Source organism: Bos javanicus, chromosome 12 (genome assembly GCF_032452875.1).
Source record: "Bos javanicus breed banteng chromosome 12, ARS-OSU_banteng_1.0, whole genome shotgun sequence".
NCBI lineage: Eukaryota > Metazoa > Chordata > Mammalia > Artiodactyla > Bovidae > Bos > Bos javanicus.
In genome coordinates this window covers 38,048,060-38,120,148 of record NC_083879.1, presented here as the reverse complement: position 1 = coordinate 38,120,148, position 72,089 = coordinate 38,048,060, and the positions used below count along the sequence as shown (strand labels likewise).

The 72,089-nt window shown below is 37.7% G+C and overlaps 1 pseudogene; it reads left to right on the top strand.

The window, feature by feature from the left end:
* The first annotated feature begins 30,032 nt into the window (after window positions 1-30,032).
* Window positions 30,033-63,702, top strand: LOC133258023 (leishmanolysin-like peptidase; annotated as a pseudogene).
* Window positions 63,703-72,089: the final 8,387 nt, after the last annotated feature.

The following is a 72,089-nucleotide window of genomic DNA, read 5'->3' as shown; positions in this document are numbered from 1 at the left end:
GGAAAAAAGACCTAAACACACATTTCTACAAAGAAGACATAAGTTCAGTTCAGCTGAGTTCAGTCGCTCAGTCGTGTTAGACTCTTTGTGACCCCATGAATCGCAGCACGCCAGGCCTCCCTATCCATCACCAACTCCCAGAGTTCACCCAAACTCATGTCCATCGAGTCAGTGATGCCATCCAGGCATCTAATCCTCTGTAGTCTGCTTCTCCCCCTGTCCCCAATCTCTCACAGCATCAGGGTCTTTTCCAGTGAGTCAACTCTTCGCATGAGGTGGCCAAAGTATTTGAGTTTCAGCTTTAGCATCAATCCTTCCAAAGAACACCCAGGACTGATCTCCTTTAGAATGCACTGGTTGGATCTCCATGCACTTCAGGGACTCTCAAGAGTCTTCTCCAACACCACAGTTCAAAAGCATCAACTCTTTTGTGCTCAGCTTTCTTCACAGTCCAACTCTCACATCCATACATGACCACTGGAAAAACCATAGCCTTGACTAGACGAACTTTGCTGGCAAAGTAATGTCTCTGTTTTTCAATATGCTATCTAGGTTGGTCATAACTTTCCTTCCAAGGTGTAAGTGTCTTTTAATTCCATGGCTGCAGTCACCATCTGCAGTGATTTTGGAGCCCCAAAAATAAAGTCTGACACTGTTTCCACTGTTTCCCCATCTATTCCCCACGAAGTGATGGGACTAGATGCCATAATCTTTGTTTTCTGAATGTTGAGCTTTAAGCCAACTTTTTCACTGTCCTCTTTCACTTTCATCAAGAGGCTTTTTAGTTCCTCTTCACTTTCTGCCATAAGGGTGGTGCCATCTGCATTTCTGAGGTGATTGATATTTCTCCGGGCAATCCTGATTCCTGCTTGTGCTTCTTCCAGCCCAGTGTTTCTCATGATGTACTTTGCATATAAGTTAAATAAGCAGGGTGACAATATACAGCCTTGATGTACTCATTTTCCTATTTGGAACCAGTCTGTTGTTCCATGTCCAGTTCTAACTGTTGCTTCTTGACCTGGATACAGGTTTCTCAAGAGGCAGATCAGGTGGTCTTATATTCCCATCTCTTTCAGAATTTTCCACAGTTTATTTTGATCCACATAGTCAAAGGCTTTGGCATACTCAATGAAGCAGAAATAGATGTTTTTCTGGAACTCTCTTGCTTTTTCCATGATCCAGCGGATGTTGGCAATTTGATCTCTGGTTCCTCTGCCTTTTCTAAAACCAGCTTGAGTGTCTGGAAGTTCACGGATCACATATTGCTGAAGCCTGGTTTGGAGAATTTTTAACATTACTTTATTAATGTGTGAGATGAGTGCAATTGTGCAGTAGTTTGAGCATTTTTTTTGGCATTGCCTTTCTTTGGGATTGGAATGAAAACTGACCTTTTCCAGTCCTGTGGCCACTGCTGAGTTTTCCAAATTTGCTGGCATATTGAGTGCAACACTTTCACAGCATCATCTTTCAGGATTTGAAATAGCTCAACTGGAATTCCATCACCTCTGCTAGCTTTGTTCATAGTGATGCTTTCTAATGCCCACTTGACTTCACATTCCAGGCTGTCTGGCTCTAGGTCAGTGATCACATATTCGTGATTATCTTGGTTGTGAAGATCTTTTTTGTATAGTTCTTCTGTGTATTCTTGCCACCTCTTCTTAATATCTTCTGCTTCTGTTAGGTCTATACCATTTCTGTCCTTTATCAAGCCCATCTTTGCATGAAATGTTCCCTTGGTATCTCTAACTTTCTTAAAGAGATCCCTAGTCTCTCCCATTCTGTTGTTTTCCTCTATTTCTTTGCATTGATCGCTGAGGAAGGTTTTCTTACTTCTCCTTGTTATTCCTTGGCACTCTGCATTCAGATGCTTATATATTTCCTTTCCTGCTTTGCTTTTCGCTTCTCTTCTTTTCACAGCTATTTGTAAGGCCTCCCCAGACAGCCATTTTGCTTTTTTGCTTTTCTTTTTCCTGGGGATGGTCTGGATCCCTGTCTCCTGTACAATGGAGTTGAACGGTTCTATGAAGACCTCCAAGACCTTTTAGAACTAACACCCCCCCCCCAAAAAAAAATGTCCTTTTCATTATGGGGGACTGGAATGCAAAGTAAGAAGTCTAGAAACACCTGGGGTAACAGGCTCAATTTAGCCTTGTAATACGGAATGAAGCAGGGCAAATGCTCATAGAGTTTTGCCAAGAGAACACACTGCTCATAGCAAACACCCTCTTCCAACAACATAAGAGAAAACTCTACACATGGACATCACCAGATGGTCAATACCAAAATCAGATTGATTATATTCTTTGCAGCCAAAGATGGAGAAGCTCTATACAGTCAGCAAAAACAAGACTGGGAGCTGACTGTGGCTCAGATCATGAGCTCCTTATTGCCAAATTCAGACTTAAATCGAAGAAAGTAGGGAAAACCATTAGACCATTCAGGTATGACCTTAATCAAATCCCTTATGATTATACAGTGGAAGTGAGAAACAGATTTAAGGGACTAGATCTGATAGATAGTGTGCCTGATGAACTATGGACGGAGGTTCAATGGCTAATAAACATACGATTCTCTCAATATTGCTCATTATTAGAGGAATACAAATCATAAACCACAAGGAAATATCACCTGACACCAGTCAGAATGACCATCATCAAAAAATCCTTAAACAATAAATGCTGGAGAGGGTATGGAGAAAAGGGAATATTTTGGACTGTTGTTGGAAATATAGTTGATTTAATCACTATGGAAAATATTATAGAGATTCCTTAAAAAATAGGAATAATTCTACCCCATGACCCAACAATCCCACTACTGGACATAGACCCTGTGAAAAGCGTAATTCAAAAATTCACATGTACTGCAGTGTTCATTCATTGTAGCACTATTTATCATAGCTAGGACATAGAAGAAACCTAGATGTCCATTGGCAGATGAATGGATAAAGAAGCTGTGATACATGTATGTAATAGAATATTACTCAGACATAAAAAGGAACACACTTGAGTTCTAATGAGGTAGATGAACCTAGAGTCTATTATACAGAGTGAAGTAAATCAGAAAGAGAAAAATAAATATTGTATTTTAACACATTTATATGGAGTCTAGAAAGATGATACTGAGGATACTAGGGCAGCAATGGAGACACAGACATGGAGAACAAAGGTATGGTTATGGAGTAGGAGAAAGGAGAGGGTGCAATGAATAGACAGAGTAGCATGAAAACGTATATACTACTATATGCAAAATAGATAGCCAGTATGAATTTGCTCTATGACTCAGGGTACTTAAATTGGGGGTTCTCTGATGAGCTAGGGGAATGGGATCAGGTGGGAGGTGGAAGGGAGTTTCAAGAGGAAAAGAACATATATATATACCTATGACTGATTCATGTTGATGTGTGGCAGAGGGCAATACAATATTGTAAAGAAATTATCCTTCAGGTAAAAATAAATAAATTTTTAAAAAATGTGATAATGGATTATATCAGTCCACTTATACCAACAAACAGGCCATCCAGAAGAAAATACACACTCACCTTAAATAACACAGTAAACCAAACTGACACTTTATGCACACACACACACACGAACATATTCCTCTCAAATGTACAAGAAATATTCTCCACAGTAGGTCAGAGGATAAGCAACAAAAGACATCTCAGTAAATTTGAGAAAGTTGACATGATATAAAGCATATTTTCTGACCACAGTTCAATTAGACTAGAAATCAAATACAAGAAATAAAACTGCAGAAAGCACAAATATATGTAGGTAAGAAATGCTACTAAACAACAAATGAATCACTGAAGAAATCAAAGAAGAAATTAAAAAAAATAATAATAAAATACATGTAAGTGCCTGAAAGTAGATGAAAGCAAAAGCACAGTAATCCAACGCAGAAAAAGCAGTTTTAAGAGGGACAGTAATAGCAATTCATGCCTACCAAGCAGCACACGCCTAGAAAACAACAAATCTCAAACAAGCAACCTAACCTTATGCCTATAGCTATAGGAACTACAAAATGAAGAACAAATAAATAACAAAGTTAGTAGAATAAAATAAATTATAAAATATTAAGACAGAAATAACTGAAATTGAGACTAAAAAAAAATACAAAAGATCAGTGAAACAAAGAGCTGCTTCTGTGAAAACAAACAAAATGGATAAACCTTTACCCACAGTCATTAAAAAAAAAAAAAAAGAACCCAAATCAATAAAGTGAGAAATGAAAAAGGGGTCATTACAACATATACCATGAAAACACCAAGAATCATGAGAAATTACTATGAACAAATATATATCAATAAAATGTGGATGAACAGGATGGATTCTTAGAAATGTACAATCTCTTAAGACTGAAATATAAACATATAGAAAATATGAACATGATTATCAGTAATAAAATTGGATCAGTCATTTAAAATTTACAAACAAGCTAAAGTTCAGGGTCAAATACGTTCATAGATAAGTTCAACCATCATTAAGCAAATAATTAACACCTATGCTCCTCAAAATATTTCCAAATGTGCAGAGGAAGACATGCCTATGAGCTCATTCTATGAGGTCAGTATCACTCTGATGCCAAAAGCCAGACAAAGATATTACATACAAAAAAAAAAAAAAAGAAAGAAAGAAAGAAAATTACAAGCCAACTACACACTCTAGCATATATGCAAAAATCCTCAAAAGAATATTAGCCAACCAAATTCAATATTAAAATGTTTACACAACAGGATCAAATGGGATATACACCAGAGATGTTACATGGTTCAACATCCATAATCAATTCATGTGATACTCTGCATTAATAAATTGAAAAATAAAAGTTATATGATTATCTCAATAGATCAGAAAAATCCTTTCATAAAATTTAATATTCTTTCATTACAAAAACTCTCAACAAAGTTCATATAGAAGGAACATACCTCAACACAGTAAAAGTTATTATGATAAATCCCACAACTAGAACCATGATTCTACGGACAGGGAAGCTTGGTGTACTGCAGTCCATGGGGTCACAAAGAGTTGGACATGACTGAGCAGCTGAACTGAACTGAGAATCATGGTTAATGGTAAAACATTGAAAGCACTTCCTTCAAGATCAGGAACAAGACAAGAATGCCAACTTTGCATTCTTATTCAACACAACATTGGAAGCCCTAACCACAGCATCAGACAAGAAAATGAAATGTAAGTATCAATTAAGTCCACCTCATCTAATGTGCCATTTAAGGCTTGCATTTCCTTATTAATTTACAGAGTCCAATGACACATTGAACAGTCATATGCCATGATTAAGTGGTTTATCCCAGGAATGCAAGGATTATTCAATATAGGCAAATCAATGTGATACACCACATTAAAAGTTGAAAGATAAAAAAATATATATGATACAATCAATAGACAGAGAAAGCTGTCAACAAAATACAATATCCATTTATGATTTAAAAAAAAAAAAATGATCTCCAAAACGTGGGCACACAAAGTACCTATCACAAAATAGTAAGGGTCATATATGACAAACCCACAGCAAACATTACTCTCAATGGTGAAAAACTGAAAGCATTTCCTCTAGGATCAGAAACAAGACAAGGGTGCCCACTCATGCCACTATTATTCAACACAGATTTGGAAGTCCTGGCCAAAGCAATTAGAGAAGAAAAAGAACCAAAAGGAATCCAGAATGGAAAAGAAGAAGTAAAATTCTGTTTGCAGATGACATAATATTATAAATATAAACTTCTAAGCATGACACCAGAAAACTAATAGAGTTAATCAATGAATGTATAAAAGTTTCAAGCTATAAGTTTAATGCATAGAAACCCCTTGCATTCCTATACACCAAAAACAAAATCTAGGAAGAAATTAAGGTGACAGTTCAATTCAGCTTTGGAACAAAAAGAATAAATTATTTAGGAATAAATCTACCTAAGGAGACAAAATCCTGTATGATACTGATAATGTATCTAGTCAGATACTGATAAAAGTAATTAAAGATGACACAAATAGATGGAAGGATATATCACATTCTTAGATTGGAAGAAGCAATATTGTTAAAAGTGACTCTACTACCCAAAGCAATCTACAGACTCAGTTAATTTCCTATCAAATTACAAATGGCACTTTTTTTCCAAAGAATTATAGCTTTTTTTTTTTTTACAATTTGTATGGAAACACAGAAGACCCTGAATAACCAAAATAATCTTAAGAAAGAAAAATGAAATGTGATGAAACAACCTCCCTGACTTCAATTATATAACAAAGTGACAGGCATCAAGACAGTATGGTCCTTGAACAAAAGCAGAAACATAGATCAATAGAACATGACAAATTCCAGAGATAAACTCCCACACCTGTGCTTACCTCTCTTTGAAAAAGGAGGCAAGTATATACAATGGAGAAAAGACAGCCTCTTCAATAAGTGGTGCTGAAAAACTGGACAACTACATGTAAAATAATGAAATTAGAACACTTCCTATAATCAGTTCAGTTCAGTTGCTTAGTCATGTACTACTCTTTGCGACCCCGTGAACTGCAGCAAGCCAGGCCTCCCTATCCATCACCATCTCCCGAAGCCTACACAAACTCATCTCCATTAAGTCAGTAATACCATCCAAGTATCTCATACTCTGTCGTCCCACTTTCTTCCTGCCTTCAATCTTTGCCAGTATCAGGGTTTTTTCCAATGAGTCACTTCTTTACATCAGGCAGCCGAAGTATTGGAGTTTCAGCTTCAATATCAGTCCTTCCAAGAACAATCAGGACTGATCTCATTTAGGATGGACTGGTTGGATCTCCTTGTAGTCCAAGAGACTCTGAAGAGTCTTCTCCAACACCACAGCTCAAAAGCATCAAATCTTTGGCACTTAGTTTTCTTTACAGTCTAACTCTCACATCCATACATGACCACTGGAAAAACAATTGCCTTGATGAGACAGACCTTTATTGGCAAAGTAATGTCTCTGCTTTTTAATATGCTACCTAGGTTGGTCATAACTTTCCTTCCAAGGAGTAAGCATCTTTTAATTTCATAGCTGCAGTCACCATCTGCAGTGATTTTGGAGCCCCACCCCAAAAGTCAGCCACTGTGTCCACATCCATTTGCCATGAAGTGATGGGACCAGATACCATGATCTTAGTTTTTTGAATGTTGATTTTTAAGCCAACATTTTTAGGCTTCCCTTTCACTTTCATCAAGAAGCTCTTTAAGTCTTCTTCACTTTCTGCCATAAGGGTGGTATCATCTGCATATCTGAGGTTATTGATATTTCTCCCGGCAATCTTGATTCCTGCTTGTGCTTCATCCAGACAAATATTTCTCATGATGTACTCTGCATATAAGTTAAATAAGCAGGGTGACAAAATACAGTCTTGATGTACTCTTTTCCAGTTTGGAACCAGTCTGTTGTTCCATGTCCAGTTCTAACTGTTGCTTTCTGACCTGCATACAGATTTCTCAAGAGGCAGGTCAGGTGGTCTGGTATTCCCATCTCTTTCAGAATTTCCCACAGTTTATTTTGATCCTCACAGTCAAAGGCTTTGGCATAGTCAATAAAACAGAAATAGATGATTTTCTGGAACTGTCTTGCTTTTTTGATGATCCAGTGGATGTTGACAATTTGATCTCTGGTTCCTCTGCTTTTCTAAAGCTAGCTTGAACATCTGGATGTTCATGGTTCATGTATTGCTGAAGCCTGGCTTGGAGAATTTTGAGCATTACTTTATTAATGTGTGAGATGAGTGCAATTGTGCGGTAGTTTGAGCATTCTTTGGCATTGCCTTTCTTTGGGATTGGAATGAAAACTGACCTTTTCCAGTCCTGTGGCCACTGCTGAGTTTTCCAAATTTGCTGACATATTGAGTGCAGCACTTTCACAGAATCATCTTTTAGGATTTGAAATAGCTCAACTTGTATTCCATCACCTCCACTTGCTTTCTTTGTAGTGATGCTTCCTAACTCACACTTGACTTCACATTCCAGGATGTCTGACTCTAGGTGAGATCACATGATCTTGATCATGATAATCATGATCACACCATCATGATTATCAGGATCCTGAAGATCTTTTTTGTGCAGTTATTTGGTGTTTTCTTGCTAACTGTTCTTAATGTCTTCACCTTCTGTTATGTCCATATAATTTATCTCATTTATTCAGCCCATCTTTGCGTGAAATGTTCCCTTCGTATCCCTAATTTTCTTGAAGAGATCTCTAGTCTTTCCCATTCTGTTGTTTCCCTCTATTTCTTTCCACTGATCACTGAGGAATGCTTTCTTATCTCTCCTTGATATTCTTTGGAATTCTGCATTCAGGTGGGTATACCTTTCCTTTTCTCCTTTGCTTTTTGCTTCTCTTCTTTTCACAGCTATTTGTAAGGCCTCCTCAGACAGCCATTTTGCTTTTTTGCATTTCTTTTTCTTGGGGATGGTCTTGCTCCCTGTCTCCTGTACAATGTCACAGACCTCTGTCCATAGGTCATCAGGCACTCTGTCTGTCAGAACTAGTCCCTTCAATCTATTTCCCACTTCCACTGCATAATCGTAAGGGATTTGATTTAGGTCATACCTGAATGGTCTAGTGGTTTTTCCTACTGTCTTCAATTTATATCTGAATTTGGCAACAAGATATTCATTATCTGATCCAAGTCACCTCCCAGCTCCATACTTCTCCATCTTTGGCTGCAAAGGATATAATCAATCTGATTTTGGTGTTGGCCATCTGGTGATGTCCATGTGTAGAGTCTTCTCTTGTGTTGTTGGAACAGAGTGTTTGCTGTGACCAGTGTGTTCTCCTGGCAAAACTCTATTAGCCTTTGCCCTGCTTCATTCCGTATTCCAAGGCCAAATTTGCCTGTACTCCAGGTGTTTCTTGACTTCCTACTTTTGCATTCCAGTCCCCTATAATGTAAAAGGACATCTTGGAGGGTGTTAGTTCTAAAAAGAGACTTAGCAGCAGCAGCAGCAGTTCTAAAAAGTCTCGTAGGTCTTCATAGAACCACTGAACTTCAGTTTCTTCAGCATTACTGGTCGGGGCATAGACTTGGATTACTGTGTTATTTAATGGGCTGCCTTGGAAACGAACAGAGATCATTCTGTCGTTTTTGAGATTGCATCCATGTAATGCATTTCAGATCCTTTTGTTGACTATGATGGCTATTCCATTTCTTCTAAGGGATTCCTACCCACTGTAGTATATTTAATGGTCATCTTAGTTAAATTCACCCATTCCAGTTCATTTTAGTTCACTGGTTCCTAAAATGTTGACGTTCACTCTTGCCAACTCCTGTTTGACCACTTCCAATTTGCCTTGATTCATTGACCTAACATTCCAGGTTCCTATGCAATATTGCTCTTTACAGCATCAGACCTTTCTTCTATCACCAGTCACATCCACAACTGGGTGTTGTTGTTGTTGTTGTTTTCCTTTCACTCAGTCTCTTCATTCTTTCTAGAGTTATTTCTCCACTGATCTGCAATAGCATATTGGGCACCTACTGACCTGGGGAGTTCATCTTTCAGTGTCTTATCTTTTTGCCTTTTCATATTGTTTATTCAGTTTTCAAAGCAAGAATACTGAAGTGGTTTGCAATTTCCTTCTCCAGTGGACCACAGTTTTTCAGAACCCTCACCAAGACCTGTGCATCTTGTGTGGCCCTATATGGCATGGTTTATTTTCATTGAGTTAGACAAGGCTGTGGTACATGTGATTAGATTGGTTGGTTTCTGTGATTACAGTTTAAGTCCATCTGCCCTCTGATGCCCTCTCTCAGCTCCTACAATCTTATTGGGGTTTCTATTACCTAACATAACGCATGAGGATAAACTCAAAATAGATTAAACACTTGAGTGTAAAACAGAAACTGTAAGATTTTTAGAGGAAAACATAGGCAGAACACTCTGATATAAATATCAGCAAAATTCTCTTTGACTCACCTCCTAGAGTAAAGGAAATAAGAGATGGGAATACCAGAGGAAATAAGAAAGTAAGGAATAATAAGAGAGAGTAAAGGAAAAGAGAGATGGGAATAGTTTACCTGCATCCTGAGATAATTTTATGCAGGTCAAGAAGCAACAGTTAGAATTGGACATGGAACAACAGACTGGTTCCAAATTGGGAAAGGAGCATGTCAAGGCTGTATATTGTCACGCTATTTATTTAACTTATATGCAGAGTACATCATCAGAAATACTGGGCTGGATGAAACACAAGCTGGGATCAAGATTGCCAGGAGAAATATCAATAACCTCAGATATGCAGATGACACCACCCTTATGGCTGAAAGCAAATAGGAACTAAAGAGCCCTTTGATGAAAGTGAAAGAGGAGAGTGAAAAAACTGGCTTAAAACTCAACATTCAAAAAACTAAGATCATGGCATTTATATCCATCAAGTCATGGCAAATAAATGGGGAAACAGTGACAGACTTTCTTTCCTTGGGCTCAAAAATCACTGCAGATAATAACTGCAGCCATGAAATTAAAAGACCCTTGCTCCTTGGAAGAAAAGCTATGACAAACCTAGACAGCATATTAAAAAGCAGAGACTTCACTTTGCCAACAAATGTGCATACAGTCAAAGCTCTGGTTTTTCTAATAGTCATGTACAGATGTGAGAGCTGGACCATAAAGAAAGCTGAGCACTGAAGAATTGATGCTTCTGAACTGTCGTGTTGGAGAAGACTCTTGAGCTTGCCTTGGACAGCAAGAAGATCAAACCAGTCCATCCTAAAGGAAATCAGTCCTGAATAATCATTGGAAGGTCTGGTGCTGAAGCTGAAACTCCAATGCTTTGGCCACCTTATATGAAGACCTAACTCATTGAAAAAGACCCTGATGCTGGGGAAGATTGAAGGCAGGAGGAGAAGGGGATGACAGAGGATGTAATGGTTGGATGACATCACCAACTCAAAGAATACGAGTTTTAGCAAGCTCAGGGAGTTGGTGATGAACGGCGAAGGCTGGCGTGCTATATAGTCCATGGGGTCACAAAGAGTCAGACAGTCCTGAGTGGCAGTACTGAACTGATTGATGCTTATTCAGACATGAGGTAGGCAAGGTGTCAACAACTGCAGAATATGTTCCTGCTTTGTTGGGAGTCTCTCCTAAAACCCATAGAACCAGGAGCTGGCATATGGGAAGAGAGGCCAGGATAGTGGCCCTGCCCTTTGCATGACACTCAACTGTGCTTCCTTCTAAGGCAGTACACTCCCCCAGAAGCATTCCCTGCTGTTGAGCTCTTCATTTCCATCCCATCAGGCCAACTCTATGCAGTAGCAGTCCTTCCCCTTACTCAATGCTTCAGCACCCAACCCCCACCTGCTTTGGTGAGCATTCATCTCAGTCTGGGTTGCACAGGGCTGTGGCACAGACCATTCAGAGAAGTCTCACTCTGTCCTGCCTGCCACAGACCAGTCACTGCAACTTTCTTCTGATACCCTTGAACCACCCACCCTCAATTTCAGCTGATCTTTCACTGGTGAGGGGGCCTCCCTGGGTGTAGTAACTACTCCTCTCCTTCTGCTCCCCCCACCTGGAATGCAAATTATATCCTGCTTCCTCTTTTCTTTTTCTTCCCTTTCTTTTCTTCATCTTACCCAGTTATGTGGGGATTTTTTTTAAGGTGTCTGAGATCCTCTGCTAGTGTTCAACAGGTGCTCTGTGTGAATTGTTCCACTTGTAGATGTATTCTTGATGTACTTGTAGGGATTAGTGAAATCTAGTTCCTCCTATTTGATGGTCTTAATGTAAATCAGTGAGCATTTGACATATATTGACTTTACCAATCCTCACTGCAAACGGATAAAGTATTTTCTATTTTGGGGTTCGCCTTGTAGCTCAGATGGTAAAGAATCTGACTGCAATGCAGGAGACCCTGGTTTGATCTCTGGGTCAGGAAGATTCCTAGAGAAGGTAATGGCAACCCACACCAGTATTCTTACCAGAAGAATCCCATGGACAGAGAAGACTGGGGGGCTACAGTCTAAGGGGTCACAAGGAGTATTTAATTTAAAAGTAAGAAATGTGAAGCTCAAAGTCAGCTTCAACTCACTCACCATGAATTGTTCAATGTCACCTAAGTAACAGTACAGGGATGCCACATAGGCTGCTTGACTTTAAAGTTAACAATTTTTCCCCTGTTATTTTTAAATTGAGGTATACTTGGCATATAGCATTATATTAGTTTTAGGTCACAACATAATGATTTGATATTTGTATCTGTTATGAAATGTTTACCACCATAAGTCTAGTTAACTGACATCTGTTACCATGCATAGCTGCAATTTTTTTCTTGTGATGAGAAATTCTACTATCTACTATCTTCACAGTTTCAAATATGTGATACAATGTTATTAACTGTAATCACCACGTTGGTATTCTTAGTCACTCAAGCACGTCCAATTTACGACCCCATGTACTGTAGCCCACAAAGCTCCTCAGTCCATGGGGATTCTCCAGGCAGGAATACTGATGTGGGTTGCCATACCCTCCTTCAGAGGATCTTCCCAATCCAGGGATCAAACCCAGGTCTCCCACGTTGCAGACAGATTATTTACTGTCAGAGCCACCAGGGAAGCCCAAGAGTACTGGAGTGAGTAGCCTATCCCTTCTCCAGGGGATCTTCCCGACCCAGGAATTGAACCAGGGTCTCCTGCATTGTAGGAGGATTCTTTGCCAGCTGAGTTACCAGGGAAGCCCCATAGTCACCATACTATACATTATATCACTATGAATTATTTATTTTAAAGCTAGTGCCTTTATAGATAGTGTCTTTTGACCCCCTTTCATATATTTTTAACATTTTCACCCACTTAATTTTTTTTAGTTTAATTCTTAATTTTGTTGATATTTTTAGCTACGAAAAAAGTGAATATATACACTTATGTATGTAGATAGGTGTGTGTAAGTATATGTATATTAAGCATGTATTCACATAAAAATCAACCTAAGGCATGTTATATTTGAAGTCATATATAAGGATATAACTTTTTAATTTTAATGTAACCATATCAATCTTTCACTTTATGGTTTGCATTCTGTCATGTTTGAGATGGAGAAGGCAATGGTACCCCACTGCAGTACTCTTGCCTGGAGAATCCCATGGACGGAGGAGCCTGGTGGGCTGCAGTCCATGGGGTCACGAAGAGTCAGACACGACTGAGCGATTTCACTTTCACTTTTCACTTTCATGCATTGGAGAAGGAAATGGCAACCCACTCCAGTGTTCTTGCCTGGAGAATCCCAGGGATGGGGAGCCTGGTGGGCTGCCATCTGTGGGGTCTCATAGAGTCAGACACGACGCGACTTAGCAGCAGCAGCAGCAGCGTGTTTGAGAAATCTCTTTCTACCCTTGATGGGAGAGCTTTGAACTGTATTTATGTTTTGGTTCTCTGTGCCCACACTCACCTAGTTTTCTCACTGTCTTAGTTCAATCAGACTGTTATAACAAAAATGTCATTGAGTAGGTGAAAAGAAGTATTTCTTTCTCTCAGTTTTAGAGCCTGGGAAGTCCAAGATCAAGGCACTGGCAGATTTGGTGTGTGGTGAGAACCTGCTTCTTGATTTGTAGATAACCCTCTTCTCACTGTATCCTCAAATGGAGGAATAAAGGAGAGAGCTCTTTGGAGTCTCTTTTATAAGGACACTAAATTCATTCATGAGGGGTTTATCCACCTAACCTAATCATCTCTGAAATGTTCCAGCTCCTAATGCTATCATATTAAGGCATAGGATTTAAACAACTGGATCTTAGAGGAACACAATCATTCTGTCCATAACAAAACTGGTTGCTACTGTAATGTCATAAGAATTCTATCTTTACAATGATTTTGATACATGGCTTCCCTGATAGCTCAGTTGGTAGAGAATCCTTCTACAATATGGGAGACCTAGGTTTGATCCCTGGGTTGGGAAGATCCCCTGAAGAAGGGAAAGGCTACCCACTCCAGGATTCTGGCCTGGAGAATTCCATGGACTATACAATCCATGGGGTCCCAAAGAGTCTGACAGGACTGAGTGACTTTTCTTCCCTTATAGCTCAGTTGGTAAAGAATCAACCTGCAAAGCAGGAGACCCCAGTTCAATTCCTGGGTTAGGAAGATTCACTGGAGAAGAGGGGGTCTTCCCGACCCAGGAATTGAACCAGAGTTTCTTGAAGTACAGGTGGATTCTTTACCAACTGAGCTATTAGGGAAGCCATATGGGCATACATTCTATGATTTCCACATGTTAATATATAATATATGTCCTTGTAATGATGCATAAAAGTCTCTGTGGCCTTTCCACATAGACACTCAGACATTGGACATTTTAGGAAATTGGACGCTTTTTGAGTTATCTATAAAAATATTGTCTTCTTAATATGTTTCTGTGCCTTATACTATGCCATCAGCATTCAACAATTTCCTTTAGTTCTTTAGTTTTCCTGTTTGTAAAATGGAGATAAAGTTAATTTCCCTTTCCTGCTAGCTGAGGTGGATATGTACTTTAAAACACTGAAAATAAAAAGTACTTGTGTTTATCATTAGCTTTTAATATTGACTTAAAAAAAGAGAGAGTCATTTGAGCATTTTGCAATGCAAAGAGTTGTAGTAACATTAAACAGCAGCTGTAGGGAAATATAAATTGTGGAAATAAATATATGGAGAAAGCTTTTAAAAGATTACCACTTTCTTCATTTCTTCATGATCAAAATTCCCTAAAAAGTTTTGAGTATGTTTGTTTGCTTGTTTGTTTGTTTACAGTGCTCATAAGAGGCTTTGTACAGTCAACATAGATGTAAACAAAAATATTATTTTTCACATCAGACATAGAGAATCATTATTTTCAGCTTAAGGAATTCGGGTTTTCTAGTTTAAGAAGTATCAGGTTGGGTTAAGACTGAAAGAAAGTATTTAATTTTTTCCAACATATAACTGCAGAGAAGAGCTTGCACTGAATTTAATTTAAATATTATACATTGTTGCTCTTATTGTGCTAAATTATTTGAACATATAATGATTGAAAACACAAGTTACTAATTTCTTATTGAGACTGACAAGAAAGTAGAATTGAAATAAACTGATTATATTTGCCAAAATTATATCTTATTAATCACACTCAGGGAAAATAATGGCAAACTCAAATGACTGGCATTTTACATTTTACGTAATTTGTACTGTAAGTAGTTTTCTAAAGGAGAAGAACCTGCTATTGAAGCTTTGTAAAAGTGGCATCTAACAAAATTCTTTATTTAGTTCTACTAGTTTACTGCAATGGCACCCCACTCCAGCACTCTTGCCTGGAAAATCCCATGGACAGAGGAGTCTGGTAGACTGCAGTCCATGGAGTCACAGAGAGTCGGACACGACTGAGCGACTTCACTTTCACTTTTCACTTTCATGCATTGGAGAAGGAAATGGCAACCCACTCCAGTGTTCTTGCCTGGAGAATCCCAGGGATGGGGGAGCCTGGTGGGCTGCCATCTCTGGGGTCACACAGAGTCAGACACGACTGAAGTGACTTAGCAGCAGCAACAGTGTACTGCTCTGCAATGGTTTTTATTATTAATAGTAAGGAGACAGATTTATTTCTATTAAAGTCATTGATCAATACATGTATATTGTAGTAAATACTTGATAGAACTCAGATATAAAATTAAGTAGTAACAGAGAATCACTTTCAGACAATAGTTATATCTCTAAACAAAACAAAATAGGAATTCAGCAATTGATCAGAGAACTTTACCAAGAAAGATAGAAAAAATAGACTATATTAAGCAGTTAAGAATACTGAGGGTAGTTTGTTGTTGTTGTTGTTGTTTGGGGGGGAGTCTTCTAACAGAATGATTCTAAAGTGAATTTAGTAAATATTCAGAATATGCAAATGAATTAAACAAAACTGGTATTAATGTTTATGTTGGAAAAAGCTATTGCTTTAGTGATAGTGACCTATCATTTTATTTTGAAAGGAAATATAAAGGTATAAATTTCTTCCTAAGACATATTCTTTGTATTAATCACTAAGGAAGGCTTTCTTATCTCTCCTGGTTGTTCTTTGCAACTCTGCATTCAAATGGCTATATCCTTCCTTTTTGCCTTTGCCTTTAGCTTCTCTTCTTTTCTCAGCTATTTGTAAGGATTCCTCAGACAACCATTTTGCCTTTTTGCATTTCTTTTTCTTGGGGATGATCTTGATCACTGCCTCTTGTGCAATGCCAGGAACCTCCATCCATATTTCTTCAGGCACTCTATCAGATCTAAGCTGGTGAATCTATTTGTCATTTCCACTGTATAATAGTAAGGGATTTGATTTAGGTCATACCTGAATGGTCTATTGGTTTTCCCACTTTCTTCAATGTAATTCTGAATTTAGCAATAAGGAGGTCATCATCTGAGCCACAGTCAGCTCCTGGTCTTGTTTTTGTTGACTGCATAGAGCTTCTCCATCTTTGGCTGCAAAGAATATAATCAATGTGATTTAGGTATTCAGCATCTGGTAATATCCACATGTAGAGTCTTCTCTTGTGTTCTTGGAAGAGAGTGTTTGCGATGACCAGTGCACTTTTTGGAAAAACTCTGTTAACCTTTGACCTGCTTTATTTTGTACTCCAAGGCTAAATTTGCCTGTTACTCCAGGTATCTTGTGACTTCTTACTTTTTCATTCCAGTCCCCTATAATGAAAAGGACATCTTTTTGGGGTGTTAGTTCTATAAAGTCTTGTTGGTCTTCATAGATCCTTTCAATTTTAGTTTCTTTAGCATTGCTGGTTTGGGCATAGACTTGGATTTAATGTGATATTAAATGATTTGCCTTGGAAATGGACAAAGATTATTCTGTAACCTAGATAGCATATTCAAAAGCAGACATTACTTTGCCAACAAAGTTTCGTCTAGTCAAGGCTATGGTTTTTCCTGTGGTTATGTATGGATGTGAGAGTTGGACTGTGAAGAAGGCTGAGCACCGAAGAGTTGATGCTTTTGAACTGTGGTGTTGGAGAAGACTCTTGAGAGTCCCTTGGACTGCAAGGACATCCAACCAGTCCATTCTAAAGGAGATCAGCCCTGGGGTTTCTTTGGAAGGAATGATGCTAAAGCTGAAACTCCAGTACTTTGGCCACCTCATGCGAAGAGTTGACTCATTGGAAAAGACTCTGATGCTGGGAGGGATTGGGGGCAAGAGGAGAAGGGGACGACAGAGGATGAGAGGGCTGGGTGGCATCACTGACTCGATGGACGTGAGTCTGGGTGAACTCTGGGAGTTGGTGATGGACAGGGAGGCCTGGCGTGCTGCGATTCATGGGGTCGCAAAGAGTTGGACACGACTGAGTGACTGAACTGAACTGAACTGATTCTGTCACTTTTGAGATTGCATCCCAGTACTGCATTTCGGGCTTTTTGTTTACTATGATGGCTACTCCATTTCTTCTAAGGGATTTTTGCCCACAGTCATAGATATAATATTCATCTGAGATAAATTCACCTATTTCAGCCCATTTTAGTTCACTCACTCCTAAAATGTCAATGTTCACTCTTACCATCTCCTGTTTGACGACTTAAAATTTGCCTCGATTCATGGATCTAACATTCTAGGTTCCTATGCAATATTGCTCTTTACAGCATCGGACATTACTTTCATCACCAGTATCATCTGCAACTGGGTGTTGTTTTTTCTTTGACTCTGTCTCTTCATTCTTTCTGGAGTTATTTCTCCACTGATCTCCAGTAGCATATTGGGCACCTACCGACCTGGGGAGTTCATCTTTCAGTGTCCTATCTTTTTGCCTTTTCATACTGTTCATAGGGTTCTCAAAGCAAGAATACTGAAATGGTTTTCCATTCCAGTCCCCAGTGGACCACGTTTTCTCAGAACTCTCCACCATGACCCATCTATCTTGGGTGGCCCTACATGGCATGGCTCATAGTTTCATTGAGTTAGACAAGGCTATAGTCCATGTGATCAGTTTTGTTAGTTTTCTGTGATTGTGGTTCTCAGTCTGTCTGCCTTCTGATGAAGGATAAGAGGCTTATGGAAGCTTCCTGATGGAAGAGACTGAATGAGGGGGAAACTGGATCTTGTTCTGATGGGCGGGGCCATGCTCACTAAATCTCTAACCCAATTTTCTGTTGTTGGGCAGGGCTGTGTTCCCTCCCTGCTGTTTGACCTGAGGCCAAACTATGGTGGAGGTAATGGTGAAGGAAATGAGGTGCTGAATGAAGCACAAGCTGAAATCAAGATTACTGGGAGAAATATCAACAACCTTATATATGCAAATGGCACCACCCTTATGGCAGAAAGCAAAAACCCAAAGAGCCTCTTGATGAAAGGGTAAGAGGAGAGTGAAAAAGTTGGCTTAAAACTCAACATTCAGAAAACTAACATCATGGCATCCAGTCCCACCACTTTGTGGCAAATAGATGGGGAAACAATGACAGACTTTTTTTTTTTTTTTTTTTTTTGGGGGGGGGCTCCAAAATCACTGTAGATGGTGACTGCAGCCATGAAATTAAAAGACGTTTATTCCTTGGAAGAAAAGCTATGACCAAGTTCAGTTCAGTTCAGTTCCTTCGCTCAGTCGTGTCCGATTCTTTGCGACCCCATGAATCGCAGCACGCCAGGCCTCCCTGTCCATCTCCAACTCCCAGAGTTTACTCAAATTCATGTCCATCGAGTTGGTGATGCCATCCAGCCATCTCATCCCCTGTCGTCCCCTTCTCTTCCTGCCCCCAATCCCTCCCAGCATCAGGATCTTTTCCAATGAATCAGTTCTTCGCATGAGGTGGCCAAAGTATTGGAGTTTCAGCTTCAGCAGTTTTCTGAATGTTGAGCTTTAGGCCAACTTTTTCACTCTCCTCTTTCACTTTCATCAAGAGGCTTTTTAGTTCCTCTTCACTTTCTGTCATCAGGATGGTGTCATCTGCATATCTGAGGTTATTGATATTTCTCCCAGCAATCTTGACTCCAGCTTGTGCTTCTTCCAGCCCAGTGTTTCTCATGATGTACTCTGCATATAACTTAAATAAGTATGGTTACAGTATACAGCAAGTAGACAGCATATTAAAAAGCAGAGACATTATTTTGCCAACAAAGTTTTGTCTAGTCAAAGCTATGGTTTTTCCCAGTAGTCATGTACAGATGTAATAGTTGGACTATAAAGAAAGCTGTGTGCCAAAGAATTGATGCTTTTGAACTGTGGTGTTGGAGAAGACTCCTGAGAGTCCCTTGTACTGCAAGGGGATCCAACTAGTCCATCGTAGAGGAAATCAGTCCTGAATATTCATTGGAAGGACTGATGATGAAACTGAAACTCCAGTACTTTGGCCACCTGATGCGAAGAACCGACTCATTGGCTAAGACTTTGATGATGGCAAAGATTCAAGGCAGGAGGAGAAGGCAATGACCTAGGATGAGATGGTTGGATGGCATCACCAACTCGATGGACATTAATTTGAGTAAGCTCCGGGAGTTGGTGATGGACAGGGAAGCCTGGTGTGGTCCAGTCCATGAGGTCGCAAAGAGTCGGACACAACTGAGCGACTTAACTGACTTGAAGGCATATTAGCTAATAATAATTTTATATCACTATAAAATGATGCAATATGCTATAGAACGTGTGGAAAACACACATATACATATGTCTTAGTATTTAGTCAGTTTCCGTCTAGAATAATTTGGCTATGTGCAGAATCAGAGAGCTATATCTATTAAACTTTTGTTTTTTCATTTTTTTAATTTTAACTTTACTATGAATGTGAAAAACATTCTGAAAAGACTGTCTGAATAATAATATGCTTGCTTCAAGAATATCTTAGTCATATTTTGAATAAATTATTCAAATAAACCATTCAAATTTTCATTTGTCTTACCTAAAATAGTCTTGGGTTAATTAGTAAGCATTCACTTTTCACTGATCCTATTATGGTTAATATTCTACTGAGGAAATTGAAATAGGGGTTATATATTAAATTACAATGATTTAGAAGCACTTGGCAGCTATTCAGTTAGTAATAAATAAAGTGTGTCCATGAACATAATTTGTGAATATTCTCTGACCATACTGATAAATTAACTGTTTATTTATTTATTTATTTATTTAAATTGGGGTATAATTGTTTTACTATGTTGTGTTAGTTTCTTCTATACTAACACTGGATCAGCTATATGTATGCATATATCCCCTTTCTATTGGACCTCCCTCCCACCCCACCCCCATCCCATCTAGGTCACCACAGAGCACCAATTTGAACTCCCTGTGCTATACAGAGCAAGTTCCCATTAGCTACCTGTTTTACACATGGCAAAGCAGACACATCAATTTCAATCTCCTAACTCATCCCACTACCCCCTCCCCATGTCCACAGGTCCGTTTTGCAATTGGTATATCTATTCCTATTCCTGCCCTGCAAATAGAACACCATAATTCAAAAAGATACATGTACACCAGTGTTCATTGCAGCACTATTTACATTAGCCGTGATATGGAATTAACCTAAATGTCCATCAATAGATGAATGGATAAAGATGCAGTACATATATACAATGGAATATTACTCAGCTATAAAGTGAATAATATCAGGCCACTCATAGGGAATGCTTATTTTTATTTAAAGATGTTTACTCTAAAATTTAGAGCCTAGTAAATAATTAAAGATGCAGAAATTAAGGACAGATATCATATCAGCAACAATTACTACAGCAAAATGAGTAAACCATGATAATAGTAGTTTATCTCATTTCATTTTATTCTATTTGAGTAGTGAAATGGACAAAAGTGTCAAAATGTATAAACTTCCAGCTATAAAATAAATAAGTCCTGAAGATATAATGTACGGTATGGTGAATGCAATTAATCACACTGTATTGCATATTTGAAAATTGCTTAGTGTAGTTGTTAAAAGTTCTCTTCACAACAAAAAAGTGTCACTCTGTGTGCTGAGGATTATTAACTAGATTTATTGTGGTTATCATTTGCAGCATATACATATATTGAATCATTATGATATATACATGAAACTAATATTATATTCCAATTACATCTCAAAAATATTTTCTTTCTAAAATTAAAAACATATAGATGATAAATATTTCATTGCTAATATTATTATTCACTTTATAGATACTGTCATTTACCTTTATATATTTCTGCTCTAGCTAATGTAAAAATTTAGTGGTTGGAAATCTATACTAGTAAAATAAGAATAAAAAATGTGAATTTGTTGTATTATGAATTGAGATTCATATTCTAGCCAAATTATGCTTCCCTCATCTTTTTAAAAACATAACCATTCTTTCTCTTTCTTCCACATCAATCCTTTACCTTTCCTCCATCACTATTTTCTTCTTTTCCTTCTTTTGTTTCAGCTGTCACAACAATGATAGCACACAATGGGAAATTTTGTCATCATAAGTAGAATCATAACTTCTAAGTTAGAAAAGTTAGTGAATAAGCAGGAGATAACTTACATTTAGAAATATTAGAATGGACATCATCATAATCAAACAATTTAAATTAAACCTTCAAGTTATCTATAAGAGAAGTAATATTTAAAATGTCATCTGAACAATATTATCTCAATTAAAAAAATAGATTAAGCAAGTTAATTTTACTTGAAGCGCATTAAGAAAATTGTTATCGAAGAAATCTAAAGATCTCCAACAAGATTACAGAACTCTAAATCTGACATTCATATTAAATATGTAAGTTACAAAATAAAATTGACATTTTATTTTAGAAAATAAATACATATGAATCATATTTTCTAAAGAGTAATATTGGACTATCTTAACAGCTAATGATTATTTTCATACACAAGTTGGATAATTACATGCAAATTTTATGTAGATTACCTTGTTATTATTATTCTATACTTATTCATTGAAATAACCATCTCCCACGTTATGAAAGGGTACATGATTAAATATTTCATCATTTAATGAAAGTGAATATATGTAATACATTACTATATTTTTGAAATGGGCTTCTTACAAGTTTAAAAAGGAGTGTGTGTCTATGTACATGTAAGAACTCAAAAAAAAAAAAAAGGAAAAGGTGTAAGTAATATAAGGATAAGTGGTTCCCCATTATATCTAATTCAACTTAATGAGAAGTAGTTCTTAAATTTCAGTCAACTTCAATGTAGCATAATATTCAAAATAACTTTTAGAGGAAACTTTTAAAGCTAGAATCCTAGCCCTTTTGCATTTTGTCCCCTTAATAATAGATTTTCTAATTTAGCTCAAAGTTTTTGGGAAGCAATTATTAAAATATATGCCATTGAGTCCATTTTTTAAATCATAAAACCTTTATATCAGCTAAGAGTTGTCTAGGTTGTCAAGGGAATTTACCAGTTTATGTCATTCATATTGTTTCATAATCAAACACAGTTTTTTGTTTTGTTTTGTTTTGTTTTTTAATGTGTGTGCATGCTTAGTTGCTTAGTTGTGTCTGAGTCTTTGTGAACCAATAGCTTACCAAGTTCCTCTATCCATAGGACTTTTCAGACAAGCATACTGGAGTGGGTTGCCATTTCCTCCTCCAGGAAGTCTTCCTGACTCAGGGATTGAACCCAGGTCTCCTGTGTCTCCTGCATTACAGGCAGATTCTTTACCCACGGAGCCATCAGGGAAGTGCCATGATTCATGTCGATGTATGGCAAAAACCACTACAATGTTGTAAAGTAATTAGCCTTCAATTAAAATGAATAAATTAATTTTTTTTAATCTAGAGATTTTGGTAAATTCTTATTCTTAGATAAGGTAAGGAACTTCACATTAATAATTAATATGTCCAGACCAATGAAATAAATCACAACACACACACACACACACACACACAAATGGTAGTCACCCCTCTTTCCTATCTGGTCTACTGTAGGTGAGCCACTAGTAATCAGGAATTAAGAATGGCAGTAGTTTAGCTTCTTTCCTTTCCTGTTGTTGTTCAGTTGCTCCGTCAAGTCTGACTTTTTGACACTCCATGGACTACAGCATGCCAGGCTTCCCCGTCCTTCACTGTTTTTGGAGCTTGCTCAAATTCATGTCTATCAAATTGGTGCTGCCATCCAACCATTCCATTCTCTGTCATCCCCTTTTCCTTCGTACATGCATACACACACAATTCTTTTTTCTACTATACCTGATAAAAGTTTGAGAAACAACAAAAGAGAGAAATTGGGAAACAAACGAAACGATATGAGAGCACTGGTTTTTAAAAATATCTTTGATATTAATTTCTCATTTAAATGAATTCTTCTCTGCAATCATCCTCTGTGTTTTTTCAGTCTTTTAACATTATTAAAGCTTCCAAAGGGTAAATCAAAGTTTTTTCCTTGGTAAACGTCATATTGCTCTTGAAAATGTGTGTGCATGCATAGTAAGTTGCTTCAGTCATGTCTGAATATGTGCAATCCCATGGTTGGAGCCCATTGGGCTCCTCTGTCCGTGGAATTTTCCAGGCAAAAATGCTGGAACGGGTTGTCATGCCCTCTTCCCAAGGGCTTTTCCTGACCTAGGAATCAAACCTGTGTCTTGAACATTGCCTGCATTGGCAGGTGGGATCTCTACAATTAGCACCACCTGGGAAGCCCCTGAAAATACATGAATTATTTTCAAACATTGTTTGATACTGATTTCTAACATAATTCCACAGTTAAAAGGGAACAGACTCTGCAAAACTTCAATATCTTTAGACCATGAAAATTTTGCACTTTGTTTTATGTCCCTGTATATATTCTAGTGTCTCCTGGTGTATAGTCTATGGAAACTTAAATATAAATTGTATCCTGCTGTTGTGTGAAAATTTTATGAAGCTTAATTATATTGAATTGGTTCATAGTGCTTTTCAGGTCTACTGTTATATCCTGTTAATATTGGGTCTATTCATTCTATTAATTTTAAGATTTGATGTTAAAACTCAAGCTAAAAATCTTTATTCATCTACTTAAAAAAATTGTAATATAAAGTGGAACTATTTATAACTTTGTTATTTGTATTTTCCAAGTCTCCTGTAAATGTGTCATCATACTTTTATAAATTAAAAAATATTTTAAAAGGGTACTAATAAAAAAGAAAAAAAATAAGACTTCAAAAACATATAAGTAAATAGCTTCTAAGATCTTCCAAAAAATACGATTCTGTAAACTCAGCTTCAGAATGATTATGGAATATTAATATTCAATAATTCACATTTATTAATGATAATTACATGATTTTTGTTCTTGTTTAGTCAATGAGTCAGGGCCGACTCTTTGCAGCCCCATAGACTGCAGCACACCAGGCTCTCCTATCCATCACTATCTCCTGGAATTTGCTCAATTCATGTCCATTGAACTAATGATGATATCTAATCATGTCAGCCTTTGCTACTCCTTCTCCTTTTGCTTTCAATCTTTCCCATCACCAAGGTCTTTTTCAATAAGTCAGCTTTTCACATCAGGTAGCCAAAGTATTAGAGCTTCAGCTTCAGCAGCAATTTTTCCAATGAATATTCAGGATTGATTTCCTTTATAGCTGACTGATTTGATTTTTTGCAGTCCAAGGGACTCTAGAGAGTCTTCTCCAGTATCACAATTTGAAACTATCAATTCTTCAGGGCTCAGCCTTCTTTATGGTCCAACTCTCACATCTGTGCATGACTACTGGGAAAACCATAGCTTTGACTGTATGCATCTTTGTTGGCATAATCAAGCCTCTGATTTTTAATATGCTGCCTAGGTTTGTCATAATTTCCTTCCAAGGAGAAATTGTCTTTTAATTTCATGGCTGCAGTCACCATACTCTGGAGAGAAAGAAGATAAAATCTGTCACTGCTTCCATTTTCTTCCCTTCTGTTTGCCATGAAATGAAGGGAATGAATGGTGTGATCTTAGATTTTTTTAATGTCAGATTTTAAGCCAGTTTTTTTCAGTCTATTCTTTCACACTCATCAAGAGACTCTTTAGCTCCTGTTCACTTTCTGCCACTGGAGTGATATTTTCTATATATGTGAGGCTTTTGATATCATTACTGCAACCTTGATTCCAGTTTGTGATTTATCCAGCCTGCCATTTCACATGATGCACATATAAGTTAAATAAGCAGGGTGACAATCTATAGCTGTGTCGTCATCCTCTACCAATTTTGAACCAATCAGTTATTCTATGTCTAGTTCTAGCTGTTGCTTCTTGACCCACATACAGGTTTCTAAAGAGACAGGTAAGGTTGTCTGGTTTTCCCATCTCTTTAAGAATTTCCCACAGTCTTTGTGATCCACACAGTCAAAGGCTATAGTGTAGTCAATGAAGCAAAAGCAGACTTTTTTGGAATTCCCTGGCTTTTTCTATGATCCAGTGGATGTTGGTAATTTGATCTCTAAGTCCTCTGCCTTCTCTAAATACACCTTGAACATCTAGAATTTTTTGGTTCACATATTGTTGAAGTCTAGATTGGAGAATTCTGAACATTACTTTGCTAGGATGTGAGATGAGCACATCTGTGCAGTAGTTTGAACATTCTCTGACATTGCCTTTCTTTGGGAGTGGAATGAAAACTGACCTTTTCCAGTCCTGTGGCCACTGCTGAGTTTTCCAAATTTGCTGGCATATTCAGTGCAATAATTTAACACTATCGTCTTTTATGACTTTAAGTAGCTCAGGTGGTATTCCGTCACCTCTATTAGCTTTGTTCATAGTAATGCTTACTAAGTTCCACTTAACTTCACATTGCTAGATATCTGGCTCTAGATGAGTGGCCACACCATCATGATTAGTCAGGCTGTTAAGACTTTTCTGTATAGTTATTTTGTGTATTCTTGTCATCTCTTCTTAATCTCTTCTGCTTTTGTTGGGTTCTTACTGTTTCTGTCCTTTAACCTGTTCATCTTTGCATAAAATGTTCCCTTGATATTTCCAATTTTCTTTAAGAAATCTTTAGTCTTTCCTATTCAGTTGTTTTCCTCTATTTCTTTGCATTTTCCATTTAAGAAGGGCTTCTTATCTCTCATTGCAGTTCTCTGGAACTCTGTATTCAAATGGATATATCTTTCTCTTTCTCTATTGTCTTTCAATTCTTTTTCTTCGCTATTTGTAAAGCCTCCTCAGGCAACTGCTTTGCCTTTTTACATTATTTTTCTTTGAAATGGTTTTGGTCACCACTTCCTGTACAATGTTATTAATTTCCATCCATAGTTCTTCAGGTGCTTTGTCTACCAGATCTCATCCTTTGAATCTATTTGTAAACTCCATTGTTAACATAAGGAATTTGATTTAGGTCATATCTGAATAACCTATCTGTTTTCCCTATTTTCTTCAATTTAAGCTTGAATTTTGCGTTAAGGAGCTCATGATATGATTTACAGCTAGCTCCAGGTCTTGTTTTTGCTAACTGAATAAAGCTGCTCTGTCTTCAGCTTCAAAGAATATAATTAATCTGATTTAGTATTGACCATTTGGTGATGTCCATGTATAGCATCATCTCTTATGTTGTTGGAAGAGGGTGTTTGTTATGAACAGTGTAGTCTCTTGAGAAAACTCTGATATCCTCCACCCTGCTTCATTTTGTACTCTAAGGCCAAACTTGCCTGTTAAATCAGATATTTCTTGACTTTCTACTTTTGCATTCCAATTCCCAATGATGAAAAGGACACTGTGTGTGTGTGTGTGTGTGTGTGTGTGTGTGTGTGTGTGTGTGTTAGTTCTAGAAGGTCATGTAGGTCTTCACAGAACTGTCAACTTCAGCTTCTCAGACATTTTTAATTGGGACATAGACTTGGATAATTGCTACATTGAATGGCTTGCCTTGGAAACAAATTGAGATTATACTGTTGCCTTTGAGATTGCAACCAAGTAGTGCTTTTCTGACTCTTTTCTTGACTATGCAGTCTAACCCATATCTTCCAAGGGATTCTTGCCCACAAAAGTAGGTATAAGAGTCATCTGAGTTAAATTTGCTCATTCTTGTCCATTTTAGTTCCTTGATTCCTAAAATGTTGATATTCACTTTTTACATCTCCTGTTTATCCACATCCAATTTATCTTGAGTCATGGACCTAACATTCCAAGCTCTTATGCAATATTGTTCTTTATAGCATTGGACTTTATTTTCACCATCAGACAGATCCACAGCATCTTCATTCCTGCTTTGGCCCAGCAGCTTCATTCGTTCATTTTGGAGCTCATAGTAATTTCCCTCTGTTCTTCCCCAGGAACATATTGGACACCTTCCAACCTGGGGGTCTCATCTTCCAGTGTCATGTATTTTTGCATTTTCTTACTGTTCTTGGGGTTCTCTAGGCAAGAATACGGGAGTGATTTGCCATTCCCTCCTTCAGTGGTCCACATTTCATCAGAAATCTTCACTTTGACTCATTCATCTTGGATGGCCCTGCATGGCATGATTCATAACTTCATTGAGTTTCACAAGCCTATTCTCCATGACAAGGCTGTGATCCCTGATGGGTATTACATGGTAGACTCTGTTCTAAAATATGGATAATAGATGCTCATATATGACAAGCACTTTATATCTCATGTAATCTATATTCTACTAGAAAGAAATGAAAATTGGAGAAATTAAGTTTAGTAGATTGCCTGTGAGAGGCACTAAGAAAAACGAAGCAAGGGGAGAGATTAGGAAATTTTGGAGATAGGTTTTATAATGTCAGATTATGGTGCTCAATTATACCATTTAACAAGTCACATATGAACAAATATTTGGAAGGTCATGAGAGTGTGCAACCTTTTAGAACTAACACCCAAAAAAGATGTCTTTTTCATTATAAGGACTGGAATGCAAAGGTAGGAAGTCAAGAAACACCTGAAGTAACAGGCAAATTTGGCCTTGGAGTACAGAATGAAGCAAGGCAAAGCCTAATAGTTTTGCCAAGAGAACACATTGGTCATAGCAAACACCCTTTTCAAACAACACAGGAGAAGGCTCTACACATGGACATAACCAGATGGCCAACACCAAAATCAGACTGATTATATTCTTTGCAGCCAAAGATGGAGAAGCTCTATTCAGTCAGCAAAAACAAGGCTGGGAGCTGACTGTGGCTCAGATCATGAACTACTTATTGCCAAATTCAGAATTAATTTGAAGAAAGTGGGGAAAACCAATAGACCATTCAGGTATGACCTAAATAAAGTCTCATATAATTATACACTGGAAGTGAAAAATAGGTTTAAGGGACAAGATCTGATAGACAGAGTGCCTCATGAGCTATGGACCGAGGTTCGTACATTGTACAGGAGACAGGGATCAAGACCATCCGCAAGAAAAAGACATGAAAAAAAGTAAAATGGCTGTCTGAGGAGGCCTTACAAATAGCTGTGAAAAGAAGAGAAAATAAAAGCAAAGGAGGAAAGAAAAGATGTACCCATTTGAATGCAGAGTTCCAAAGAATAGCAAGTAGACATAAGAAAGCCTTTCTCAGTGATCAGTGCAAAGAAATAGAGGAAAAGAGTAGAGTGGGAAAGACTAGAGATCTCTTCAAGAAACTGAGAGATACCAAGGGAACATTTCATGCAAAAATGGGTTCAATAAAGGACAGAAATTGTATGGACCTAACAGAAGAAGAAGATATTAAGAAGTGGCAAGAATACACAGAAGAACTGTACAAAAAAAGATCTTCACGACCCAGATAATCATAATGGTGTGATCACTCACTTAGAGCCAGACATCCTGGAATGTGAAGTCAAGTGGGCCTTAGGAAGCATCACTACGAGCAAAGCAAGTGGAGGTGAGGGAATTCCAGGTGAGCTATTTCAAATCCTAAAAGATGATGCTGTTAAAGTGCTGCACTCAATATGCCAGCAAATTTTGAAAACGCAGAAGTGGCCACGGGACTGGAAAAGGTCAGTTTTCATTCCAATCCCAAAGAAAGGCAATGCCAAAGAATGCTCAAACTACTGCACAAGTGCACTCATCTCACATGCTAGCAAAGTAATGCTCAAAATTCTCCAAGCCAGACTTCAGCAATACATGAACCATGAACTTCCAGATGTTCAAGCTGGTTTTAGAAAAGGCAGAGGAATGAAAGATCAAATTGCCAGCATCTTCTGGATCATTGAAAAAGCAAGGGAGTTCCAGAAAAACATCTATTTCTGCTTCATTGACTATGTCAAAACCTTTGCTTGTATGAATCACAATAAACTGTGGAAAATTCTTCAAGAGATGGGAATACTAGACCACCTGACCTGCCTCTTGAGAAACCTATATGCATGTCAGGAAGCAACAGTTAGAACTGGACATGGAACAACAGACTGGCTCCAAATAGGAAAAGGAATATGTCAAGGCTGTATATTGTCACCCTGCTTATTTAACTTATATACAGAGTACATCATGAGAAACGCTGGGCTGGATTAAGCACAAGCTCGAATCAAGATGGCCGGGAGAAATATCAATAACCTCAGATATGCAGATGACACCACCCTTATGGCAGAAAGTGAAGAGGAACTAAGAAGCCTCTTGATGAAAGTGAAAGAGGAAAGTGAAAAAGGTGGCTTAAAGATCAACATTCAGAAAATTCAGATCATGTCATCTGGTCCCATCACTTCATGACAAATATCTGGGGAAACAGTGACTTTATTTTTTTTATTTTTTGGGGCTCCAAAATCACTGCAGATGGTGATTGCAGCCATGAAATTAAAAGACACTTACTCCTTGGAAGGAAAGTTATGATAAACGTAGGCAGAATTTTAAAAAGCAGAGACATTTATTTGCCAATAAAGATCTGTCTCGTCAAGGCTATGATTTTTCCAGTGGTCACATATGGATGTGAGGGTTGGACTATCAAAAAAACTGAGCACCGAAGAACTGATGCTTTTGAACCGTGTTGTTGGGGAAGACTCTTGAGAGTCCTTTGGACTGCAAGGAGATCCAACCGGTCCATCCTAAAGGAGATCAGTCCTGGGTGTTCATTGGAAAGACTGATGTTGAAGCTGAAACTCCAATATTTTGGCCACCCAATGCAAATAACTGACTCATTTGAGAAGACCCTGATACTGGGAAAGATTGAAGGCAGGAGGAGAAGGGGACGACAGAGGATGAGATATTTGTATGGCATCACTAACTCAACGAGCATGAGTTTGCATAGACTCCTTGAGTTGGCGATTGACAGGTAATCCAGGAGTGCTGTAGTCAATGGGGTCACAAAGAGTTGGACACGACTGAGCGACTAAACTGAACTGAACTGAGAGTGTGCCTAGAATAGAGATAAAATAGATTTAAGTAGTGATATCAGATGTAATTGGAGTCAAAACTTTGAGTAGACTTGTAGGCCACTGTAAGACTCATGGTAAATCTAGATCTTGGAGAAAGCCTATCAGACATGAACAATAGTTCCTTTTCTCTCATTGCTCAGTAAATGTAGGATTAGTCCTTTTAAGTTTTAGGAATGGAGGTATGATTTGAAGTGTAAAGTATATTTCATTAAATCCCATGCATCTGAAATGAATTAATTACTGAAATTTCTATTGTTAATAATGTTAGTAAAACAATAAAATGAAATGTATATGTGACATTTTATAAACATTCAAGGACAGTGGCATTTAAGCTGATTTTGGTCAGAAGATGCTACACAACAGCACCACAGCGTTCAAAAGATTTATCAAAATAAAAATATATATTCCAGGCATTACCGTCAAGTTTTTCACTTCATAAATATTTTTTGTGTCTAAAATGCAGTGCACAGATGCTAAGTGAACTTGGTTTTGAATTTTATGCTTCACAGCATAAATTTCTTCATTATCTAATGCTGATGCATCCAAGGAGATTTTGGTTAGTTCTGTATTCAAATTATTATAAATCTCTTATAAGTTTTATAGAAAATGAAGCCATTTGTGCTATATAGTTCATATGTAGATTTATTTGTTGATGTAATTCTTTACAGTAGCTTGCATTGAATTTTAACTACATTATCAATCCTTCTTGAGTTACTTTTATTCATTAATTATGCATTTAAATAAAATGAAATAATGCTTCTTTTAGGAAATTTTCTTACATCAAAGGAAAGGATTTTATTAATAATCATAAATTCAACTTTAAATGAAAATATATTACTTAGATTTGTTTTTCAGTAAGTGTGTTGAATCTACATTAGTAGATTTTCCACTCTAGTCAGATTTTCCCCAGTATTTCCAATAATCAACAAAATAAAAATAGTATGTATTAAGTATACCTAGTCTTAATAGTTTTATTCAAGTTTGACTATCATTATTTGATGATATAAACATGAATTACTTTATCATCATTTCTTCTAGATTCAAATTTCATAGAAGTTTGAAGTAGTAAAGGGTAATACTGCTGAAAAGACTCCCTGCTTCTCTTCAATACTACTTGTCTTTTAAATCATGGTGTTTTCCAAGTAAACATAAGTTATTCTTCCAATTTCCTGTTATTTCAGTTCTAGAAATTCTCTTCTCTTATGATCTTTTCTTCCACCATACATCAGCCTCTCACTTCCATAGTCATACTGAGACCTTGATTTCCAGCAATTCAACACACACTCCATAATGTCAATATTATGTGTTCCATTCTCTGACCAACTCTTTTTTAATCTTTTTGTTTTTAACTTTCAAGTGCCCTGAATCCATCAATCCTTCCATGTCAACTGGATCCTTGATATGACCATGTTTTTATATTCTAAACTTCTTCAAATATGGATTCCACTCTTACTTTATATTTCATTTTCAATCACTATAACCCTTCTTTCCTAAAAACCTTGACATCACTTATCCATCTTCTGATCTGTTGTAGAACCATGGTGATATATGTAACTCACCATTTTTGCACTACCCTCATTTAGCTGAGTGAGCAACAACAGGACTTTGCTGCTGGTAGGCAGTTATGTTTTAAACTTCTTACTCATTTGTTCACTCCTCCAGATGACTATTTTACATGGTTTTCTTTTTCCTGAAACCTCCAGTATGTCTCAACTGATCTGCCTCCTCAACTGATGGCATTACTATCTACATAACTGAAGAAAATTAATTTGGTGGGAATGCAAACTAGTACAGCCACTATGGAGAACAGTGTGGAGATTCCTTAAAAAACTGGAAATATAACTGCCATACGACCCAGCAATCCCACTGCTGGGCATACACACCAAGGAAACCAGAATTGAAAGAGACATGTGTACCCCAATGTTCATCTCAGCACTGTTTATAATAGCCAGGACATGGAAGCAACCTAGATGTCCATTAGCAGATGAATGGAAAAGAAAGCTGTGGTACATATACACAATGGAGTATTACTCAGCCATTAAAAAGAAAACATTTGAATCAGTTTTAATGAGGTGGATGAAACTGGAGCCTATTATACAGAGTGAAGTAAGCCAGAAAGAAAAACACCAATACAGTATACTAACGTATATATATGGAATTTAGAAAGATGGTAAAGATAACCCTGTATGCAAGACAACAAAAAAGACACAGATGTCTAGGTCAGTCTTTTGGACTCTGGGGGGGGGGGGGAGGGGGAGGGTATGATTTGGGAGAATGGCATAGAAACATGTAATTATCACATGTGAAACGAATCGCCAGTCCAGGTCCGATGCAGGATACAGGATGCTTGGGGCTGGTGCATGGGGATGACCCAGAGGGATGGTATGGGGAGGGAGGTGGGAGAGGGGTTTCAGGATTGGGAACACATGTACACCTGTGGCAGATTCATTTTGATGTATGGCAAAACCAATACAATATTGTAAAGTAATTAGCCTCTAATTAAAATAAATAAATAAATAAATAAAACAGTCTTATGGACTCTAAGGGAGAGGGAGAGGGTGGGAAGATTTGGGAGAATGCCATTGAAACATGTATACTATCATGTAGGAAACGAGTCGCCAGTCCAGGTTCAATGCACGATACTGGATGCTTGGGGCTGGTGCACTGGGACGACCCAGAAGGATGGTATGGGGAGGGAGGAGGGACGAGGGTTCAGCATGGGGAACACATGTATACTTGTGGCGGATTCATTTCGATATTTGGCAAAACCAATACAATATTGTAAAGTTTAAAAATAAAATAAAATAAAATAATTAATTAATTTTAAAAATTTAAAAAGAAAATTAATTTGAAGAAATCCTCTACTGCTGCTGCTAAGTCGCTTCAGTCGTGTCTGACTCTGTGCGACCCCATAGACGGCAGCCCACTAGGTACTGCCTGGTCCATCCCTGGGATTCTCCAGGCAAGAGTATTGGAGTGGGTTGCCATTTCCTTTTCCAATTCATGAAAGTGAAAAGTGAAAGTGAAGTCGCTCAGTCTTGTCCGACCCTCAGCGACCCCATGGACTGCAGCCTTCCAGGCTCCTCCGTCCATGGGATTTTCCAGGCAAGAGTACTGGAGTGGGGTGCCATTGCCTTCTCCGAAGAAATCCTCTAGAAATCACCAAACTTCACTCATCCACCTCACATCTTCAATCAGAAGTTTTATTGTCCTACTTTATCCTATCTAAAGACAGTTCTCTATTTATAAATAGGATCCTGTCTCTTGCCACCTACTTGATGATATCTATCTGTAATCCTTCCCTCTTTCCTACATCATGACATTTAAAGTTTCTATTAATACACTAACTTTCCCATCAGCATAGGAGTAACTCTTTATTTCTCCCATTTTGCAGTCCATTTTTTTTGCTTCTTTCTCCATCAATTATTACCCCATTCCTTTATTCCCCTTTAGGTAAACCATTTCAAAAGAGTTGCCTTTGTTCACTGTCCATATTCTTGTTAAAAACCACAACATTGAATCCTTTTGCTAAAGACACTTATGTCTACCATGTTACTGAACATACCTTCATTTATCAGTGCTTAGCTTTGATCACCAAGATTTGACACAATTGATTCCTTATCCCCATTTTGCATTTTCTTTTCTTGATTTTCATGACACCAAAACCTTGGTTTCCCTCCTACTTCACTGGCCACTCATTCTCAATCTTTCCTTATAGTTCTTATTTTCCTCTTAAATGTCAAATTTAAAATGTCCCAGGAATCAGATTTTGACTCTCTTTTTTTCCCAATAGCTATAACATTTCCCAATCTTATGCACTCTCCTGATTTTTATTATCTGTTAAATTTCCAGCTCAGAACCCTTTCAAGAACTCAACACTCATAGGTACATTGCATTGCCTGTTTGGCATCTCTATCTGGATGACTAATAGAAATTTCAAACTTTACAAGTCTAAAATCGAATATCTGGTCTCCCCCACTCCACCCAAACATCCTGCTATCACAGTCTTCCCTTCTCAATCAATGACAATTGCACCAATAGAGCTGTTAGACCAAAAAAAAAAAAAGAAAGAAAGAAAGAAAATCAAAGAATCATGCCTAATATCTCTTATTCCCCAATATCAGAATCCTGTGGTCTCTACTTTCAAAGTATATTCAGAATCTGACTAATTCTTTCCAAATCCTCCATTCCAGTATCTCTGTGTTTGGAGCAACCAACATTTCTAACCTGGATGTCTGCAATAGCCTCCTAACGGATTTCTCAACTTCTAACCTTGACACCTGAGAATTCACCCCTTTATATAATCTCTTCTTAATCCATTTAAAAAATTCTGATCACATTACTACTCTATCCAAAACTGCCCAGTGATTCTCACTTCAGAAAAGCAAAACCTGCAAGACCCTGTAATGTGCTACTTGACTTCCCCCAGTTACATCACTTAATACAGTCCTGATGGTTTCTATTCTGCTCACTCTACTTCAACACATTAGGCTTCTTTCTATGTGGTTGAAGTAGACTGACCAGGAACTTTGTTGTAGGCAATATATATTGCAAACCCTCTGTCCCAAATGTTTTTCTGAAAATATCTGCATGGTTCACATTTGAGTTTACACAAATGTTACCATGTCACTAGTACTTCTTTAAAATTATACACATTGGGTATTTAAAATCCCAATGTGTATAAACTCTGTTCCTCTCAATCCCCTTGCCCTTCTCTACATGTTTGCCCCTGTATCCTTTATCACATTCTAACTTATTATTTGCCTTTAAATTATGCCTTTTGTGTAATTTCTATTTCACTACTAAGTGTTAGCAGGAAAACAGCAATAATTTATTTATTAATGTATCCCAAGGACACAAGTTTCTTGAATCATGAGAAGCACTTATTTCAACTAAATGAAATAAAAAGAGCTAAGTTCCATAAAAGCATCTGTTTCTGCTTTATTGACTATGCCAAAGCCTTTGACTGTGTGGATCACAATAAACTGGAAAATTCTGAAATAGATGGGAATACCAGATCACCTGACCCGCCTCTTGAGAAACCTGTATGAAGGTCAGGAAGCAACAGTTAGAACTGAACATGGAACAACAGACTTGTTCCAAATAGGAAAAGAGGTATGTCAAGGCTGTATATTGTCACCCTGCTTATTTAACTTAAATGCAGAGTACATCATGAGAAACGCTTAGCTGGAGGAAGCATTTCCTTCATTCCCAAGCTGGAAATCAAGATTACTGGGAGAAATATCAACAACCTCTGATATGCAGATGACACCACCCTTATGGCAGAAAGTGAAGAGGAACTAAAGAGCCTCTTGATGAAAGTGAAAAAGGAGAGTGAAAAAGTTGGCTTAAAGCTCAACATTCAGAAAACTAAGATCATGGCATCTGGTCCCATCACCTTATGGCAAATAGATGGGGAAACAGTGGAAACAGTGGCTGACTTTATTTTGGGGGGCTCCAAAATCACTGCAGATGGTGATTGCAGCCATGAAATTAAAAGACGCTTACTCCTTGGAAGGAAAATTATGACCAAACTAGAGAACATGTTAAAACCAGAGACATTATTTTCTCAACAAAGGTATGTCTAATCAAGGCTATGATTTTTCCAGTGATCATGTATGGATGTGAGAGTTGGACCATAAAGAAAGCTGAGCACAGAATTGATGCGTTTGAACTGTGGTGTTGGAGAAGTCCAACCAGTCCATTCTAAAGGAGATCAGTCCTGGGTGTTCATTGGAAGGACTGATGTTGAAGCTGAAACTCCAATACTTTGGCCACCTGATGCAAAGAGCTGACTCATTTGAAACGACCCTTTTGCTTTTGAAAGATTGAGGACAGGAGGAAAAGGGGACAACAGAGGATGAAATGGTTGGATGGCATCACCACCTCAATGGACATGGGTTTGGGTGGACTCCAGGAGTTGGTGATGGACAGGGAGGCCTGGTGTGCTGCGGTTCATGGGGTCACAAAGAGTCAGATATGACTGAGTGACTGAATTGGACTGAACTGAAATAATTTTCAGGCACTGTACTAAGTGTATCATATGTCTAATAGCTACTATTGAAACTAACATATAGCTATTGCGGTAGAACAAAAGAACCTCTTGATGAAAGTGAAAGAGGAGAACAAAAAAGCTGGCTTAAAACTCAACATTCAAAAAATGAAGATTATGTCATTCAGCCCCATCACTTCCTGGCAAATAGATGAGGAAGCAATGGAAACAGTGACAGACTTTTTTTTCTTGGGCTCCAACATCACTGAGATGGTCTGACTGCAGCCATGAAATTAAAATACGCTTGCTCCTTGGAATAAAAGCTCTTACAAATCTAGACAAAGTATTAAAAAGCCAAAACATTACTTTACTGACAAAGGTCTGTATAGTTAAAGTTACGGTTTTTCTAGTAGTCATGTTTAAATGTGAGAGTTGGACCATAAAGAAGACTGAACCCTGAAGAATTGATATTTTTGAACTGTGATGTTAGAGAAAACTCTTGAGAGTCCCTTGGAGAGCAGAGAGAGATCAAACTAGTCAATCCTATAAGAAATCAACCTTGAATATTCATTGGAAGGACTAATGTTGAAGGTGGAACTCCAATACTTTGGCCACCTGTTGCGAAGAATGGACATATTAGAAAAGACCCTGATGCTGGGAAAGATTGAAGGCAGGAGGAGAAGGGGATGACAGAGGATGAGATGGTTTGATGGCAACACCAACTCAATGGACGTGAGTTTGAGCAAGCTCTGGGAGCTGGTGACAGACAGGCAAGCCTGGGGGATTTCAGGGGTTTGTCTGCCCCCCTGCAATCTATGGGGGGGGGTCACAAAGAGTCAGTCATGACTGAACTGATTGAGGTGGAAGGATAGAGTCAGATACTGTTCTAAGGGATCTATACAGATTAACTCATTTTAAGTGAACATAAAATTGTATGAAGTGAGTACTACTACATTTTCTATTTTGTCAAAGGAGAAAAAATGAAGTACAGAGGATTTTGTAACTTGCTTTAGGCTGCATAGCTAATAAATTGTGAAGCTTGTTTTTACATCTAGGCAGTCTGGCTCTGGCATCCAAGACTTTAATCATATGTATAATACTAACTCATGATACAAAGTAGGAGAGCTGAGATTTGAAGACAAGCAGTCTGAGTCCAGAGCCCACTTTATTAATGACCAACATATATTTCATTCCCTTTCAGACTCTTAGAAATACATTAGAGTTCATTGGCTAACTGAATATGCTCTTTTTCAGTTCTATTAAGTTGTCAAAGGTGCGAGAAAGAAAGAGCAGAAAGCTATAAAAGTAATGTCTGCAATTACTTTGAGATACAAGAATTTAAATAACTTCTTATGCTTGTGCTGCTGCTAAGTCACTTCAGTCGTGTCTGACTCTGTACAGCTCCATAGATGGCAGCCCACCAGGCTCCCCTGTCCCTGGAATTCTCCAGACAAGAACACTGGAGTGGGTTGCCATTTCCTTCTCCAATGCATGAAAGTGTAAAGTGAAAGTGAAGTCGCTCAGTTGTGTCCAACTCTTCACGACCACATGGACTGCAGCCCACCAGGCCCCTCCGTCCATGGGATTTTCCAGGCAAGAGTACTGGAGTGGGGTGCCATTGCCTTCTCCATCTTATGCTTATAAACCCTTTTAATTGGTATCTACACTGAGCAACTCTGATAGATATGTAAATAATAATAAATACCTGTAAGAACATAGGTAAATCACTTAATCACTCTATGCTGCATTTTTTATTTCCCCCAAATGTTAAAAGTTTGAATTAGAATGATATAAATTTTCAATTTTAAATAAAATGTTATGATCACAAGTATCAACAATGAATTTACACTTTATCTTTTTATTTGTTTGCAATTTTACATGAATATTTTACATAACTCAAGAAGAAATTGTCATTACCCTTTATCAACATCATCATAGTTGACACTACTGTTTCAATACATATATTGAAATTCAATACACATATTAAATTCAATGCATATATTGAAATTCAATACACATTTAATTTAAAAATTATATTAGCATTTATATGTTAGTAAATGCATTAACAAATGAAATGATAGGTAGAAATGAATTTATAGCAAGAACTGCAATTGCTCTTTTTTTCTGTTGGACTTTTTTTACTGTTGGACTGTGATTATAATTTCCTCTTTACAGTCTATTTCTTCAAAAAAATCACAATATATAGCTGCTATTTGTTAAATGAGTCCTTAATAATTACAAATTGTGTCTGCCAAGTTACAGGACTTGGTATTAGATCCTGTCTCTGTTATATCCTTATGTTCAAGCAATGAAATCTTCCAACCTCAATTTCTCCATCAATGAGGCAACACAATGACCCTCATACTCAGAGTTGCCCATAAATTGTTTACTGTAAAATAACATATAGTTGCATTGTTATTCTTAAGCATTTTAAAGGTCTGTACTTATTCCAGCAATAGTCAATGGTAAGCACAAAATTATGTCTGCAAAATGTCAGTATAAATGTGTCAAAATTTGGTTAATCTCATTTGTTTCCTATCTCTTAAATTATGGAATTCCACTCTAAAATGTTTATTGGAGTACAATTAATTTGCAATTTTGCGTTATTTTCTGATCTACATAAAGTGAATCAGATATATATATATATAGATAGATAGATAGATAGATAGATAGATATAGATATGTCTAATCCCATATAGGTCAATACAGAGTACTGCATAGAGAGTTCACTGTGCAATATAGCAGGTTCTTATTACCTATTTTAAATAGAGTAGTGTTTATATGTCAGTTATAATCTTCCAATTTATCCCTTCCCCCTTTCAGTTCAGTTCAGTTCAGTCGCTCAGTTGTGTCCGACTCTTTGCGACCCCATGAATCAGAGCACGCCAGGCCTCTATCTCCATCAACAACTCCCGGGATTTACCTAAACTCATGTCCGTTGAGTCAGTGATGACATCCAACCATCTCATCCTCTGTCATCTCCTTCTTTGCCTGTCCTCAATCTTTCCCAGCATCAGGGTCTTTTCAAATGAGTCAGCTCTTCATATCAAGTGGCCAAAGTATTGGAGTTTTAGCTTCAACATCAGTCCTTCCAATGAACACCCAGGACTGATCTCCTTTAGGATGTACTGGTTGGATCTCCTTGCTGCCAAAGGGGCTCTCAAGAGTCGTCTCCAACACTGCAGTTCAAAAGCATCAATTCTTCAGCGCTCAGCTTTCTTCACAGTCCAACTCTCACATCCACATACCACCACTGGAAAAACCATAGCCTTGACTAGACGGACCTTTCTTGACAAAGTAATGTCTCTGTTTTTTAATATGCAATCTAGGTTGGTCATAACTTTCCTTCCAAGGAGTACTGCTAAGTCACTTCAATCGTGTCTGACTCTGTGCGACCCTATAGATGGCAGCCCACCAGGCTCCCCCATCCCTGGGATTCTCCAGGCAAGAACACTGGAGTGGTATGCCATTTCCTTCTCCAATGCATGACAGTGAAAGTGAAAGTGAAGTTGCTCAGTATCTGACTCTTAGCAACCCCATGGACTGCAGCCTACCAGGTTCCTCCATCCATGGGATTTTCCAGGCAAGAGTACTGGAGTGGGGTGCCATTGCCTTCTCCTCCAAGGAGTAAGTGTCTTTTAATTTCATGGCTGCAATCACCATCCACAGTGATTTTGGATCCCCAAAAAATAAAGTCAGCCACTGTTTCCCTATTTCCCATGAAGTGATGGGACCAGATGCCATGATCTTAATTTTCTGAATGTTGAACTTTAAGCCACCTTTTTCACTCTCCTCTTTCACTTTCATCAAGAGGCTTTTTAGTTCCTCTTCACTTTCTGCCATAAGGGTGGTATCATCTGCATATCTGAAGTTATTGATATTTCTCCTGGCAATCTTGATTCCAGCTTGTGCTTCTTCCAGCCCAGCATTTCTTATGATGTACTCTGCATATAAGATAAATAAGCAAAAAAAAAAAAAAAAGATAAATAAGCAGGGTGACAATATACAGCCTTGACATACTCCTTTTCCTATTTGGAATCAGTCTGTTGTTTCATGTCCAGTTCTAACTGTTGCTTCCTGACCTGCATATAGTTTTCTCAAGAGGCAGGTCAGGTGGTCTGGTATTCCCATCTCTTTCAGAATTTTCCACAGTTTATTGTGATCCATACACTCAAAGGCTTTGGCATAGTCAATAAAACAGAAATAGATGTTTTTCTGGAAACTTCTTGCTTTGTTGATGATCCAGCAGATGTTGGCAATTTGATCTCTGGTTCCTCTTGCTAACTATAAGTTTGTTTTCTATATCTGTGACTCACTTCTGTTTTGTAAATAGGTTCATTTTTACATTTTTTTTAAAGATTCCAAACATGATATTTTAAACAGACATGATACTTGACTTTTCTTTCTTTTTCTGATTTTGTCTGATTTCACTCAGTATAACAATTACTAGGTCTATCTATGTCACTACATCTAGTACTATTTTGTTCTTCTAATGGCTGAGTAATATACTCAGTATACTCAGTAATATACTCAGTATACTCAGTAATATACTCAGTAAAGAATACTCCATGTATTCTTTATTGATTCTTCTGTTGATGGACACTGATTTTGTTTCCATATCCTGGCTATTATAAATAGGACTGAAATAAATTTTAGATGTCTGCATCTTTTTGAAGTATAGATTTCTCCAGATATATGCCCAGGTGTGGGATTGCTGTATCATATATTACCTCTATTTTTAGTTTGCTTGTTTCTTTTTATTAAATCTTCATACTGTTCTTCACAGTGGCTGTACCAGTATACATTTCTAACAACAGTGTATGTGGGTTCCCTTTTCTCCACATTGTCTCCAGCATTTGTTTGTAGATTTTTTATGAGAGCCATTCTAATTGATATGAGATGATACCTCATTATACTTTTGATTTGGATTTTTCTTATAGTCATGTTAAGAATATTTTGATTGCCTCCTAGATATCTGTATATCTTCTTTAGAGGAATGTTTATTTAGATCTTCTACCCATTAAAAAAAAATTGAGCTGCATGAATCGTTTGTATATTTTAGAGACTAATCCTTTGTTGATCACTTCATTTGCAAATATATTCCCCATTCTGTGTGTTTTCTTTTCCTTTTTGGGGTAGCTTCTTTTACTGTGCAAAAGGTTTTAAACTCAATTAGGTTTCATTTGTTTTTATTTTCACTTTTCTAGAAGGTGAATCATAAAAGATCTTGCTGGAACATATGTCAGAGAATGTTCTGTCTGTGTTTCCTTCCAATAGTTTTATTACATCTGGCCTTACATTTAGCTTTTTAATGCATGTTGAGTTTATTTTTGTGCAACATGTTAGGAAATGTTCTGATTTCATTCTTTAATATGTGGCTGTCTTGTTTTTCCTAGAAACTCTTATTGAAGAAGCTATCTTTTCTACATTGTATATTCCTGCCTCCTTTGTCATAGGTTAGGTGCATGAGTTTATCTGTGGACTATCTAACCTGTTCTATTGATTTATATTTCTGTTTTTGTGCCAGTAATAATGTTTTGATGATTGTAGCTTTGTACTATAGCCAGAAGTCAAGGAATCTGGATGCTTCCAGCTCCATTTTTCTTTCTCAAGATTGATTTGGATAGTCAGGATCTTTTGTGTTTTCATACAAATTCTAAACATTTTTGCTCTAATTTGTGAAAAACACCCATGGTAATTTGATAAGGATGGTATTGAATTTGTCAATTATTTTGGATTATATATTCATTTTGATAATATTGATTCTTCCAGTCCAAGAACGTGGACTCTCTTCATCTGTTTATATCATTGTTGATTTCTTTCATCATTAAGTTTTCTGAGAACAGGTTCTTCTGCTTCTTTATATAGCTTAGTTTCTGGATATTCTTTATGATGTGATGGTAAATGGGATTGTCTCCTTAATTTCTCTTTCTGTTCTTTCACTTATAGTGTATAAGAATGTAAGTTATTTCTGTGTATTAATTTTGTATCCTGAAACATTACCAAATTAATTGATGAGTCCTAGTAATTTTCTGGTAGCCTATTTAATAATATTTTCTATATATAATATCATATAATATGCAATTTTACTTTTTCTTTTCCAATTTGGATACTTTTATTTCTTTTTTGTCACTGATGGCATGACTATGACTTTCAAAATGATGTTGAATAAAAGTGGTATGAGTAGACATCCTTGGATTATTCCTGATCTTAGGGTCTTATGATTATTTGTATTTCTGTAGTATTCATTGCAACTTCTTTTTTATTTTTAATTTTACTGATTTGAGTGCTCTTATTTGCTTAACAAGCCTAGGTAAAGTTTTTCCATTCTTGTTTATCTTCTCAAAGAAATAACTTTTAGTTTCATTGATCTCTGCTACTGCTTTTTTTTTTTTTTAATCTTAAATTCTAGTCTGATATGATACCTTTCCCTCTACTAATTTTAACTTTTGTTTGTTCTTATTTTTCTGGTTGCTTTAGGTGTAAGTTTAGGTTGTTTCTTTGATTTTTTTTTTTTCCTGGAGGTGAGATTATATTGGTAAAATCTTCCCTCTTAGAACAATTTTCCCAGGTCCTATAGACTTTGGATCACTATGTTTGTTTGTTTTGCCTGTAGGTAGTTTTTTATTTCCTCTTTGATTTCTTCAGTGATCCATCGGCTGTTTAGTAACATATTGTGCCGTCTCCATGTGTTTGTGTTTTTTACAGTTTTTAAAAATTGATTTCTAATCTTATATCATTTTGGGCAGAAAATATATCATTTCAATTTTCTTAAATATAGGAAGGCTTGATTTGTGACCTAAGATGTGATCTATCCTAGAAAATGCTCCATGTGCACTTGAAAAGAAATTATATTCTGCTGTTTTCAAATGGAACATCTCATAGATATCAACTAAGTCTCTCTCATTTAATGTTTCATTTTAGGCTTATTTCATTTTATTTTTGTCTAGATGATCAGTCCACTATATGGGTGTTGTTGTTGTTCAGTCATCTAGTCATATCTGTCTCTTTGTGACCCCATGGTTTGCTGTATGCCAGACCTCCCTGTCCCTAACCATCTCCAAGAGTTTGCCCAAATTCATGGCCATTTTATCAGTGATGCAATCCATTTATCTCATCCTCTGACACCCTCTTCCTCTTCTGCCCTCAATCTTTCCCAGCATCAGGGACTTTTCCAATGAGTTGGATGTCTACATCAGATGAACAAAATACTAGAGCTTCAGCTTTATCATCAGTCCTTCCAATGAGCATTTAGGGTTGATTTCCTTTAAGATTGAGTGGTTTGATCTCTTTGCTGTTCAAGGGACTCTCAGGATTCCTTTGCAGTGAAAGTGATGAATAGATTCAAGGGATTAGATGTAGTAAGCAGAGTGCCTGAAGAACTATGGACAGAGTTCCATAATATTGTACAGAAGGCAGTGAAACAAAGCCATCCCATTGAAAAATAAAAGCAAGAAGGCAAAGTGGTTATTTGAGGAGGCTTTACAAATAACTGAATAAAGAAAATAAACAAAAAACTAAGGGAGAAGGGAAAGGTACACCCAACTTAATGCAGAGTTCCAAAGAATAGCAAGGAGAGACAAGAAGGCCTTCTTCAGCAAATGAGACATAAAAGTAGAGGGAAACAACAGAAGAGTAAAGACTAGAGATCTCTTCAGAAAAATTGGAAATATCAAGGGGACATTTCACCCAAAGATGGGCACAATAAAGGGTAGCGACCTAGTAGAAGCAGAAGAGATCAAGAAGGGATAGAAAGAATACACAGGATTATAAACAAATGATCTTAATGAACAGTATAATCACAATGGTGTGGTCAGTCACCCAAAGCCAGGTATTCTGAAATGTGAAGTAAAGTAAGCCTTAGGAAGTACTGCTGTCAATAAAGCTAGTGGATGTGATGGAATTCCAGGAGAGCTATTCAAAACCCTACAGATGATGTTTTCAAAGTGTTGCACTCAATATGTCAGCAAATCTGGAAGACCCATCAGTGGCCATAGGGCTAGAAAAGGTCAATCCTTATTCCAGTTCCTAAGAAGGGCAGTACTAAAGAATGTTCAAACCACTGGACAATTGCATTCCTCTCCCATGCTAGTAAGGTCATGCTTAAAATATTGTATGTTAGGCTTTAGCATTACATGAGCCAGGAAATTCCAGAAGTCCAAGCTAGGTTTAGAAAAGACAGAGGAACCAAAGAACAAATCTCCAACACTACCTGAGCATATAGAAAGCAAGGGGATTCCAGAAAAAACATCTACCTCTGTTTCATCGACTACACTAAAGCCTTTGACTGTGTGTATGATAACAAACTATGGAAAGCTCTTAAAGATATGGGAATACTGGACCATCATACCTGTCTCCTGAGAAAGCTGTATGTGAGTCAAGAAACAACAGTTAGAACCCTGTATGGAACAACTCACTGGTTCATCTGTCCTGGCCCAATCAGCCGCTGTGTCAGTGCCACCTATCCCTGTGGGAGCAAAAGTAAGAGTGTGTCTGCCTCCCTCAAAGTGACCAGCCCCTCTCTTGGTACACTAGCATGGGGGCTGCAAAATTGAGAAAAGAGTATGACATATTTGTCTGTGTCTTTAACTTATACACTGAGCACATCATGAGAAATGCTGGGTTGAATGAGTTACAAGCTGGAATCAAGAAAGACAGGAGAAACAACAACTTCAGATATGCAGATGATAACACTCTAATGACAGAAAGCAAAAAGGAACAATAGAACCTCTTGGTTAGGGTGAAAGAGGAGAGTGGAAAAGCCGGTTTAAAAATAAATATTAAAATAAACTATGATCATGGCATCTGGCCCCATTACTTCATGGCAAGTAGAAGGGGAAAATGTGGAAGCAGTGATAGATTTTCTGTCGTGGCCCAGTTGGCCACTGTGTCCATGTCACTTATCCCTGTGGGAGCAAAGTTGAGATTGTGTTTGCCTGCCTCAAAGCAACAAACCCATATCCCTAGTCCCACTTTCCATACATCAGCATGGGGACTGCAAGAGGGGATGGCCCCTCAGTTCTTCAAGTGGTGCTGCACTCTTCCTGGACAAAGCCTGGGCCCTTGGTGTCCTCCCAGAGGGCAAAGTGAGTCAGTTGCCTGGTGATAGCCTCCTACCTTCCTCATTTCTTGCAGGAGGCCTGGCATCCAGGGTTCCTTGAGCTCTCTTCAGGCTTCTCTGGTGACACAGATAGTAAAGAATCAGTCTGCAATGTAGGAGACCCAGGTTTGATCCTTGGGTTGGGCAGATACCCTGGAGAAGAGAATGGTAACCCAACCCAGCATTCTTGCCTGGAGAATTCCATGGAGAGAGAAGCCTGGTGGCTACAGTCCATGCAGTCACAAAGAGTGGGACTCTACTGAGTGACTAGCACTTTCAATTTCATCCCTATACAGTCTACATGGATTTAATATTTTTTGTTGTGATGATGGTAGCCTGTACTAGATATTAAGCAGGGCCTCTCCTTAGCTCTGTGGTTTTCACTGCCCTGTCAGAGGTGGGATCTATTCCATATTTGTTGGAGTAAAAGGCCACATATCTGTTTCTTAGTAATTTCTGATATGTGGCGAGAGTCAGGTGGGATTGGAGCACTCCCAGTGACAGGGAAGCCACTGAGCTGTGGAAATGTTCACCTGGGGGGGTGCTCTGTTGTATCATTTGTTCCCATTATACAAACTCTCAGATTACACTATTGTTGGCATTGCTGTTGGCCCCATCTTAACTGTGGATATACTGGCAAAGGGCCTTGCTGTTTTTTGGATATTGTATCACCAAACTACCAGCAAAAATTCACCAAAGTAAGGTTCCAGGATTGCAATAATGGATCTGGACCTGCTGCGGGTGTTTTGAGCACAGCTAAGACTGTAACCCGGCTTACCATTCACTTGAATGTGCCCAGAAAGTTTCAGTTCAGTTCAGTTCAGTCACACAATCATGTCAGACTCTTTTTGACCCCATGGACTGCAGCACGCCAGGCTGCCCTGTCCATCACCAACTCCCAGAGTTTACTCAAACTCATGTCAGTGATGCCATCCAGCCATCTCATCCTCTGTCGCCCCTTTCTCCTCCTGCCTTCAATCTTTCCCAGTATCAAGGTCTTTTCCAATGAGTCAGTTCTTTGCATCAGGTGGCCAAAGTATTGGAGTTTCAGCTTTAACATCAGTCCTTCCATGATTCAAGACTGCTTTAGAATGGATTGGTTGGACCTCCTTGCAGTCCAAGGGACTCTCAAGAGTCTCCTCCAACACCACAGTTCAAAAGTATCAATTCCTCTGCGCTCAGGTTTATTTACAGGCCAACTCTCACATGCATACATGACTACTGGAAAAATCATAAATTTGACTAGGTAGACATTTGTTGGCAAAGTGATGTCTCTTTTTTTTTTAATATTCTATCTAGGTTGGTCATAGCTTTTCTTCAAAGGAGCAAGCCTCTTTTAATTTAATGGCTGCAGTCACCATCTGCAGTGATTTTGGAGCCTCCTCCACCTGGCCAGAAAAAAATAAATAAAGTCTGTCACTGTTTCCATTGTTTCCCATCTACTTGCTATGAAGTGATGGGACCAGATGCCATGATCTTAGTTTTCTGAATGTTGAGTTTTAAGCCAACTTTTTTACTCATCTCTTTCACTTTCATCAAGAGGCCCTTTAGTTCATCTTCACTTTCTGCCATAGGGTTGGTGTCATCTACTTATCTGAAGCTATTTATATTTCTCTCAGCAAGCTTGATACCAGTTTGTGCTTCATCCAGCTTGGCATTTTGCATGATGTTCTCTGCAAATAAGTTAAATAAGCAGTGTGACAATATACAGCCTTGACGTACTCCTTTCCCAATTTGGAACCAGTCTGCTGTTTCATGTCCAGTTCTAACTGTTGTTTCTTGACCTGCATACAGACTTCTCAGGAGACAGGTCAGATGACCTGGTATTCCCATTTCTTTAAGAATTTTCCACAGTTTTCTTTTGGAAAGTCAAACGCTTTGGCATAGTCAATAAAGTGAAAGTAGATGTTTTTCTGTAACTCTCTTGCTTTTTTGATGATCCAGCCCATAAATTTTATAGCTGTTCTAAATTTAGGTCAGTCTCAGCCATACAAGAACTCATCTTTTCAGAAGTTCTGTAGGCACTGAGTCTACAAAGCCAAATTTGAGGGTGTGAATTTGACCATCTGCAAAGAGAAATATTTTTATTCCTTATTTCCTCTGGGGCTCAGTTTTGTTTTCAGTCTCAACTTTATGTGTGTGTACCCCACAGAGGTGTGCTCCCAAGGCTGTCCTGGAGCACATGTGTCTGCCCTGTGATGAGGGGACACAGAGATATTTATAGCCACTTTATTCATAATTACCAAAACATGGAACAAACCAAGATATGGTTGGATGGCATCACCAATTCAATGGACATGAGTTTGAGAAAACTCTAGGAGACAGTGAAGGACATGGCATGTCTTTGGCATGCTGCAGTCCAAGTGGTCACAAAGAAGTGGACACAACTGAGCAACCACAATTTTTTTCTTTTATGTTTTATTGGATTGTGTCTTTCAAAAAAAATTGTTCCATTTCAAACATGTGAACATAACATTGTTTATAATACTCCTTTACTGTTTTTGTCCATGTGAAGTGTAGTGATAGAACACTTTAACTTCTCATAGTAATAATTATGTCTTCTCTCATCTTGGTTAGTCAGTATAGAGGCTTACAATTTTACAGATCTTTTTAGAGAACCATTTTTTCTATGATTTTTAAATTGATTTATAATTCTTAATTGCATTGATTTCTCCTCTAATTACTATTATTTATCCTGCCTCCTGTAGGTTGAATGTGATCTTCTTTTAGTCTATAAATTTTGCAATCTGAGAAGGAAGGAGAGTAGATTATCTTGTGATTTCTTGATTAAGCTACTTTGTTCAAATAAATTAGAGAAATATTAAGGTAGATGGTCATCTTCAAGTTGTCCAAAAGGAAAAAAAAATTTGATGGGTTATTTATTTTTTGATAAAAAAAAAGTTTGATGGTTTTATTAAAACTAAACAGAGACAATTAATTTGACTAGTTGAAAATTCCCATTATTTAAGATTTATTTAATCAAATGAATACATTATTTTGTTAAACATATGAACTTAGTGTTGAAGAACAAGGATACCAAATCTGATTCAATCCTTTGCTCTTAAATAAAAATCCAGTTCTTCTTAACTAACAGTATAATGGGGGATTCCCTGGTGGCTTAGCTGGTGAAGAATCCACCTGCAATGGAGGAGACCTGGGTTTGATCCCTGGGTTGGAAAAATTCCATGGAGAGGGGAATGGCTACCCACTCCAACATTCTGGCCTGGAGAATTCCAGGGACTCTATAGTCCATGGGGTCCCCAAGAGTCAGACACAACTGAATGACTTTCATTTTCATGTCTCAGTGGCAAAGAATCTGCCTGCCAATACATGAGACACAGGTTCAATACTGGGTCTGAGAAGGCTCCCCATACTGTTGAAAAATTAATTCCGTGAGCCACAGGTGTTGAGCCTGTGTTCTAGAGCCTGGAAACCACAACTGTTGAGCCCTCATGCCACGATTGAAACTACTGTGCCCTAGAGCCTGTGCTCTGCAATAAGAGAAGCCATAGCAATGAGAAGCCTGCACATTGCAATGAAGAATAGCCCCCACGTACTGCAACTAGAATGAAGCCTGGTTCAGTGAGGATCCAGCACAGACAAAAATAAATGAATAGATAAAAATTAAAAAGTAATAATGTAATAAGAACATCAAGTATTGATCAAATAACATTAAAATACTCATAAAATTATTGTGCTGAATATTTCCAGTGGTTTACTATCAGTGACTAACACAGTATGTAGTACATACAAAATACTCAATAAATATAGGCTGAATAAATGAGTTAACAAATAAAAGTGTCATGTGAGTCAACTGATTTTGTAAGAGTACATAACAGAAATAAATTATTCTCAAAATTAATGTGGGTTGTTCAAGAAGGCTTTCTATGTGCAATGATGCTCAAACAAAGTCTGAGAAATGAAGTAGGATAAGAAGTGAGACATACACATTACTGATGGAAAATTCTACATCCTGTGGATGGAGAGAACACAGCCATAAGAAGTTCTGCAAAATGGTCAGTACACCCCAAGAACACAAAATAGGGTGTTACTGAGCATGAAAATGGTGAAATGAAAAGTAGGAAAAAAATCTATCTTGAATTTTCTATATAGTTAGATATTTTCTTATGTTTGTACTTGTCATTAGACATACACACTAGCTTCAAATAATAAAAGGAAGTGACTGCAATTTTCATATTGTATAACTCATTTTCAAATCATAACTGCTTGGTAATATGCAAGATTTAATGTAATATATCTTTCCTGTCATGAGAGAAATAGAATCAAGGGAATATATCTGTTCCATCAATGAAATTGGAGACAAAGGTGAAAATAAGATATGAGGTGATTATAAGGAAATGAAAAAGCTGATTATGACCCATTGTGGAAATGACCACAAGGTCTTATTTTAGTTAGTTGCAATATGTTATATTGAGCTGGCATAAAACATTAAATTGTCAAATCAGAATTTCAGAAATTAGGCAATTTTTTAGAATATTAAGCTTTACTCCTAAGCTCAAAGATCTGTAAAATAAAAGGTATGGGCAAAGGAAAAGATATTGAAATATGTGATGTGGTTTCCTAGGACCTTTTTTTTTTTTTTTTCATATTAGACACATGCTTACTGTCCCTGAGTAGCAGATGCAGTCTCTATGTGAGGTTGACATGTCATTTCATACAGTAGAGATCATTTAAGTTTTGAAACACTTCTGTATTATATCCCAGATGGTCAACTAACTTATGTGACATTTGTCAGGTCCACCCACAGCAGAAATACCACAGATGTCCTATATTTGTTATGCCTGAGTTAGAAGCAGGAGGGCTTAGATATCCATCCAGCTGCACTATCCTAACATCTATTCCTGTAAATTTCAAAATTATTTTCCATTTTCCTTACTGAGAATCAAACTCTCCCTGAACCAATCTAGTGTCTGAAGTCATGATAACATTAACTGCTCTATTTAGCCCACGTTCCAACAAGTTGAGGTCTGTTGAATTTCTCCTAAAAAATTACTATTAAGAAATAGCATTGTCAACACCCAAATCTTGTCATTTCCTAGAAGTTTCTGTTGATACTACTCACCTGTTTTCCCCTCACCCCATTTAGGTTCAACAGATTAGATTCCCTAAGAAGTTCCTGCAGCAAATCAAATCAAACTTATGCTTCCCATGCATTTTGGTCACTGCTTTGGGGGGAAATCTCTTGCCTTAGAGTCCCAATTTATGACCACAATCATTTTTCTGGCTCTTATACTTCCTTTATGATTTCTCCACTTTCAGAATTTCCTGACTAGGAATTTTCAGTTTAGAGTGTAGTCTAAATAAAGTATCTTTCTCTTTCCAAAATGATAATAATTTTGATATATGGGCCAGTCAATTTAACCAAAAACTGTAGAATTACTGAGTAATACTTAAGTTAGAATGGCAGAAATGATATTTGATTTACTCTTTACACTGCATACTCAGAAATAGGAGAAATCAACTTTATCTCAAAGAATACTGAAAAAAGCTTATATGCAAGACAATGTTCTATGTTTTGTGAATTACAGAAAAATAAATGAAAATACATGATTTCTATGTTGATAGTCTGAAAATAAGAATTGTAACTGCTCAAGTTCTATATTTGTGTTCTTTCTTTAGAAAGATAAATAAATAGAATCTATTGATATTTTTAGATAATTTCTGATATAGCAATATCATAAAATGATTTGCTAAACAATATATTTCAAACACTATTTTTCATAGACAAAAGAGGTGTTCCTAGAATGTGGATATTTCTACTACAAACTAAGATTGAATTTAAGATCACTATAAAATAAAACTAGACACAGTCATATATAATGTACTAAAAATCTATGTGCTCACTTTCTTAAAAATAGAAACTTTCATATTTTTCAGACAGCATTTTATTTTTTGAGTTTATCTGAATAAATTCAGAAACACTTGATAGTTCAATCCCTCTAAGCAGGGAAGCTCCTGTATCCAGGGAAACCAGTCTGGGTTGCCAGGACCTAAAGTTAAGACAGGAGAAACCCTGCTGCCTGGGATGTAAGGAAGCAATCTGTTAGCCTTCTCTTTTAGTCAAGGATTATCTGTGCCTCTGATGCCTCCTGACCAATCTGGACACCCACCTATGCCCAAGTCATGTTTGTTATCTACAACCTTACTGTCCATAGTCACAGCCCACCTCACCCATGGAGATAATAGTCATGATCAAAAGCAAACATTTTCAAATCTGTACCGGTGTCCATGGCTCCACTTGCCAACAAGAAAACAACAGAAGGAACAGCAGTTATCTCCTGAATCACAGTGATAAACTTCTAAGATCTTCACTTAGCAGCTGCTTTCTCAGAGTCACTGAGCCAAAAGCACTGGCCTGTGTTTAGTATAGTGCGAGAACACAAGTTCTAGAATCAGAATGACTGTTTTGAAGTCTTGGCATTGCCATTTGCCACCTGTCAAGATTTTAGTGAATTACTTAACCATGTTGATGTTCTATAATCTTATTCAATAAATAAGGGTAAATATAGAGGCTGATTCAGAAATGTTGAGTGGATTAAATGAGACAATGTATCTAACAGGCTTATCATAATGTGGGAATGAAATCATAGCTACTTAGTAATGACATTTGCTAGTATTTTTTGGGTATGTTTATTCCTTCTCTTCTTTGACTTCTAGTGTATAGAAAAATGTACATGTACATAGCTAGATATATTAGAGAATATGATGTATGTTTTCATGATATTATGCAAATCTTCGGTGTGAGATTCACATGCTCTGCTGTGTCTACAGAAGCAAAACAGCAAGATAACTGAATCCTTAGAACAAGTTTCAAATCTGTTACCATATTGTTAGGATGAAGCTGTGGGCTTGATTCCCTCACTAGCCTTGGTAGTAAACAGGGAAATTAATGCTTTGTCCTATATGCTTAATTCCTACCTGGTCTTGATTGCCTAGCTCATAACTTGGGAAATAATCTGTACCTATTCCTGATTGAGAGAAGACTGAAGAGAGAGCATATCACTTTTGGAAATGAAACATCCTGGTTTCCATTAATCCTTGAAGAAAGAAGAATGAAAGAGAGGAATGAAGTGTTTTAAATTATAATTGACATCTAATAAAGTGACCCCACTAGACCTCTAATAAGTCTTGACCCAGTGGATGTCAAACTCTGAAAATAGCCACTCCTTTATAGAGGAGATGATAGAAAGCTCCCTTCTAAATTTCTGTGCATAGAGAAAGATTTCCTTTCTTAGATAGACCAAGATAGTTTCTAAAATGAATAAGCATAAGCCTCTTCTTTCCTATAATTATACATTAGAAAATTGAATTGATAGATTGTTTTCATTATCATAATCTTATCATTAAAATTCTTTTATTGTAATTACTTACCTGATTAACTGTGACTCTTCTCACTTTAATCTTTCATTTCAGGACAATTCTGAAAACAAACAAACAAAAAATACACAGAAAATCAATTATTACAGCAAAAGAATGAGAAAAACTAGAGTCAATGGTGGCCAAAGTTCCTTCCTCAATTTTCGATGAAGCATTCTATGATTGGCATCAACATGGACCTTACAGACACAATGCATTCCTGTCAACCATCTGTCACTCTCCTTGTGTCCACAGTCAGGACGTCTACCAAGCTTTCCTCTTACAAACCATTCCTTTTCCTGTTCATTACTGCCACTTTAAATTGTTGGCCTAAAAATAAATAGACTACCAATTATTTCTCCTGCAAAAATTGACTTACACAAAATCAGTAGAGAATTGCAGTTCAAGGTCTGCAACCATAGTGAGCCTTGAGCAAACTCCCAGCAAAGAAAGGAAATGAGAACTCTTTATGGTGGAGAAAATGAAGTTGGGAAGACTATTTAATAAAAGTCCAAGTTTTTCATTGGTTGGGTCATTGCCAAGAAAAAAACAGGAGTCTTTTTTCTTCCTGTGGGGTTCTGCTATCTTTGCAGGGTATAAGAGTTTTTCCCTTTGGTCTCTTCACTTATTTAATTGAGGTTTCTTAATTTTTTGTGAAGTAAAATCACATCTAAATTATAAACAAGCTCTTATTATTTAGCAAAGTAAATTTTGCTAGAAATTGGTGAAAGGTGGCATAAATTGCAAAATGAACAATTACATTAAGAAGCATAAATATACCAGCAAATTTGGAAAACTCAGCAGTGGCCACAGGACTGGAAAATGTCAGTTTTCATTCTAATCCCAAAGAAAGGAAATGCCAAAGAATGCTCAAACTACTTCACAATTGCACTCATCTCACACGCTAGTAAAGTAATGCTCAAAATTCTCCAAGCCAGGCTTCAGCAATACATGAACAGTGATCTTCCAGATGTTCAAGCTGGTTTAGAAAAGGCAGAGGAACCAGAGATCAAATTGCCACCATCCGCTGGATCATGGAAAAAGCAAGAGAGTTCCAGAAAAACATCTATTTCTGCTTTATTGACTATGCCAAAGCCTTTGACTGTGTGGATCACAATAAACTGGAAAATTCTTCAAGAAATGGGAATACCAGACGACCTGACCTGCCTCTTGATAAGTCTGTATGCAGGTCAGGAGACAACAGTTAGAACTGGACATGGAACAACAGACTGGTTCCAAATAGGAAAAGGAGTATGTCAAGGCTGTATATTGTCACCCTGCTTATTTAACTTATATGCAGAGTACATCATGAGAAACACTGGGCTGGAAGAAGCACAAGCTGGAATCAAGATTGCCAGGAGAAATATCAATAACATCACCCTTATGGCAGAAAGTGAAGAGGAACTAAAAAGCCTCTTGATGAAAGTGAAAGAGGAGAATGAAAAACTTGGCTTCAAGCTCAACATTCAGAAAATGAAGATCATGGTATCTGGTCCCATCACTTCATGGGAAATAGATGAGGAAACAGTGGAAACAGTGTCAGACTTTATTTTGGGGGGCTCCAAAATCACTGCAGGTGGTGATTCCAGCCATGAAATTAAAAGACTCTTTCTTACTCCTTGGAAGGAAAGTTATGACCAACCTAGATAGCATATTGAAAAGCAGAGACATTACTTTGCCAACAAAGTCCGTCTAGTCAAGGCTATGGTTTTTCCAGTAGTCATGTATGGATGTGAGAGTTGGACTGTGAAGACAGCTGAGCGCCAAAGAATTGATGCTTTTGAACTGTGGTGTTGGAGAAGACTCTTGAGAGTCCCTTGGACTGAAAGGAGATCCAACCAGTCCATTCTAAAGGAGATCAGTCCTGGGTGTTCTTTGAAAGGAATGATGCTAAAGCTGAAACTCCAGTACTTTGGCCACCTCATGCAAAGAGTTGACTCATTAGAAAATATTTTGTTGCTGGGATGGATTGGGGATAGGAGGAGAAAGGGACGACAGAGGATGAGATGGCTGGATGGCATCACCGACTCAATGGACGTCAGTTTTAGTGAACTCTGGAAGTTGGTGATGGACAGGAATGCCTGGCATGCTGCAATTCATGGGGTTGCAAAGGGTCAGAAATGACTGAGCGACTGAACTGAACTGAACTGAATTTAAAATATGCTAATTAAAATATCACTCAAATCTTCTAATCAATTCAGAGGTTAAAAATTAAGGTTTTAATGTAAGTCCATCTTTATTTAGTTCACTCGCTCAGTCGTGTTTGACTCTTTGTGATCCCATGGAATGCAGCACTCCAGGCTTCCCCGTCCTTACAAATTCCCAGAGCTTACTCAAACTCACATCAATCAAGTCAGTGATGGAATCCAAACATCTCATCCTCTGTTGTCCCCTTCTCCTGTCTTCAATCTTTCCCAGCATCAGGGTATGATGAATCAGTTCTTCCCATAAGGTGGCCAAAGGACTGGAGCTTCAGCTTCAGAATCAGCCTTTTCAATGAATATTAAGGACTGATTTCCTTTAGGATTGACTGGTTTGATCTCCTTGGAATCCAAAGGACTCTCAAGAGTGCTCTCCAACACCACAGTTCAGAAGTATCAACTATTTGGCTCTCAGTTTTCTTTATAGTCCTACTAACACATCCATACATGACTACTGGAAAAAATATAGCTTTGACTAGGACCTTTGTTGGCAAAGTAATGTTTCTGCTTTTTAATATGCTGTGTAGGTTTGTCATAGCTTTTCTTCAAAGGAGCAAGTGTTTTTGAATTTCAAGGTTGCAGTCATCATCTGCAGTGATTTTGGAGTCTAGAAAATAAAGTCTCTCAGTTTCCATTGTTTCCCAATCTAATTGCCATGAAATGATGGGACTGGATGCCATTATCTTAGTTTTCTGAATGTGGAGTTTTAAGCCAACATTTTCACTCTCCTCTTTCACTTTCATCAAGAGGATATTTAATTCTTCTTTGCTTTCTGCCATAAGGTTGGTGTCATATGAATATATAAGATTATTGGTATTTCTTCCAGCAATCTTGATTCCAGCTTGTGTTTCATCCAGCCCATCATTTTACAGGATGTACTCTACATATAAGATAAATAAACAGCGTGACAATATACACCTTGATGTATGCCTTTCCCAATTTGGAAACAGTCCATTGTTCCATGTCTGGTTCTAACTTTTATTTATTGACCAGCATACATATTTCTCAGGAGATGGGTAAAGTTGTGTGGTGTTCCCATCTCTCAAAGAATTTTCCACAGTTTGTTGTGATCCACACAGTCAAAGGCTTTGGTGTAGTCAATAAATCAAAAGTAGGTTTTTATTTTTCTAGAACTTTCTTGCTTTTTTGATGATCCAACGGATGTTAGTAATGTGATCTCTGATTTCTCTGCCTTTTAAAATCCAGCTTGAAAATTTTGAAATTCTCAGTTCATGGAATGTTGAAGCCTCACTTGGAGAATTTTGAGCATTACTTTGCTAGTGTGTGAGATGAGTGAAGTGTGTGGTCGTTTGAACATTCTTTGGCATTGCCTTTCTTTGGGATTGGAATGAAAACCTACCTTTTCCAGTCCTGTGGCCACAGCTGAGTTTTCCAAATTGCTGGCATATTGAGTGCAGCACTTTCACAGCATCATCTTTTAGGATTTGAAATAGCTCAACTGGAATTCCAACACCTCCACTAGTTTGTTGTTCCTGATGCTTCCTGAAGCCCACTTGACTTTGCATTCCAGGATGTCAAGTTCTATGTGAGTGATCACACCATCGTGGTTATCTTGGTCCTAAAGATTTTTTCTGTATAGTTCTTCTGTGTATTCTTGCCACCTCTTCTTTATATCTACTGCTTTTTTTACATTCATATCATTTCCATCCTTTTATGTACCCGTCTTTACATGAAATGCGTCCTTTGTATCTCTAACTTTCTGGAAGACAATTCTAGTTTTTCCCACCTATTGTTTTCCTTTATTTCTTTGTATTAAAAATTGAGGAGGGCTTTCTTATCTCTCCTTGCTATTCTTTGGAACTCTGCATTCAGATGGGTATACCTTTCCTTTTATCCTTTGCCTTTAGCTTCTCTTCTTTTCTCAGCTATTTGTAAGGCCTCCTCAGACAATCATTATGTCTATTTGCATTTCTTTTTCTTGGGGATGGTTTTGATCACTGCCTTCTGTACAATGCCATGAAACTCCATCTATAGTTCTTCAGGCACTCTGTCTATCAGATCTAATCCCTTTAGTCTATTTGTCACTTACATTATATAATCATAAGGGATTTGATTTAGATCATACCTGAATGATCTAGTGGTTTTCCCTTCTTTCTTCAATTTAAGTCTGAAATTTTCAATAAGGTGTTGATTGTATAGAGCTTTTCAATTTTTGGCTGCAAAGAATATAATCAATTTTATTTTGGTATTGACCATCTTGTGATGCCATTTGTAGAGTCTACTCTTGTGTTGTTGGAAGCGGGTGTTTGCTATGACCAGTGTGTTCTCTTGGCAAAACTGGTAGCCTTTGCCCTGCTTCATTCTGTACTCCAAAACCAAATTTGACTGATACTCCAGGTATCTCTTGACTTCCTACTTTTGCATCCCAGTCCCCTATAATGAAAAGGACATCTTTTTTGGATGTTAATTCTCTAAGGTCTTCCAGGTCTTCATAGAGCTCTTGAAGTTCAACTTCTTCTGCATTAGTCATTGGGGCACAGACTTGGGTTAGTGTGATATTGAATAGTTTGCCTTGGAAATAAACAAAGATCATTCTGCTGTTTTTGAGATTGCACCCAAATGATGAATTTTAAACTCTTTTATTGACAATGAGGGCTACTCCCTTTCTTCTACAGGATTCTTGTCCACAGTTGTAGATATAATGGTCATCTGAATTAAATTGTCCCATACCCAGCAGCGATGCTTGGATGAGCTCAAACAAAACCTGTGCACATCAGGACTGAAAGACCCCATAGAGGCTGAGCCAGATATGCCTCCGAGTGTGTGAGTGTCTCCTGTGGAAGCAGTGGCCTGCCATACGGTCAAGGGCTCTGGTGTATCAGACCTGGGTCATGCAGCATGTGGCATAACTCCTCTTGGAGGTGGTTGCCATTAACCCCACATTAGAACCACAGAGCAGATGACCCACAAACTGAAGAATAATTATACCAAATAAATTATTGCACTGATAAAAAAGTTCTGGACCCTAACAGATTTCTCAACTTGGGTATTTGGCAAAGGATCTGAGAACCCGCAGGGAATTTGGCCGCCACATTTTTCATTTTGGAGGCCAGTGAAATTTGACTACAGAACTTCCACAGGACTAGGGAAACAGACTCTTGGAGGGCACAAACAAAACCTTGTGTGCACCAGACCCAGGAGAAATAAGCAGTGACCCCACAAGAGACTGACCCAGACTTGCCTGTGAGTGTTCAGGGCTCTCTGGTGGAGGCATGGGGTGACAGTGGCCTGCTGCAGGGGCAGGGACACTGAATACAACAGTGTGTGAACAAGACTTTTGGAAGGAGGTTGTCATTATCTTCATTACCACTACCATAGTTTGGTCTCAGGTCAAACAGGGAGGAAACACAGCCCCGCGAATCAACGGAAATTTGGTTTAAAGATTAACTGAGTATGGCCCTGCCCATCAGAGCAAGACCCAGTTTCCCCAACAGTCAGTCTCTCCCATCAGGAATCTTCCATAAGCCTCTTATCAGAGGGCAGACAGAATGAAAACCACAATCATATAACACTAATAAAACTGATCACATGGACCACAGTCTTGTTTAACTCAATGAAACTATGAGTCATGCCATGCCGTCCCACCCAAGATGGTCATGGTGGAGAGTTCTGGCAAAATGTAGTCCACTGGAGACTGGAATTGCAAACCACTTCAGTATGCTTGCCTTGAGAACCCCATTAACAGTATGAAAAGGCAAAAAGATGTGACACTGAAAGATGAACTCCCTAAGTCGGTAGGTACTCAATGTTTTTGGAGAAGAGTGGAGAAATAACTCCAGAAAGAATGAATAGACAGAGCCAAAGTAAAAACAATGCCCAGATGTGGATGTGAATGGTGATGGAAGTAAAGTCTGATGCTCTAAAGAACAACATTGCATAGAACCTGGAGTGTTAGGTTCTTGAATCCTTGAATTAATAAAATGAAATACATCATATATTTTATATAATACATATAGTTATATTTGGCTGTGCACATAATTATTTCTAAATGAATATAAATTAATATTAGTCCTCTATAATTAAGTAATACAAACATTAATTGAGCACACTACTGACCAACTACTGTCCATTTTTTCAGAATGAATAGCAACATGTCTGTATAAATTATTTTTGTAGGAATCATTCTCATATTTAGGGAAACATTTTAATAAAATGACAGTCTGAGCAAAATCAAGAGCATTTGCTTCATGACATTACAGTACTTCATGCAGTACAGGAGTTTTTGGAAACATGGAAAAATATGAAAGATATAAAGGAGGTGAAGAAAAAAAACATAATTTCTTCCAACAATGAATTTTATGAATTTAAATACTTGATTGCACAATGCACTGACCTTAAAAGCAGCAAATATTCTGTTACAGTGTTGGCTTCAAGCATTTTTTGTGCTGTTTTATTCTGCCAATTTGGAGAAAGGAGGTAAATTATTAATTTTATTGCTAGAAAGTAGAACTGGCTGTTTGTCTCCAAAAATTGTTACATTTAATAAAGTTAAATGAGAACTTACATATGTACAAGTTGGGTTTAGAAAAGGCAGAGGAATCAAAGATCAAATTGCCAACATTTGTTGAATCATAGAGAAAGCAAGGGAATTCCATAAAAACGTCTATTTTTGTTTCATTGACTACACAGAAGCCTTTGTGTAGATCAAAACAAACTGTGTAAAAGTATTAAGGAAACAGGAATACCAGATCACTTTATCTGCCTCCTGAGAAGCCTGTTTGTGGGTCAAGAGCAACAGTTAGGACAGGACATGGAATAAGAGACTGGTTCAATTTGGGAAAGGAATATATCAAGGCTGTATCGGAAAAGGTGATGGCACCCCACTCCAGTACTCTTGCCTGGAAAATCCCATGGACAGAGGAGCCTGGTAGGCTGCAGTCCATGGGGTCGCTAAGAGTCGGACACGACTGAGCAAATTCACTTTCACTTTTCACTTTCATGCATTGGAGAAGGAAATGGCAACCCACTCCAGTGTTCTTGCCTGGAGAATCCCAGGGACGGGGAGCCTGATGGGGTCACACAGAGTCGGACATGACTGAAGCGACTTAGCAGCAGCAGTAGCAGAAAGGCTGTATATTTTCACCCTGTTCATTAAACTTATATGCAGAGTTCAGTTCAGTTCAGTTGCTCAGTCATGTCCAACTCTTTGTGACCCAGCATGCCAGGCTTCCCTGTCCATCACCAACTTCTGGAGCTTTCCCACACTCATCTCAAACATATGCAGAGTGCATCATGAGAAACGATGCACTGGATGAATCACAGGCTGAAATTAAGATTGCCAGAAGCAATCCTAATGGTCTAGTTAAGGCTATGGTTTTTCCAGTGGTCATGAATGGATGTGAGAGTTGGACTGTAAAGAAAGCTGAGTGTTGAATAATTGATGCTTTTGAAGTGTGGTGTTGGAGAAGACTCTTGAGAGTCCCTTGGACTGCAAGGAGATCCAACCAGTCCATTCTAAAGGAGATCAGCCCTGGGATTTCTTTGGAAGGAATGACGCTAAGGCTGAAACTGCAGTACTTTGGCCACCTCATGTGAAGAGTTGACTCATTGGAAAAGACCCTGATGCTGGGAGGGATTAGGGGCAGGAAGAAAAGGGGACGACAGAAAATGAGATAGCTGGATGGCATCACCGACTTGATGCACATGAGTTTGAGTGAACTCTGGGAGATGGTGATGGACAGGGAGGCCTGGCGTGCTGCGATTCATGGGGTCGCAAAGAGTTAGATACGACTGAGCGACTGAACCGAACTGAATGGGAGAAAGTGAGGAGGAACTAAAGAGCCTTTTGATGAAAGTGAAACAGGAGAGTGATAAAGTTGGCTTAAAACTCAACATAAAAAAAGAAAAAACAAAAAACAAAACAAAACTAAGATCATGGGATCTGATCCTATCACTTCATGGCAAATAGAAGAAAAAGTGGAAGTAGTAATAGATTTTATTTTCTTGGGCTTCAAAATCACTGCTGATGGTATTGCATAAAAGATGCTTATTCCTTGGAAAATAAAGCTCACTTTACCATCTAAGCCACCAGAGAATCCCATTAAAAAGCAGAGATAGCACTTTACCAACAAAGTTCCCTTCTAGTCAAAGCCATGGTTTTTCCAGTAGTTACATATGGATGTGAGATTTGGACCATAAATAAGGCTGAGCAACAAAGAACTGATGTTTTTGAACTTGTACTAGAGAAGATTCTTGAGGATCCCTTCAATTTAAAGATCAAACCAATAAATCCTAAACGAAATCAACCCTGAATATATACTGGAAAGACTGATGCTGAATCTGAAGCTGGAGCATCAATACTTTGGTCACCTGATGCGAAGAGCCAAGTCATTGGAAAAGTCCTGCTTCTGGGGAAGATCAATGGCAAAAGATAAGAGGATGGCAGAGGGTGAGATGGTTAAATAGTATCACCAACTCAATGAATATGAACTTGAGCAAAGTCCAGGAGATAGTGAAGGACAGCAGAGCTTGGCATGTTGCAGTCCATGGGGTCACAAAGAGTCACAAGCATCATAGCTACTGAACGACAACAACAAGAACAAGTTTAGAGTATGCTTTTAGTTAACATAAATTTACTTGCATTTTGCTATCTTATGTTTTTATTTAAAAATATTGTTTGGTCTTGACCTGAAGATGGCAGCTGAGTTGAGTAGAAGAGCGAGCTCCTTGGGTTCAAGTTAGGGCCCCAAGCAGGTGGCACAGGAGTGGTTCTTTATGGGTCCAAGGCATTTTACTCTTGTTGGGGGACTCTAGGCAATCACCACATCTATTCCTGTCTTCTTGCACAGTTTTCCTCTCTGCTGGCACCATGCCCCTCTGATTCTGAGGTCATAAATAATCCATCTTAAATCATGTTGTAAAGAGTGATGCTAATTAACATTTAACAAGTAAGACTATAAAAGTATTGAATAGTTGCTTCCTGAGAAATGACAGTTTATAAAGAACAAACTTTTCTCACAAGCTGTTTCCTATTTAGAGAAGATTTTTCAGGTTCTTAAACCTGCAGGCAGTATATTACTTAGTAGACAATGCACAACAAACCAATTTCAGTATCTATGGAAGGAAAATGATCACCATAGATGCTGTACTAAAGAATGTGCAGAGCATACAAATATGGACCCATTATCATGCCTGAGGAGCGCCTCCAGCAATGCAGAGTCCACTCTGGGGATAAGTTGCCCCTGTGGAGCAGTGGATGTGCCAAGTCAAGAGGGAGTCCAGGATGAAGATTTTGTTCTTTATGTAGGTGCTCTGGCCACTAAGAGGTGCCATCATAAGAACATCATTTCTTATTCAGCCTATTGTCAGCAGGAAGCACAAAATGGACAGGCCAATAGCAGGGTATGCTAACCTGTGTCCAAATATGATCTCTACCCAGCCTCAGGTGCTTCTTGGAATGCTGTCCATAGTGAAACATGAGATTATTCATGCCCTGGGTTTCTCTTCTGGGCTATTCTACCATGATAAAGATGGAAATACTCTAACTTCAAAATATGCAGATGGTCTCCCACTTTTTATCTATCAGATCAGATCAGATCAGTTGCTCAGTCATGTCCGACTCTTTGTGACCCCATGAATCGCAGCAAGCCAGGCCTCCCTGTCCATCACCAACTCCCGGAGTTCACTGAGACTCACGTCCATCAAGTCAGTGATGCCATCCAGCCATCTCATCCTCTGTCGTCCCCTTCTCCTCTTGCCCCCAATCTATAGTTTTGGATTTTATCAATGGAGTGATAAAGTAGTTCCAAAAGTGGAGAGATTATGGGACATTTGCTATAATAAGCGAGTTCTTCACACTGTCTATCTTCTAGTAATGCATTGTGTTGTCGATGAAGCACAGAAACAACTGTCAAATTCTGGAGGGAATGGAACTTGAAAATCTTGGTGGTATGGACACTGAACTTAACCATTGGGAAAAGTGGTTATTAGAAAATCAAGTAATGACGGGTTCTCCTATGCAGAATCTGGTTCTCTCTCAAATCGCCCTGATTTTAATGGATGATATTGGCTGGTATAAAGTTAATTACAGAATAGCTGAGAAAATATACAAGGACAGAGGAGTGGGCTGTGACACTGTCAGGAAGAGCTATAAATTTTGGATTGACCAGCAGTGACAGGGGAGACAGATGCTGAACCCTTACTGTAACATACTCAGAAGCAATCTATTGCAATTAACTTGCAGGCAGGACCAGAGAGCAGTTTCAGTGTACAATTTGCAGAAGTTTCTGAAACGTCTGCCATAGGAATACCAGTGGTTTGATGAACTCACTGGAGTACCTGCAGAAGATCTGCCTTATTATGGTGGTTTAGTAAAAATTGCTGACTACTGCCCTTTCAGTAAGAAATTCAGTTTTTATTTAAGTGGTGAATACCAGTGCAGGTCAGATTGTAAAGTACCAGACCTTTGAAAAAACTATGGTGCTGAAAAATATGGACCTCATTCAGTTTGTCTAATTCAGGAATTAGCTTTTGTCATGGAAAAGTGTGAAAAGAAGCCAAGTTATCTGGACTGGGGGCATGGATGCTATCAGGTTTCTTGTTCTCCACAAGGTCTGAAGGCTAGGGTTCAGGATATTTTATATTTGTTTAGTTGGGCTGGGCAGATCCTCCCTGTCAATAGCCAGATGAACAGCTGGATTCACCATGTAAATCTGCTCTGCCCATTCTGTTGGGACTTCTGTGAGCTTTGTTCCCTTGAGACAGGTTCTCCAGCTGCTAACCTGACTCAAGCACTATACCCTGGATCTCTGTTCCCATTCCTCTAGCCTGGTGGTCACCCTCTGGCTTCTGTTAGGCAATCTATTTCCTCTGCTGGCTTGATTTCTACTGTCCATATGACAATAGAAATGGAAAAGTGAATTCTCAAGGCATTTTTTTTGTGTCATGTTCCTCTGAACAAAGCATAAAACCTTGGCGAGTGCCAGCCTATGCAGATGGCAGAAGTGGCATTCCTGACTTTGGCTTGGAAGTGTTGACCACAGTCAGGTCTTGCAGCAGAGCTTCACAGCAGTCATTCCTCATCAGAAACCCAATATCCTCAAAGTTTAGAGAAGGAGCAGGAATTCCAAATCACCAAGTCTCTACTTTTCAGGATACATAACCATCTTGAAGTTTTCTTTTGAAGGTAGGATAATAGGTGAAGATTTGGGGGATTACATACCTCAGCATTTTCATTAACCTAAAGCAATGGGAAAGTTCATCACTGCTGCAATAATTTAAGTAACAGCTAACCATTGCAAGATTATAAGTTGTGGACTCTTTCCTCAAAAGTATAAATTGTCCTTTGACTTACAGAAAATATTTTTTTTATTTATACATGAACTATGATACCTATTTTGAATTTAATGACTGTATATAGTATACCTAAATCATTGTCCTAAAGGGTTTGCTTTTAAATTTGTTTTTCTAAACCTTATGATTTAACCTTTTTCCAAACCAGCTATTTGGCAGTTTCCTGCTGAACCTTTAAATGTTGGTAGCCCTATTCTACTGTATCCATACTCACTGATCTTCAGATAGTAGCTTCCAGTTATATGCTCCATTAGTTTAATAATGTCATGAAAACTGGGAAGCACACAGAGAAAAATACTCTGCCCTGTGAAACACTGAATACATGCAAATAGAGAAAACCTGATTGTCTGTTTTTCAGATGATAGTTATGACAACTGCTATCCAAAAAGAATATAACTTTCCTTTTTGAAAGAAAAAGAAATTAGATATGATTTTTTTAAAAAAGAAATGAAGATAAAACAAAATTCTTGTATAGACAAGTATGCCAGTTTTTTTCAAGTGGGTTTAGAAATGGTTATAGAAGAATTCTTATAATCTGAAAATTATTTTATGTGTAAGAAGAAAAGATGTAAGTCAAAACAAGATAGTCTGAATTGCCTACTAATGGTAAATTTTAGTTTTGGTGTAGGGCTTATCCAGTAGGTTCCACTATATCACACAATGTATGGCTTAGTCAACAGAAGTCAGAAGATTGCTTTTGCTTAAAGGAGCTAACATCATTTAGCTCTTGTATTTGACACTCTTTCTGTCACCTATATTTTCTGGTCCTCAGAAGCATTCTGCCCTGGTACCAGAGCTGACCAAATCTACATAGTAATTCCAGTGTGAAATTCTTTAATAATGAATAATGCCCAGCTTTTCTTAAAAATTTTCATAAATAAACTTCACTAACAAACTTCATTAGGTCTAAAGCTAATGAAGTCCTCTGGCATTATAAACATAGCCCTTGAACAAACATTCATTCATTTATTGGTTGGTCCCTTAGTTCAGCATACAGTTATTGAACACTCAGTTTAAGAAATTCTGCTAAGTGAACAAATAGCATAATTGCTAAGGAATAATTCCAATTTGCTATTTGGCACTGGAGCCAAACAGCAACTCCAGCATAAGCCACCTCTTTTTAAAAAGGCAAGCATTTAAATAATTATTTGCCTACAGTTTTAAATTGGAGGTATTTGTCATTGTGAAAAGCTGGGGATCTCTAGCATAGCCAACCTCAGCTGAAGAAAAACTAATAATAATCATATTTCTGCCTTTTTCTTGCATACTTTAAATCATGAAAATCAGAGAAAAATATAGAGAATGTTTTTAAATAAAGTTATAGAAATCTAAAAGTATAGATGCAACAGTTAGAACAAGACATGGAACAATGTACTGGTTCAAAATAACTGGGAAAGGAGTATGTTAAGGTTGTATATTATCACCCTGCTTATTTAACTTCTATGCAGAGTATATCATGTGAAATGCCAAGCTGGATGAAGCACAAGCTGGAATCAAGACTGCTGGGAGAAATATCAATAACCTCAGAAATGCAGATGACACCACCTTTATGGCAGAAAGTGAAGAGGAACTAAACAGCCTCTTGATGAGGGGGAAAGAGGAGAGTGAAAGAGCTGGCTTAAAACTCAACATTCAAAAAATGAAGATCATGGCATCTGGTTCCATCATTTAATGGCAAATAAATGGGGAAACAATAGAAAGAGTGACAGACTTTATTTCTTGGGCTTCAGAATCACTGCAGGTGGTGACTGCAGCCATGAAATTAAAAGATGCTTGCTCCTTGGAAGAAGAGCTATAATAAACCTAGACAGCATATTAAAAAACAGAGACATCACTTTCCCAACAAATATCCACCTAGTCAAACCTATGGTTTTGCCAGTAGTCATAAATGGATGTGAGAGCTGGACTATAAAGAAGGTTTAGTGCTCAAGAATCAGTGCTTTCAAACAACTGAACTGACATGTATATGCCTAATGTGATTATGAATAATCCTGCAAAGTTGTATAAAGAATTTTACCAAAAATATTAGCTGTTATTAATATATTTGAGACTCACAGTGATAGATTCAATTATATTTTCACTATTGTGCAGTAATGCTATTCAGGTAGTATTCTTTCTGAGCATGGTACTTACTATATTTGAAATATATTTTTGCTTTATTTTTTACTGATATAATTATATATGCACTATTGGCTTTCTGAAGAAAATATTATACATGACATTTTTTCCATTTATATTTGTTAAGCTTGAAATCTGGTAGCCTACTGTTTTCTCTGCACAAATGGTTGTTGTTCAATCACATAGTCATGTCCAACTCTTTGCAACCCCATGCCAGGCTTTCCTGTCCTTCATCACCTCCTGAAGCCTGCTCAAACTCATGTCCATTGAGTTGGTGATGCCATCCAACCACCTTGTCCTCTGCTTTTCATCTTTTCCTGCCTTCAATCTTTCCCTGCATTAGGGTCTTTTCTAAGGAGTCAACTCTTTGCATCAGGTGGCCAAAGTATCAGAGCTTCAACTTCAGCATCAGGGTCAGTCCTTCTAATTAATACTTAGGAGTGATTTCCTTCAGGATTTATTGGTTTAATCTCCTTGCAGTACAAGGGACTCTCAAGACTCTTCTCCAACACCACATTTCAGAAGCATCAATTCTTTGGTGCGCAGCCTTCTTTATGGTCCAATTCTTACATCCATACATGACTACTGTTCAGTTCAGTTCAGTTCAATCGCTCAGTCATGTCCGACTCTTTGTGACCCCATGAATTGCAGCACGCCAGGCGTCCCTGTCCATCACCAACTCCCGGGATTCACTCAGACTCATGTCCATCGAGTCGGTGATGCCATCCAGCCATCTCATCCTCTGTCATCCTCTTCTCCTCCTGCCCCTAATCCCTCCCAGCATCAGAGTCTTTTCCAATGAGTCAACTCTTCTCATGACGTGGCAAAAGTACTGGAGTTTCAGCTTTAGTATCATTCCTTCCAAAGAAACCCCAGGGCTGATCTCCTTCAGAATGGACTAGTTGGACCTCCTTGCAGTCCAAGGGACTCTCAAGAGTCTTCTCTAACACCACAGTTCAAAAGCATCAATTCTTCGGTGCTCAGCTTTCTTCACAGTCCAACTCTCACATCCATACATGATCACTGCAAAAAACCATAGCCTTGACTAGACGGACCTCTGTTGGCAAAGTAATGTCTCTGCTTTTCAATATGCTATCTAGGTTGGTCATAACTTTCCTTCCAAGGAGTAAGCATCTTTTAATTTCATGGCTGCAATCACCATCGTCAGTGATTTTGGAGCCCCAAAAAATAAAGTCTGACAGTTTCCACTGTTTCCCCATCTATTTTCCATGAAGTGATGGGACCAGATGCCATGATCTTAGTTTTCTGAATGTTGAGTTTCAAGCCAACTTTTTCACTTTTGTCTTTCACATTCATCAAGAAGTTTTTTAGTTCCTCTTCACTTTCTGCCATAAGGGTGGTGTCATCTGCATATCTGAGGTTATTGATATCTCCCCCAGCAATCTTGATTCCAGCTTGTGCTTCTTCCAGCCCAGCGTTTCTCATGATGTACTTTGCTTATAAGTTAAATAAGCAGTGTGACAATGTACAGCCTTGACATACTCCTTTTCCTATTTGGAACCAGTCTGTTGTTCCATGTCCACTTCTAACTGTTGTTTCCTGATTCAGTTCAGTTCAGTTCAGTCACTCAGTCGTGTCCGACTCTTTGTGACCCCATGAATTGCAGCAGGCCAGGCCTCCCTGTCCATCACCAACTCCCAGAATTCACTGAGACTCACGTCCATTGAGTCAGTGATGCCATCCAGCCATCTCATCCTCTGTTGTCCCCTTCTCCTCTTGCCCCCAATCCCTCCCAGCATCAGAGTCTTTTCCAATGAGTCAACTCTTCGCATGAGGTGGCCAAAGTACTGGAATTTCAGCTTCAGCATCATTCCCTCCAAAGAAATCCCAGGCCTGATAGCCTTCAGAATGGACTGGTTGGATCTCCTTGCAGGCCAAGGGACTCTCAAGGGTCTTCTCCAACACCATAGTTCAAAAGCATCATAGCATAGGTAATTACATCTTTTTAGATTTTCATTTTGTTTTCTAAATTTTATTCATTATAAAAATGCTTTTTTATGTCACTGCAAAATTTTAATATTTCTTATAGTTCAATGTTCTGTCATGTCATTATTTTAAGTTAGAATTTTGAGCAGTTTTTTCACACCTAGGGTTTCGAGGCATCTTCATGTACTTAGCTGTCCTGGTTTCCAGTTTTGTCTTGTGTTCTAAGAGTAATATTACTGGCTCAGAGGTAAAACTGACTCAATCCAAAATATCGATATTATTATTTAAGGTTAGCCGTTTATCCAAAATTTGGATGTTTAAGACTACTCACCAATAATAGTTTGTTTCTTTGTGCTGTCAGGACCCAAAATAGTATTATTTATCCGAGATAAGAGATTATTATATTATTTGGATTTATTTCAACTGTTTCATGCTTCAAAATCTAGTCATTGTGCACATTTACTCAAAAATAGTTTTGTTGGAAAAAAAAAAGTCCTAAATACTTCATATCTATACACACAAGGAGTAAAAGAAAATATATCACTAGTTAGCAATCACAGAAAAATCTATCATATACTAGAAATGCAAAATAATACTTTCCTAAATATAAAATGTACAAATCTAGATAAAGAAATGTCTTCCATGAATGGAAACATTCTGCTTCAATAGAGATAATCTACCTTGGAAAAAATTAAGAATTTTTGGCTGATTCACACAAATAACTTCAAATTCAGATAATATGAAGCTATTTTAATGAGAAGCATTTGTGAGATGAGTCAGCAGCATTGAGATTATGCAAAACATATAAAGAGAATACAGAGTTGGCTCTTAGGTTATCTCAGTTGTTACTGTAGAAATGTAGAAAAATAAGAAAATATAATGAAAAATAAATAAGACAGGATTAACACTACCTCTACCAAAAATATTAAATGTATTATATCTTCACAAAATAATTTAAAAAGTGAAGTGCTAGCATAAGAAAAGATCGGATTATGACACTGACTTGTAAACTCAATAAATTTATATCATATTCAAGAATTACATTAAATAAATTTTTATTGATCAATGAAGAAGAGCCAAAGAGCTGTTGAGTAAATGAGATTTTTATATAAATACACCCATTATAATCTAAATACCCTCAAATTAAAAGCATGTTACACAGGTCAACAATATTAGAAACAATTCAAAAAATTATTTTGAATAATTAATTAAAAATGTGAAGGACAATATGAAATAAGAAAGTGTTATTTCTTATGAAATAAGAAAACCTTCCTTCTTATGATGGGAGCACCAGTTCAACAATACACAGGCCAATTTCCTTTGTGAGCAGTCTATGTTCCAGTTAAAAGATACCTGTACCCCTGGTGAGTTTGAAATCAGCTACATTTGCAGGAAAATCTGTGGCACACTCTCATCATATTCCCTCCCTCTGGCATAGTATATGATCAAGAAGATCAAGCCACTTTTTGAAGAAGTAAAGAGAACATTGGGCAATGCTCTAACTTATGACAGAGTTCAGTTCAGTTCAGTTCAGTCTCTCAGTTGTGCCCAACTCTTTGTGACACCATGGACTGTGTAGCATGCTAGGCCTCCCTGTCCATCACCAATTCCCAGAGTTTACTCAAATTCATGTCCATTGAGTCGGTGATGCCATCCAACCATCGCATCATCTGTCGTCCCCTTCTCCTCCTGCCTTCAATCTTTCCCAGCATCAAGGTCTTTTCCAATGAGTCAGCTCTTTGCATCAGGTGGCCCAAGTATTGGAGTTTCAGCTTCAGCATCAGTCCTGCCAATGAATATTCAGGACCGATTTCCATTAGAATGGACTGGTTGGATCTCCTTGTTGACCAAGAGACTCTTAAGAGTCTTATCCAACACTACAGTTCAAAAGTATCAATTCTTCCATGCTCAGCTTTCTTTATAGTCCAACTCTCACATCCATACATGACTACTGGAAGGCTGCATAAAAGAATGGCTTCTGTCCCATACATACACGTCAGAACACTGACTGGCCTGCCATACCAGAGATGCCTGGGGACCCCTGAGAACAAAAGACATCTGGCCATATGTTGCTGTTCCATAGCCTCTGCACTTTGACAGAGATAGGCTAAGGCAACTCAGAGACTGCTCCCAGGTGGGAAAAAGAAAAGAGTGTAGCATGTATCCAGTGTTTTGGATTTTTGAGGAATGCCTGAGGAACCAGTTTCATGTATCCTGATTTAGCGTGCTGAAGGTACCTGAAATATTTTAATATATCGAAGCCACTGAGAACAAAATATAAGTTGAGCAGCAGGCTTATAAAATGAGAAACACAGTAAAGCATATTTTATGTAATTCAATCTTAAAAACTTTTTTCTGCTCTTAGTTAGATTACAAAGAAACAAAAAATAACATAGTGGTTATCTTTATATTAGGGACTTTAGATGCCTTTAAAAAATTCATTATTCTTCCAAGTAGTTTTCAAATCTTGACAGACAAGCATATAATATGTGCAAATAGGGGGAAAGTAAAATAAAATGAAAAAAAAATATTTACAGGATTTAAGATAATATATGCTCAACATAATAGTCGAAGTTGTAAAACATATTTGCAAATTCCTTGACATAATGCTTGTTAAGAAATCAGGTTTACTTTCCTTTTTATTGAAATTACTAAGTTGTTTGCAATTTACTTCTGCCACAGTAGAATGTGGCAAAACTTGTAGTCTGTGATTTCCCAGCATGCTCTTTGGATGCTTACTTTGGAAGAAGTGGTTATTATATAAGAAATCTGAACAATCTGAACACCTTGAGATTCTCAGCCTGAGGAGACCAAAATTTGACACCCCGATTCCCAGCCCCAGAAAAGCTCTCAGTAGCCCCTATCAACTGGGGGAGCCATAATGAATGTCTACAGTCCCAATCAACATCTGACTGCAACAATATAAAAATTCTTAAGGTAGAATTGAGTCAATTGAGCCATTTATTAAATCTGAACCAAAATAAAATGAGTAATTTAAAGATGTTAAAACTGAGAGTAATTCATCATACAACAATAGCAGGGACAAAATATTTTCACGTAGGTGGTAATGTACTTGATCAGTATGTGTATAATGACATTCAAAGGGCTACAACATCCAAAAGTAATGGTGGATAATCAGATATTCATTAACTAAGATATTCAATTATAATATTTATTAAATAAATGATAACCATTACAGAATATGTTTGTTTTGCTGTTGTTTGATTTTAAAAAAATGCAACTGATTAGAATTGTCATAAATACAATAAAATTAGCCCTTCTTGCAAATTCCAGTTTAAGACTTTTGTTACCATTCAGAGAACCAGTTTCTCCAATGGAAATCATTAATATTTAGGTTGGTGCAAATGTAATTGCAATTTTGAACCATGAATTTTAAATCATTATAATAGGCTCAAACACATCATTATTAATCAAAGTAGGAACCATTACAATCAGCACATTTTCATCAATGATAAATAAATTTGTTTATTCTTGCAGCATAAAAATCCATGCTTCAGGATTCAATGAAAAGCATTTTCTGCTTCCTGCTGATTGTTGAAGAATTTTCTCTGAAAAAAGTTGTCAAGATGCTTGAAGAGGTGGTGGTCCGTTAGTGAGAAGTAAGGTGATTATGGTGGATGAGGCAAAACTTTGTAGCCCAATTCATTCAACTTTTGAAGTATTGATTGTGTGATATGTGGCCAGGTGTTATTGTGCAGAATTGGGCCCTTTCTGTTGACTAGTGCTGACTGTAGTTGTTGAAGATTTCAGTGCATCTCATTGATTTGCTGAGCATACTTCTCAGATGTAATGATTTTTCCAGGATTCAGAAAGTTGTGGGCTTACCTTGTGGCTTAGCTGATAAAGAA